The sequence below is a fragment of the Pituophis catenifer genome, unplaced genomic scaffold (genome assembly GCF_029215685.1).
Source record: "Pituophis catenifer annectens isolate HBS135680 unplaced genomic scaffold, rPitCat1.0.hap2 SCAF_16, whole genome shotgun sequence".
In the NCBI taxonomy this organism is placed as follows: Eukaryota; Metazoa; Chordata; class Lepidosauria; order Squamata; family Colubridae; genus Pituophis; species Pituophis catenifer.
In genome coordinates, this window is record NW_027256896.1 from 14,907,534 (window position 1) to 14,961,676 (window position 54,143).

At 43.9% G+C, this 54,143-nt stretch overlaps 2 protein-coding genes across 2 annotated transcripts; both read right to left on the reverse strand.

Annotated features, from left to right (window-relative positions):
* Nucleotides 1-3,951: 3,951 nt before the first annotated feature.
* CLEC19A (C-type lectin domain containing 19A) lies at nucleotides 3,952-17,271 on the reverse strand. The gene is made up of 5 exons (XM_070955339.1): nucleotides 17,181-17,271; nucleotides 11,976-12,141; nucleotides 10,939-11,032; nucleotides 7,066-7,198; nucleotides 3,952-4,031 (listed from the first exon to the last, which is right to left on the reverse strand). The coding sequence occupies exons 1-5, from the start codon at nucleotides 17,269-17,271 to the stop codon at nucleotides 3,952-3,954; spliced, it is 564 nt and encodes a 187-aa protein (XP_070811440.1).
* Nucleotides 17,272-26,251: 8,980 nt separating this feature from the next.
* On the reverse strand, nucleotides 26,252-53,838 carry SYT17 (synaptotagmin 17). The gene is made up of 9 exons (XM_070955340.1): nucleotides 53,824-53,838; nucleotides 53,118-53,196; nucleotides 45,353-45,375; nucleotides 41,252-41,400; nucleotides 37,966-38,114; nucleotides 34,675-35,294; nucleotides 33,694-33,814; nucleotides 27,759-27,914; nucleotides 26,252-26,448 (listed from the first exon to the last, which is right to left on the reverse strand). Exons 1-9 carry the CDS (start codon nucleotides 53,836-53,838, stop codon nucleotides 26,252-26,254), a joined length of 1,509 nt encoding a protein of 502 aa, XP_070811441.1.
* Nucleotides 53,839-54,143: the final 305 nt, after the last annotated feature.

Below are 54,143 nucleotides of genomic sequence, written 5' to 3' on the forward strand. Positions count from 1 at the left end.
ACTGTATAAACTCCAGAGTCAAAATAAGGCACATTGGGACAGGGAATTTGTAAACCAGGGGTGTCCAACCTTGACTACTTGAAGACCTGTGGATTTCAACATGACTGACTAGGGAATCCTGGGAGTTGAAGTCCACAAATCTTCAAAGTTGTCAAGGTTGGACATCGCTGGTGTAAAGTCAGCCACCCCGGAAGGCTTGAAGGATGTAAACAGTACTCACATGTTACTCCAATTTCAGGGTGATTATTACCCAGCTGAGAAAAACTCGAGTCAATCATATGAATTTTAACTGAATGACTAATCTGGTAAACCCACAAGAATTCTAGAAGGACACATTTCCTTTGCTTGCTGACAACGCACAGATGTCCCTTCAGAGAGAGAGAGAGAGACGCAGAAAATGCCTCTTACAAAACAGCTTGCCACCTGTCATTTGATAAAAATAGCTGCATTGAAAATGCTTTTATATATCAAGGCAGCTTCTTTGGCTGAGCCAAACCTGTTTAATTGCTTAGTTAGATCACAGATTAAGGGATGTGGTGGCTCAGTGGCTAAGACGCTGAGCTTGTGGTCGGCAGTTCAGCGGTTCGAATCTCTAATGCTGCGTAACGGGGTGAGCTCCCGTGACTTGTCCCAGCTTCGGCCAACCTAGCAGTTCGAAACAGGTAAAAAATGCAAGTAGAAAAGTAGGGGCCACCTTTGGTGGGAAGATAACAGTGTTCCGTGCGCCATTGGCGTTTAGTCATGCCGGCCACATGACCACAGAGGCATCTTCGGACAGCGCTGGCTCTTTGGCTTTGAAACAGAGATGAGCACCACCCCCTAGAGTCGGGAACGACTAGCACATATGTGCAAGGGGAACCTTTACCTTTATCTAGATCAGAGATTAAGGTCCTGGAGCTTGAATATTCATTTTTCCAGGAGTGGGTGGCTCTCCATTAACATTACACAGGGAAGGATCGGGCCTTTGAAATTCCTTCTGGTGGATCCTGTGATCCCTGCCTAATCTGAAGTGACAGTCTACTTTGGAAAGCTCTCTCCACGGGGGATCGGCTCTCATGCGGATCTAGCAGCCCATTGGGTGGGGGCAGGAAAGGAGGGGAGGAAGGTCAGAGAAAGGGTGAAGAAGGAAGGAAAAGTGGAAGCAGAAGATGAAGTCAAGGAGGCAGTACAGGAAGAGGAAAAACCAAGAAGAAAAACGAAAGATAGACATCCTAAATCAGTTCTCTTTTCTGGAACTGCAAGGCTCAAGAAAGGGGGGGGGGAACCCAAATTAAAGATTCCTGGTCTCCAGTTTCTGAAGCTTTCAACTTTACTGTATTATAGACAGTTCTCGGCTTACAACTAATTCATTTTCGTGATCGTTCGAAGGTTCAACGGCATGAAAAGGATGAACATTTTTCACACTTACAACCGTTGCACTATTTTCATGGTCACACGATCAAAACTGAGATGGTTGGCCACCGGTTCATAGTTATGACGGTGGCAGGGTCCTGAGTTCATGTTGCTGGTCCACCTTCTGACAAGCCAAGTCAACGGGGAAATCCGATTCACTTAACCGCCGTGTTACTACCTGAACGGCGGGGATTCATTTAACAACAGTGGCAAGGAAGGTCGTAAAATGGGGCATCCCCTCCCTCATCCACCATCTTTGTGGGAGCTTCATCACTGGAGGCTTTCAAGAAGAGACTGGACTGCCATCTGTCCGAAATGGTGTAAGAATGGCCCAAGGTCCCTTCTTCCAACTCTGTTAATCTGCTAATCTTGCTTAGCAACATACATTTGGGGCTCAACTGTGGTCGTAGGTCGAGAACCATCTGTATTTGGTTCAATTTTACTCCTGGTTTGGTTTGGTTTCATCGCAGTTGTTATCTTCTGTTTTGGCACCCTTCTATTCTCCGAGCTTGCTGTTTAAGTTCCCAGGCGTTTCATTACCAGGCTAGTTAACACTTTCAGTGGGGTTTTGGATGAAATCCAGTTTCTTCTCTGTTTATATAGTTCTTGTGTGTTTTTGTGGTCGGTTAGTCGTGTAACTCGTTGATTGTGGGGCGCGAAATTCAACCAGTGAGGAGGTGGTCGGTTCTGTTGCCGATTGGTAGTTTGAGTGGTCCATTTCAGGGGTGAAATCCAGCAGGTTCGGACAGGTTCTGGAGAACCGGTAGCGGAAATTTTGAGCAGTTTGGAGAACCGGCAAATACCACCTCTGGCTGGCCCCAGAGTGGGGAGGTAATGAGGATTTTGCACTATCCTTCCCCCAGAAGTGGGGAGGGAATGGGGATTTTGCAATATCCTTCCCCTGGAGTGGGGTGGGAATGGAGATTTTGCAGTATCCTTCCCCTGCCATGCCCACCAAGCCACGCCCAGCAAGCCACACCACACTACGCCCACCAAGTCACGCCCACAGAACTGGTTATAAAAAAATTTGGATTTCACCACTGGTCCATTTCCTTATTGGTTCATATGCTGGTTCAAAGTCAGTTTCTTTGATGATGGGTCCATTGGTAGAGTGCCAGGCTAATGAAACATCCAGGAGCTAAACAGCAAGCTCGGAGAACAGACCACTGCCAAAACCTAGGACCAGAGCTACGAATATTTTCAACAATTTCTAAAGTATTTCTGTCCTCGTGGGAATAAGAATATCAGTAACACCCGTCATGTTTAGGGAACGGGAGGCTAAAACATATAAAAGAACAATTGCTGGAATTGGGTATGTTTAGTTTAATGAAAAGAAGGACCAGGGGAGACATGATAGCAGTCTTCCAATATCTCAGGGGCTGCCACAAAGAAGAGGGATCTTCTTTGTTATTCTTGGAGAAGTTATTCTCCAAAGCACCAGAAGACAGGACAAGAAGCAATGGAAACTGACCAAGGAGAGAAGCAACCTAGAACTAAGAAGAAAGTTCCTGACAGTTAGAATAATTAATCAGTGGAACTCCTTGCCTCCAGAAGTTGTGAATGCTCCAACACTGGAAGTTTTAAGAAGAGATTGGACAACAATTTGTCTGAAATGGTATAGGGTTTGTTGCCTAAGCAGGGGGTTGGATTAGAAGAATAAGAATAAGAATAAGAATAATTTTATTTCTATACCGCCCTTCTCCCGAAGGACTCAGGGCGGTGTACAGCCTATTAAAAGCACAAGACAAACATCAGTTAAAATATCCAAGGTCCTTTCCAACTCTGTTATTCTATTCTATTCTATTCTATTCTATTCTATTCTATTCTATTCTATTCTATTCTATTCTATTCTAGTCTAGTCTAGTCTAGTCTAGTCTAGTCTAGTCTAGTCTAGTCTAGTCTAGTCTAGTCTAGTCTAGTCTAGTCTAGTCTAGTCTAAATTGGCCCATACCAACTTTGGAAGGATATTTTCGAAACACAAACTTTTAATGCCATTCCTGCATCAGTCTAAACTTGTGAACATTTTTTTAAAAAAAGGAAAAACACATTATTTTTTCCAATCAGAGGAGTTACATGTTCTTCCCACCCACTCCCATTTTGATCCAGAAGACAGAAATATTTTGGCTCCTGCTATCTTTCACCAATAATCTAGTCACGCATCTCTGCCTCCTATAACCCCCTTTATTAAAAGGCATGAGCTCACCAAAGCTTTTTTTAATAAGACCCTAAGCTCACCCAAAGACAAAAACTCACAAAAGCTGGTGCATTTTAATAAACTTGGGCTAAGTCAGAAAAGGGTGCTGCTGTCGGATTCTTCCTGATTCGGGGCTGCCGTAAACCAACCCAAGTCAGTCTTCCTGCTTTGATATATTTTTAGCACCGATCCAAGAAAGATTTCTCGGGAGGGAAGACATGAGTCAGTGCAGCATTTGGTTAAAGGATACCTAGGAGAAGGACCAAACAACACAACACAACACAACACCAAAAACAAACACTCATTTCGCTCCAGCTGATCGTTCTGAAGTCAGAGGTTTCATTTCTCCAGGGCAGGGAAACTGGTTAGTCGGCTGCCAAAGATGGGATCTTACACACAAATGGAAATTCTCGATTGCAGCTATTGTCGTTCCAAGATCGTAAAGCTGTAAAAAGACCCCCCCCCCAAAAAAAGGAGGAGAAGAGGGGAGAATCAGATAGGCTTCTACAAACATAAGGCTCCAACAATTTACTAGTGTTTTGCGGTATTGATGAATAGATCCGTCCACTAATGAATCATCCATCAATCATGGGAGACCACGGTGAAGGATGGGTTCCATTTATTGATCTCTAAGGCAAAAGTAAAGGTTCCCCTCGCATTTCAAAGGCTTCGCCCGCTCCTTCCCTGTGTAATGTTAATAGAGAGCCACCCACCCCTGGAAAAATGAATATTCAAGCTCCAGGACCTTAATCTGTGATCTAGATAAAGGTAAAGGTTCCCTTCGCACATATCTGCTAGTCGTTCCCGACTCTAGGGGGCAGTGCTCATCTTCGTTTCAAAGCTGAAGAGCCACCGCTGTCTGAAGACGTCTCCGTGGTCATGTGTCCGGCTTGACTCAACGCCAAAGGCGCACGGAACGCTGTTACCTTCCCACCAAAGGTGGTCCCGATTTTTCTACTTGCATTTTTTACGTGCTTTCGAACTGCTAGGTTGGCCGAAGCTGGGACAAGTCACGGGAGCTCACCCCGTTACGCGGCGCTAGGGATTCGAACCGCTGAACTGCCGACCTTTCAATCGACAAGCTCAACAACTTAGCCACTGAGCCACCGCATCTCATTGATCTCTGCAGATCTGCAAAAATACATTTTGGTTTCTCCTTTTTTAAGGGTTTCTTCTCTGATCAGGTGTTTTCTCTTTCTGTGATTTCCTTTTTGTATTGAGTTAACCTATTATATTTTTTAAAGAGGAATGAACGAAGGTGAAGTAAAAAGGTAAAAAGCTTAGCTTAAACCGCCATCAGCCCGCAGCAGCAGCCTATTTACACACTGTAGTTGTGTCAAGGCAGAAATCTCTGACTCTCATGCCAGAGAGAGCTGTTTTGTAAACAAGGGACAGATGGTGGACCTTTTCAAGGCTAGGAGAAAAAGAATCATGTGTCTGTTGACTCAGACAGGTGGGAGGTGGAGAATACATACAACCCAGGATTCAAAATCCAGGTTTTGGGATTAACATAACTAAGGCTAAAGGAGTCCCTGTGGATTTGACCCTGCAAGAGTCGAGAGTTGGTGGTGACTATAGGGAGCAACGCTCATCTCCGTTTCAAGGTCTTTGAGCCAGTGCTGTCCAAAGACATTTCTGTGGTCCTGTGGCCAGCATGACGTCACAGAGCGCCTCTCTCTTCCCACCGAAATGGTCCCTCTTTTTCTACTCACATTTGCACACTTTTGAAATGCTAGGTTGGCAGGAACTGAGCCGAGAAAGGGAGCTCACCCTGTCGTGTGGTGCTCGGGTCTCGAACCTGGACTGCCAGCTTTTCAGCTGACAAATCCAGCATCTTAACCACTGAGCCACTGCACCACCCTAACATACCATATTCTTCTGACTATAAGACACACCTAAATTTAGAAGAGGAAAACAACAAAAAAAAGTTTTTGGCCTCCCTTTTTTCAGGCCTTTTTTCGGCCCTTTTCCAGTCTTTTTTTTTTTTTTTTTTGGCCTGTTTCTGGGGTTTTTTTCAGCCCATTTTTGAGGCTTTTTTTGGCCCATTTTCAAGGCTTTTTTGGCCCATTTTCAAGGCTTTTTTTGGCCCATTTTCGAGGCTTTTTTCAGCCCATTTTCAAGGCTTTTTTTGGCCCATTTTCGAAGCATTTGGGGGCCGTTTTCGAGGCTCTTATGGCCCATTTTGGGGGCTTTTTTCGGCCCATTTTCGGGGCTTTTTTTGGCCCATTTTTTCCAGAAAAAAAACAGGCCAAAAGCCTCAAAAACGGGCTGAAAAAAAGCCCTGAAAATGGGCCAAAAGAAGCCCCCAAAATGGGCCAAAAAAGGCCCTGAAAACAGGCCGTGCAGAGGCCAAAAAACAGCTGGCGGGTGGGTGTTTAAAGATGTTTGGATATTATTCAAAATGGAGAAATTCTTGCATGTGCGGGTTTCTACTTCTCACTGTGATAAATGTGCTTCTCTAACTTTCTCAAGCCCGCTTAACAGAATAACAGAGTTGGAAGGGACCTTGGAGGTCTTCTAGTCCACCCCTCCTGCTCAAGCAGGAGACCCTGTTCCATTTCAGACAAATGGTTGTCCAATCACTTGCTAAAAACCTCCAGTGATGGGAACACTCACAACTTGGGGAACATGAATGGAGAAAGGGTATTGTTGCCTACATATCTGATGTGGCTGATGTTGGCAAGGATGAGTGACCCTTGAGGGTGGGTGGAGTGGAGAGGAAGCATGTTGCCTAACCTTTTCCTAACTGGACACCTTCCAGATGTGGGAGCTTCTGCTCCCAGAATTGTCCACAGCATCCATTTTGGCTAGAGAACTGAAGTCCATCCAGCTTAAATTTGCCCGGGTTGAAGAATATGGAAATAGAGAGGGGTGGGCTTCAAAAATTTTAGCAAGGGGTTCTCTGCCTGGTTGCTGGGTGGGCGTGGCCATGGTGGGCATGCCTTAGTCAGCCTCCTGCACCATGGCGGGGGGGCGTTTTGCCCTCCCCGGGTTCTGGAGGCTTTTCTTGAGCATCCAGGAGGGCGAAAACAGCCTCCCCAGGCTCCAGAGGTCCTCTGGAGGCCGGAAATGGGCTCGTTTCTGGCGTTCCCAAACTTCCGGTAGGCAGGCTTTTCACCCTCCCCGAGCCTCTGTGCACGCCCTGCACTTACCTGCATCCAAAATGGGCCACGTGGGGACTCCTGGGAGGGGAGGGAGAGGGTGCACAGAGACAGCCAGGAGTGGGATCTGCACAGAATCTTAGCTAATGGTTCTCCCGAAACCCCTGTGAACCCCCAGCAGCCCACCCCTGGAAGTAGACCACTCCCACTTCCTTTCTTCTCTGTCCTCTTTCTAAAGCTTGAAGACCACAGCTCTGGACTGTCCCTGTTCCTGCACACAAGAGGAATCCTAGCTTCTTCCTGCCCAGATGTTGCTGATGGCACAGGGGTTTGGGTTGGGGAAGAGGGCATCTTAGAGAGTCAGATCATGCCACTTACCACTGCTGTATCTGTACCAAATCTGGACACAGTCTTCCTCCTCCGGTATAGTGTGGATCCCATCGTCTGGTTGATTCCCATCCCAGTAGTTGTAGTCATAGGGAGATCCATCTGTCCATTCGAAGTTGCTCTCCTGCCGAAGAAACCATTGGATCTTTAATCTTTAAGACACAAGGACAGTTTTTTTCCCCGCATGGCATCCCTCTGCTAAACAACTAATTCCCACAACACTGTCAAACTATTTACTAAGGCTGTATTACTATTATTCTTCTCATCCTATCTCCTTTTCTACTTATGATTATAACCTTGTTGCTGGTATCTTTATGATTTATATTGTTTTATTTAGTTTCCTAATTAGGGCATCGGTGGGAATCCTGACAGCATGATTTTGATTGCTTATTTAGTATCCCATGACTATCATAATCATTCAGTGTTGTATCTTATGATCCATGATGAAAGTATTTTTATGATGACTATGATCATGATTGATCACTTATAGCTTTTATGTACACTGAGAGCTTATGCACCAAAGACAAATTCCTTGTGTGTCCAATCACATTTGGCTAATAAAAATTCTATTCTATTCTATTCTATTCTATTCTATTCTATTCTATTCTATTCTACCCTACCCTACCCTACCCTACCCTACCCTACCCTTCCCTTCCCTTCCCTTCCCTTCCCTTCCCTTCCCTTCCCTTCTCTTCTCTTCTCTTCTCTCTTCTCTTCTACCCTACCCTACACTATCCTATCCTACCCTACCCTACACTACCCTACCCTACATTCCATTCCATTCCATTCCATTCCATTCCATTCCATTCCATTCCATTCCATTCTACTCTACTCTACTCTACTCTACTCTACTCTACTCTACTCTACCCTATCCTACCCTACCCTACCCTACCGTACATTCCATTCCATTCCATTCCATTCCATTCCATTCCACTCCACTCCACTCCACTCCACTCCACCCTACCCTACCCTACCCTACCCTACCCTCTATTCTATTCTATTCTATTCTATTCTATTCTATTCTATTCTATTCTATTCTATTCTATTCTATTCTATTCTATTCTTGGGGCAGAGAGGGGCAACTGATGGCCCGAGGACTCTATGCAATTCCTCCAAAGGGGAAAAGTGAGGACATTGTATTCCTGACATTTTAGGCAGTATTTCTCAATCTTGCTAACTTTAAATGGCTAGCTGGGGAATTCTGGGAACTGAAGTCCACACCTCTTCTAGCTCCCAAAGGTTGAGAAACACTGATTTAGAAGGAGAAACACAAAAACAACTGCAAATTCCCCCCACCCCACAAGCTGTGAAACAACGTTCTCTGAATGAGAGACAACAGCCAAAATAAATTGGTTTCAATAAAGGAGAATATCTGCAGCTCAGGGTGGAAATGAGAGGTCTTTGGTTGTCTCTGAGCTTGGCTGCTTTCTTGCAGAGGTTTCATGACTCAACTAGATAAAAACATCAGTGCTAGTTTAGGTAATGAAATACCTGCAAGAAAAACCAACCAAGCTCGGGCCCCCTTATAAATCGGTTTTAATAAAAAAGGTTTTAGGATGAGGTCCCAGTCTATGATGGGAGACAGTGCTTGGATTTAAAACCAGAGATAATTTTGTTGGGGATATTACCTGAAACTTATAGAAAACACATATTTAATTATTCACGTATTAACTGCGGCTAGAATGATATTCGCACAAAATTGGAAAAATGAAGAGATCCCTATGGATGAGAATGTGATTAGGAAAATATTAGAATGTGCAGAAATGAACAGATTAACGCTGGCAATTAAGAAGAAAGAACAAACTGAATATTATATGATAGGGGAATTGTTGTATCAATGGTTAGAGAATAAAAACGGAAGTTGGAAATAAAAGAAGAAGATTAAAGAAGAGTTGAAAGTACGTTAAGGTAGAGATGTAAACAATATGATAACTGTTAGGATGATGATGATGATGATGATGATGATGATGATGATGATGATGATATTCTTGTTAGAAGATACGTAAAGAGGAAAAAATGAATAAGTTTCCTATGTCCAATTGTTCAATATACTAAGATTAGAGAATTAATATCAATGTAGTCAGTGGTGAAATCCATTTTTTTTTACTACCGGTTCTGTGGGCGTGGCTTGGTGGGCGTGGTGTGGCTTTGTAGGTGTGGCTTGGTGGACATGGCAGGGGAAGGATACTGCAAAATCTCCATTCCCTCCCCACTCCTGGGGGACGGATATTGCAAAACTTCCATTCCCACCCCACTCTGGGGCAAGCCAGAGGTGGTATTTGCCGATTCTCCAAACTACTCAAAATGTCCTCTACCAGTTCTCCAGAACCTGTCAGAACCTGCTGGATTTCACCCCTGAATGTAGTGAATGATGTTGCAAATTTTGATGCTTAATTCACAGAGATATTTGTACCTAGACGGCACACTGTTTAAGAGAAGATGGAATGTTTATATTTTAAAAAAATTAAAAAAATTTTTTTAAAAAAGCAAAAAACAAAATGGCGACTCCTCTGAAAACAGCCATTGCTACCCTGTTTCCCCCCCAAAAATAAGACATCCCCTGATAATAAGCCCAATCGGGATTTTGAGCGCATGGCAATAAGGCCAAGCTCTTATTTCCCAAAAAAAATATATAAGACAGGGTCTTATTTTCGGGGAAACACAGTAGCACCACAGACAGAGACAGGAAGGTCTGTTTTGTTGATAGTAATATCCAGCTTGCAACTGATTCAGCGTAGGAGGAAATTACAGACATACAAATTAGATTCCAGTCCTTGCTGTGATATGTCTGGACTCTCTGTATTTAATCACAGTCTTCAGACATTAATGCAAGCGGAGGTTGAAAACCCTCAAGCTATTATACTCACCATAACACTGTTCCTCAACCTCGGCAGCTAAAAGATATGTGAACTTCAACTCCCAGAATTCCCCCACGCTGGTTGGGGAATTCTGGGAGTTGAAGTCCACACATTTCCACATAAGTTGAGAAACACTGCACTAACATTGGCTGGGAAAGGCATTAGTATATAACGGGGCCATTGTATATAAACAGAGCAGAGGTCGGTTTCAGCAGATTCTGACCAGTTCTGGAGAACCGGTAGCGGAAATTTTGAGTAGTTTGGAGAACTGGTAGTAAAAATTCTGACTGGCCCCGCCCCCATTTATTCTCTGCCTCCTGAGTCCCAGCTGATTGGGAAGAAATGGGGATTTTGTAGTAACCTTCCCCTGGATTGGGGAGGGAATTTATTGGTTCAATTTATTTATTGGTTCGATTTATATGCCGCCCTTCTCCGGAGACTCAGGGCGGCTTACAATGCGTTAAGCAATAGCCTTCATACTTTTGTATATACCTGCTTAGTAGGGCTTTCGGGGGGCCCCTAAGCGGTGTTCTTTTTTATACAAAGTCAGCTTATTGCCCCCACAAACCGGGTCCTCATTTTACCTACCTCGAAAGGATGGAAGGCTGAGTCAACCTTGAGCCTGGTGAGATTCGAACTTGCAGTCATTGCAGGCAGCTGGTGCTATTTAACAGCACTTTAGTCTGCTGCGCCACCAAGGCTCATGGAGGTTTTGCAGTATCCTTCCCCTGGAATGGGGTGGGAATGGAGATTTTACAGTATCTTTCCCACACCACGCCCACCAAGCCACGCCACCGAGCCATGCCACGCCCACCAAGCCACACCCACAGAACTGGTAGTAAAAAATTTTGAAACCCACCACTGAAATAAACTATATAAACAGAGAGTAAACCCCGCTCCCTTCTAGCACTGATGACGTCACCTAGTGTGGTCATGAAACGTCTTCAAGAAAACCACCAAGCTCAGAGAGCACCAAAGACCCCACAAAAAAATGGAGATTTCTTACCTGCCTAAGGTCATTCAATCCCATCCAGACATCTGTGGGTATCCCAGGCACCCTGCTGTTTACAAGGTCGTAGACAAACACATTCTCTTCCCAGCTGCCAGACAGACACGTTACAGGAAAGTATATTATAGTTGATAAATTAGATGAAAAGGTAGCATTAACTGCAAATTCACCAATAAGTCAAAAGCATTATTATTTAACTGGTTCAGTCTTCTAGTCCTTAAGGATCAAAAGGATACCAAAAGATGTTGGTCCATATACCATGTTTTTCTCAAAATAAGACAAGGTCTTATATTAATTTTTGCTCCAAAAGATGCATTATGGCTTATTTTCCGGTTAGGTCTTATTTTGGGAGAAATACAGTACTAAATGCCTCTGTCTGTTGACTATCTTAACTGGGGCTTATTTTGGGGGGTAGGGTTTATATTACGAGCACCCTGAAAAATCATGCTAGGGCTTATTTTCCGGTTGGGCCTTATTTTCTGGGAAACAGGGTATAGACATCCAAAAGTCAATTTAATGAAGATACTGTCGCTCTGTAAGGCCTAGCTACAAATATAATAATGACAGTCCTTGACATACAACTACTGTATTTTTCAGACTATAAGACGCACTCTAAGACCTCCTGACAAGCCAAATCAGTGGGGAAACCAGATTCACTTAACAACCAGGTTACTCACAGAAAAGATTCTTCCTTCCCTTTAATTGCTAATGTTAATCTACTCATTTCTGCACATTCTAATATTTTCTTAATGACCTCTCCCTTTGTAGGAATTTTTTCGGCTTTCCAATTTTGTGCAAATACCATTCTTGCTGCCGTTATTACATGTATAATCAAATATATATTTTCTTTACTAAATTTCTCCGGTAAGATAACCCAACAGGAACAGCTCCGGTTTAAGATCAATATGTTGCTGGAGTACCGTTGTAATTTCAAGCAGTCACTAAACAAACTGTTTTAAGTCAAGGACTACCTGTAACCAGCCATACAAATGGAGAGCAGGAAACCCAGATACCATCGAGTAGATGGTTCTTACCTGTGAATAGATGCTAATTTGGCTGATTTTAATCCGATAGAAAACTCTGCGCAGTACAAATCAGCCTCCGCCCAGGTTTTATTAATGGGAAAATATCGGTAACAGTAGCCTTCATATTCGGTCCAGAAGAGAGGGCAGGAATAAGACAGGATGGACTCTGGCAACGCTTGGGAGAAAAGATGGGAGAGTTTTTCAAGGCATATCTACATATAATTCTTTCTCCTGCCTGAGATTTATAGACTAGACCAGACTAGACTAGACTAGACTAGACTAGACTAGACTAGACTAGACTAGACTAGACTAGACTAGACTTGACTTGAATTGACTTGACTAGAGTAGAGTAGAGTAGAGTAGAGTAGAGTAGAGTAGAATAGAATAGAATAGAATAGAATAGAATAGAATAGAATAGAATAGAATAGAATAGAATAGAATAGAATAGAATAGAATTCTTTATTGGCCAAGTGTGATTGGACACACAAAGTATTTGTCTTTGGTGCATATGCTCTCAGTGTACATAAAAAGAAAAGATACATTTGTCAGGAATCATAAGGTACAACACTTAATGATAATCATAGGGTACCAATAAGCAATCAAATCATATTAGGGAAAACAGTCAATATAAATCGTAAGGATACCAGCAACAAAGTTACAGTCATTGCAGCGGGAGGAAATGGGTGATAGGAACGATGAGAAGATTAATAGTCATAGTAATGCAGACTTAGTGAATAGTTTGACAGTGCTGAAGGAATTATTTGTTTAGCAGAGTGATGGCGTTTTGGGAAAAAAACGGTAGTGGAAATTTTGAGTAGTTTGGAGAACCGGCAAATGTTATCTCTGGCTGGCCCGAGAGTGGGGAGGGAATGGAGATTTTGCAGTATCCTTCCCTTGCCACGCCCACCAAGCCACGCCCATGGAACCAGTAAGGAAAAATTTTTGAATTTCACCCCGTAGTATATGTATGCTGTATGTTGTATATATGTATATATACAAACACACACAAAACACACGGATTTTAGACTTTTCTTACATAGCAGATGGCCAAAACAATTCTTCTATGCCCTAATGAGTTATCATTTAGAATGGCTTTAATGAATTTATCATAATGGACTGTTGAGATCTGTTGTTACAAGAGACCAAAACGGGGCGGGGGGTGGGGGGGAGAGAGATATTTTGAACAATTTGATCAGAATCTTATAAAATTGCTTTACAGTAATTTTCCAAACCTCCCCACTCTTCCTCGCTCTCTTTTATAGTTCATAATAATGCGATAATTAGCAGTAGTTTACACCTGTTATTTTCCCTGCGAGCTTTATGTACATATATGGTGGTGCAGTGGTTAAAGTGCAGTATTGCAGGCAAACTCTGCCCACTGCCAAGAGTTCGATCCTGCCCAGCTCATGGTTGACACAGCCTTCTGTCCTTCTGAGGTGGGTAAAATGGAGGGCCCAGAATGTTGGGGGGGCCATAGGCTGACTCTGTAAACTGCTTAGAGAGGGCTGTAAACCACTGTGAAGTGGTATATAAGTCTAAGTGCTATTGCTATGAATGTATAGGTAGTTGCAAGTGCTAAATCCGCTTGCTATCACAGCGTGGAGATTACAGGGGTCAAGAGGCCGTTCTCTCTCTCAAACCACAAGCCCGTGTTGTCAGATAGGACAAGGGCCAGCTGTTGAGTCTACACATCCGAATACGAGCAATTACAGAGAGGACAAGCTTGAAGGAGATGCAGGAGGATGCCAAAGTTAAAAATTCCCCATTCTGCAGATAAGGTAAAGCTGCCTCTTGCAAGATAAGCACACCAAGAGTTTTCAAGCTCAATTCATTTGTTTCATGAGGGACATAAAGGTAAAGGTTCCCCTCGCACATATGTGCTAGTCGTTCCCAACTCTAGGGGGCAGTGCTCATCTCCGTTTCAAAGCCGAAGAGCCAGCGCTGTCCAAAGACATCTCTGTGGTCATGTGGCCGGCATGACTCAATGCCAAAGGTGCACGGAACGCTGTTCCCTTCCCACCAAAGGTGGTCCCTATTTTTCTACTGGCATTTTTGACGTGCTTTCGAATTGCTAGGTTGGCAGAAGCTGGGACAAGTCACGGGAGCTCACCCTGTTACACGGCACTAGGGATTCGAACCGCTGAACTGCCGACCTTTCGATCGACAAGCTCAGCATCTTAGCCACTGAGTGTCCCTTTGAGAGACACAGTTTAGTGGTTAAAACCAACTTGGAAAGCAGAGCTTCCAAGTTCTCCAGCCTCTTCCAAGGCTGGGGAAAACCATCTTTTTGCTGAGTGGCACTAAGAATCCTACATGGGCTGAGAGGATTCGGCACTGAGTTCAAATCCTAATCAGAGGTTTCTAAGCTGTCCTATCTCGTCCACCCCTCGGCATTCCTCTCCCGGAAACGCTCCTCAGTCTCCAGGCTGGAATGCAAAGGAGAGTCACCTGAACGGGTTTGGCAGTCTGATTTTCAAGCCCCAGTTACCCCAGTAGGTAAGGCTAATTCGATTAACTCCGGTGTGCAAAAAGGTGACCCCAGGAATTTGAGGGCTGGATGTGCCAGAAGTGAAGAGGCAAGCGGGCCGGCCTCTTAATTAGCACCTGTCCGGTTAAATTGTCAACGGTCTTTAGAAAAGAAACCATCAAGCTTTGAACTCAGGAGAGGATGATAATGAAAAAGGACGTATCTGCCCTTGGACCAATTTGCTGGTGGACCCTGAAAAAGTTGGGGGGAAAGAGAAGGGGAGGGAAGGGGAGGGAATGGGAGGGGAGAGAGGAGGGGAGGGGAGAGGAGAGGAGAGGAGAGGAGAGAGGAGAGGAGAGGAGAGGAGGAGAAGAAGAGAAGAGAAGAGAAGAGAAGAGAAGAGAAGAGAAGAGAAGAGAAGAGAAGAGAAGAGAAGAGAAGAGAGAAGAGAAGAGAAGAAAAAAATGGAAGAGAAGGAGAGGAGAGGAGGGAAAAAGGGAAGGATAGGGAAGGGAAGGGAAGGGAAGGGAAGAGAAGAGAAGAGAAGAGAAGAGAAGAGAAGAGAAGAGAAGAGAAGAGAAGAGAAGAGAAGAGAAGAGAAGAGAAGAGAAAAAGGGAAGGATAGGGAAGGGAAGGGACGAGAAGAAAAGAGAAGAGAAGAGAAGAGAAGAGAAGAGAAGAGAAGAGAAGAGAAGAGAAGAGAAGAGAAGAGGAGAAGAGATAGAGGCAGAGGCAGAGGCAGAGGCAGAGGCAGAGGCAGAGGCAGAGGCAGAGGCAGAGGCAGAGGCAGAGGCAGAGAGAAGGGACAAAGAGAAGGGAAAGGACAAAGGAAAGGAAAAGAAAAAAACCATAAAGGATGTATACTTAAAATGGAGATATCAGCAGTAGTGGCACCTTCCACAGAGATGCATTGGGAAATTATTCAGACATCCAGACACAATTTGTAAGTCAAGCCCACAAATTGCTCCACCTGGGTGCAATAGCAGAGATCCTGTAAATGCATAGCACACCGTTAAAATAGGAAGCGTTAGGGAAAGGGTGCATTTTTCCAGCCCGCCTTAGGAAAAAAAATAATTAATTAAAAAAAATAGTTCTGCTGTCTGCCAATAACAAGTGCATCAATTAAGATATTGACTAGCTGGCATGCCCTAAAATCTCATCTCTTCTTCATGGCTTTTCTGCTTCAGTCTTTTCCTTCTGTTCGGCATCCAGACTCACCCTCTGTCTGCTAATCCTTAGCCCAACATCTTGAGTGGCTGAATGCACACATCACAATAACTCGTTGTTCATTAAATCAACTCCAGTTCGCTGGGTTCACACAATTTGCTGCACCGAAATTCCATTATGTCTTGCTGGACGGGAGCAGGTTCAGTTAAGGTGCTCCTCCTGCGTGGTGCTCAACTACACACATACACACACATTCCTCCATCCAGAGATATCAGCTGGGTTAAAAAGTGCAAGGCAACAGATGTCTACAAATAGTTTTCCAGCAACAGGCTTGTCTTTTTCCAGTGCAGAACTTTCAAACCACTACATCATAGCAATGTAGCAAACTAGGGGAGACATGATAGCAGTGTTTTAATATCTCAGGGGCTGCCCCAAAGAAGAGGAAGTCAAGCTATTCTCCAAAGTCCCTGAGTGTAGGACAAGAAGCAACGGGTGGAAACTAATCAAGGAGAGAAGCAACTTAGAACTAAGGAGAAATTTCCTGACAGTTAGAACAATGAATCAGTGGAACAACTTGCCTCCAGAACTTGTGAATGCTCCAACACTGGAAATGGACCCCAAGCCTCCAAACACATCCACAAACTTTCGAAATAAGTCCCAGAATTATTATTTAGACTTCAAAGCAATCTTCCTCAAGCAAAGCCATTAAAAAAAAAAAACCGACCACAAAATGCTTAATAAACAAAAGGCGAATACAAGCAACTACACAAGAAAAAAAGAAAGAAAGAAAAATAATCACATGGAAAAAAGTCTTCAGAAAATACATTTAACCAGCCTGGTGGCTCAGCAGACTGATAGTATTGTGATTAACACCAGCTGTCTGCAATTACTCTAAGTTCGAATCTCACCAGGCTCAAGGTTGACTCAGCCTTCCATCCTTTCTAAGGTAGGTAAATTGAGGACCCAGTTTGTGGGGGCAATAAGCTAACTTTGTATAAATATATACAAAAGTATGAAGGCTATTGCTTAACGCATTGTAAGCATGAAGGCTATTGCTTAATGCATTGTAAGCCGCCCTGAGTCTCCGGAGAAGGGTGGCATATAAATCAAATTAAAAAAAACAAAACCAGGTTGGTTAAATAGCTGTCCGCTGCATTCACCTAAACTTAATTGGTTTTACCACTGGTTAAGTTTTTTTACAACGTATTGTTGTACATACCTCTCTGTTTGGTTAATTCAATTTACTTTGCAACCCTAGAAAATAATTTAACCCAGGAGAACTACCACAATCGGACTGATCGATCCGTGCACTTTTTAACCTTAAGGAGAGGTGCAAGATTTCAAAAATATTCAACATTTCTATGAAAACAGACATTTTTCAAGACAGAGGAAATCACTGTTAACCTGTAAGTCAAAACTGGAAGCCAAAGGCAAAGAAAAACCACCTTTAAGCAATGGAGTTGGATGCTTTGATCCGTTTTGCAGCCAATGTTGAAATAGGCACCTTACATTAACTTCTCCCTCAAAGCATTTAGGGTTACCTTGGTTCAAATTGGTTGAATCAAAATATGTCAACTCACCTTGGCTTATTTTAATATTGGTGTGCGGGAATGTATGGGCTGCAAGGAAGACGGCGGACAGAGCTGCCCAGAAATTCCACCCGTAGACCATCGCTGACCTGAAGGACATTTTTCTTTCTCTCTCTCACTCACTCTCCGGAGCCTCAGAAGACTAACTGACCAACGAACCCTTTCCTTCACCTCCCTGGGAATTTCCAAATGCCACTGAAACGCCTGGAGCAGCTGCAGAGAGGTTTTGCAGTCCAGCTGTCCCGTCTGCAGGAGCAAAATTACTTAACAAGATACACCAGCCAACATCTTCACTCCATAAAATTACTCACCGTTTCCCCTCCTCCTCTCTCTCTCTCTCTATCTATCTCTCTCTCACACACACACACACACAAACTCACTCACACAAACCCCTAATGATACACACGCAGACTGTTCCAAATATGTTGGAGCTAAGCTAAAGAACTCACCCAAAGCTATAATATGATTTTTTTTTAATTTGATTTATATGCCGCCCTTCTCCGGAGACTCAGGGCGGCTTACAATGCGCTAAGCAATAGCCTTCATCCTTTTTTTGTATATTTATACAAAGTCAGCTTATTGCCCCCACAACTGGGTCCTCAATTTACCTACCTTAGAAAGGATGGAAGGCTGAATCAACCTTGAGCCTGGGGAGATTCAAACCTGCAGTAATTGCAGGCAGCTGGTCTTAATAACAGGGTGCTTTAGACCACTGTACTACCAAGGCTCTATTTTGCTTATACAGTCATAGTTACCTACATGCATTCATAGTTACGTACATACTTACACACACACATACATACATTTTTAACAAGATAGAGCAATATAAATAATAGGGAAAAAATAAAGTGAAGAATATTGGAAGAAAATAAATTGAAAAAGAGATGAGAGAGGGAAAGAAAGAAAGAAAGAAGGGAAAGAAAAAGAAAGAAAGAAAGAAAGAAGAAAGAGAAAAAGAGAAAGAAAGAGAAAGAAAATATATAAAGAAGAGCTTCTAATTTTTTAACATTGGTTGTAAATGCATGTTATGCTTTACATTTTACCTTCTCTCTTAAATCACAATTTCCGTCTTCCATAAACTCCCCTTTCTAAGCATCAAACCCATAAATCACAAATTAATGATGTGCATCTAGGTAGAAGTCTCTCAACAATCATCACATGTAAAAATAGTCTTCCGTGACTGTTTTTGAGTTGTCTTTCCATTAATCCCAACAAGAGAAAGATCTGGTTTCGCTTGACACTTAATCGTTAACATTCTTGGTAGCAGGGTCTGTATCTGAACCCAAAATTTTCTGGCTTTTTTATTTATTTATTTATTTATTTTTTACAAAAGTCCACCAGACATTTCGAAGTCTGTGCTGGAAGATGCAAAGTTAACGATTTACAGAACTGGATTTGAAAAACAATTGGATTTATATTGAGTTACTATTATCCTTCTCTTCCTTCCTAGTATTTATCTCTTCCCACTTATAACTATAACCATGTTGCTTGTATCTTTCAATTTATATTGTTTTTGTTTCCTAGTATGATTTGATAGCTTATTAGTAACCTTGACTATCACTAAATGTTGTATCTTTTTATTCTTGATGAATGTATTTTAGTCTCCTTATGTACACTGAGAGCTTATGCACCTAAGACAAATTCCTTGTGTGTCCAATCACACTTGCCCAATAAACTATTCTATTCTATTCTAATTTTATTTCTTTATTCAGCTGACATTCTGTCTTCCTTCAGCAACAAACAAACCCAGCATCCATAACCCACCTTATTCCTCACAAGTGTTGCATTTCCTGTAGTTGTGGACTAATGTTTTATGCCCAAACGTGCACGGCCCCGTTGCAAAGTGGTAGTAAAGATAAGTAGAACCCACCCCTGTCCCAAACCTGTTTAAATGACCCCAAATGGTATAAAAGCATATTTTCTTTGGGTAACGAGAAACAAACTTATGACCCGTATAAATAGGGACATCTAAATTGATTAGCCCAAAACATCTTTCGAGATGAATCATGGAGCTGTGTTTATTTAAACTTTTCAAACGACACTGCTAAAGCAACAGATGTCTTTCTGTAACACGGTCTCCTGATATTTCCCTGGTTTTATTTTTAGTTAACCCCTGTTATCTCCGCTGTGTTCTTTGCAGCCATAAGTGCATACACTTAGAAGAGAATAGAATAAACAGAGTTGGAAGGGACCTTGGAGGTCTTCTAGTCCAACCCCCTGCTTAGGCAGGAATCCCTACACCACTTCAGACAAATGGTTCTCCAACCTCTTCTTAAAAACTTCCAGTGTTGGAGCATTCACAACTTACATCTCTTTGTAATGGGGGGGTCTCCTGCTTTTGCTCAAATTTTGCTCCTAGAACTTCATCTTGTTAAGAGGCCAGCTTAAATTCCTTCTTTAGTGCGTAGTACAATTGGTAAATTTCTCAATAATTAAATTAGCCAGAATATTCCCACATAAAATTCAAAGCTTGATATAATAGACCATATCTCAGTCCACACCGTGGCCACAGATGTCCATAAAAAAAATAAAATTATTCTATGTATCTTTCTATCTTCTAATGGTTGTCAAATTCTAGCGTGACTGTGCCAAAAGAAAAAAATTATAATTCCCCCACGTCAATAACATTCAGACCTCCAACTGGAATTAAAGTGGATAAAGCACTGTCATGGCCCTCATAAAGACTGAGAATTCTTCTGCTGCATCTACAGATGTTTTAGGAAGACAGCCAAGAAACAGGATAAACCAGAAATGTGCTCGACCCGTGTGTTATATAGTCCATCTGTTAAAAACTACAAATTGTTGTTGAAACTGGCTCGGAAGAAATCTGAATTTTGTATTAAGCTAGCGTTTGAAAAGTTGGCACGTTTGCCATCAAAAGGTGATCATTGATTACAGATCCATAGATGATATTTCTTCATTCATCATAGTTCTATACCGTCGATCTTACGTAAGTGACTCCGGGTGGTTTATGGTGGAAACATTATTATTTGATTATAAGAGAATTAGAGTGACTTAAGAACAAGGCTATTTTGAGTCTGCGAAATCCGAGAAGCAGAACTGGTTCATCGCACAAGAACAGGAAGAGTTGTAAGGATTTTGAGTTGCAATGATTTTCAAGGACAGCAGTGGACTAATGACAGAAGGCAAAGTAAGATGTGGAATGTAGTCTGGATTCCCAGGAGGAAGAGGCTGCATTCCAGAGGACCAAGAGACAGCAAAGTTTAGATAGTCTGTTTGGGAGGAAGAGCGGTGGGATTCAGCCGGTTCGGGCCGGTTCAGGCGAACCGGTAGTTAAATTGCTGGCTAGCCCCTCCCTTTCCTGCCCCGCCTCTTCCAGGAGTCCCCACGCACCAGAGGTGGGTTTCAGCAGGTTCTGACCAGTTCTGGAGAACCAGTAGCAGAAATTTTGAGTAGTTTGGAGAACCGGTAGTTAAAATTCTGACTGGCCCTGCCGTCATCTATTCTCTGCCTCCCTAGTCCCAGATGATTGGGAAGAAATGGAGATTTTACAGTATCCTTCCCCTGGAGCGGGGTGGGAATGGAGATTTTACAGTATCCTTCCCCTGCCACGCCCAGCAAGCCATGCCCAGCAAGCCACACCACGCCCACCAAGCCATACTCACAGAACCGGTAGTAAAAATTTTTGAAACCCACCACTGCCACGTGCCTCATTTTGGCTCCCAGGTAAGTGCAGGGAGCCCTACTAGGCCCAAAATGGGGCGCGGAGGGGGGCGCGGCCCCCCACAGCCCATTTTTGCTCCCAGAGTGGTGCAGGAGTGTTGCCTGTCACAAACCATGGCCACACCCACCCAGCCGGTCATTAGGGCAGAAAACTGGTTGTTAAATTATTTGAATCCCACCACTGCTCCTTGGCAGAAGGATCTTAAGACAGCTCCTTCCTGGTAATTCTCAGAGTATAGCTGCAGTTATGCAAATAGATGATTTAGTCTGGCAAGATTCTGTCTACAGAACAATGAAGGAAACTACTCTTAAGTAATTCCACGTTATTCTCGATTCTTGGGGATCCCGACACTAGTAGGCTTATCATTGTGGCCCGAAGCTTAAGAATAAGCAACCATCATCAGCAGGTGATGAAGATCTAATAGGTCAAGGGGAGACCACGACGTGATTCTAAATCTCGTAAACTCAATCCTCAGCTAATCTAAGTATAGTTGGGGATTTTATGAGAGACTCCAAATCAATATTATTAAGGTATATGAATCCTTGGCTTTTCTCATTATAAAAGCACCCGATGGAAGTAGCTAAACCAAGAAGCGGCACTCAGGATAATCAGAGCCATAAAGCAAATCACAGCCTCTGAAGACCTGTTACCATTATCTGTTCTTATGTAGGAGGTGACCAGGCTGAGCCTGAGGGAGAGGTCAAGGATGTCATCAGTCTGGAGTCCCTTCATGTGTTACCCACCAAAAATCTAAGTCCAGCCCTCCTTGAATTCCATGGACTCTCATCTATGCCAATTTCCCTTGGCCATTAATAACAGAATATCAGAATTGGAAAGGGCATTGGAGGTCTTCTATCTAGGAGTCAAACCTTCTGCTCAAGCAGGAGACCACTGCATCATTTCAGACCATTTCAGTAGTTCAGATTCTTGTTCAGAGGAAGCACGGAATGAACTTGTACCCATTTTGAATCTAACCCTTTATTTATTTTGCCCAACATCTTGCATCCATGTCTTCTGAGGAACTCGGGCTCACCCACATGAGGTCTGTGGCTGATCCCTTATCCAGGAAGCACTCAGACCTTTTAATATCCACGTCCCCATCTTGGAACTCATCCAAAACCATTTCATCAGTTTCAATGTTGAAACAATATTCAACTCCTACCCTCAAAACGACGCTATAGAGCACTACACACCAGAACAACTAGACACAAGGACAGTTTTTTCCCGAACGCCATCACTCTGCTAAACAAATAATTCCCTCAACACTGTCGAACTATTTACTAAGTCTGCATTACTATTACTATTAATCTTCTCATCATTCCTATCACCCATCTCCTCCCACTTATGACTGCATGACTATAACTTGTTTGTATCCTTATGATTTATATTGTTTCCTAGTATGATTTGATTGCTTATTTGTACCCTATGACTATTATTAAGTGTTGTACCTTGTGATTCTTGACGAATGTATCTTCTCTTTTTATGTACGCTGAGAGCATCTGCACCAAAGACAAATTCCTTGTGTGTCCAATCACACTTGGCCAATAAAGAATTCTATTCTAGTCTAGTCTAGTCTAGTCTAGTCTAGTCTAGTCTAGTCTAGTCTAGTCTAGTCTAGTCTATAGTATCACTATACTATTACTATACTATACTTCTATTCCTATACTATATACTATAAATATACTATAAATATACTATACTGTTCTATTCTATTCTATCACTATACTATTCCTATACTATTATACTTTTCTATACTATTCCTATACTATAAAAATACTATATACTATACTATACTATTACTATTACTATACTATACTATACTATACTATACTATACACTATACTATACTATACTATACTATTTACTATTACTATTACACTATACTATTCTATCACTATAGTATCACTATACTATTCCTATACTATACTTCTATTCCTATACTATATATTATAAATATACTATAAATATACTATAAATATACTATAAATATTCTATTCTATTCTATTCTATTCTATTCTATTCTATTCTATTCTATTCTATTCTATTCTATTCTATTCTATTCTATTCCTCTTTTCATACCAACATCCAGCGTGGCCTGGTACAGATCTTAGATTTTTGGTATTCTCCTCTTACCTCCAAGAAAGATTGCGAGCGTCTCGAATCAAAGGCGGCCCTCATTTTGCAAGAGCTGTACAAAAGATGGACACAACAGCTCTCAATTGACACAAATAAACAGATCTTTATTTGCCCATAAATAGAACTCTGAAGAGAATACGGGGCGTTCTGTGCGAAGGGAGGGATGTACAGAAGCGTTCAATGGAGTCGACAGAATCTGGGGATTGTCTAATTGGTGAGCCATTTTGAGAAGGGAGGGAATAGTATGATTGGAAAATATACTAAAGAGTTGCAGAAAGGATCCTTCCATTGAACTCGCCCAGTTAAATTTCCACAGTTGAAATACAGTTCCGGCCCGGCAAAAATCAGATGGCTTTAAAGAGGCTGACCAAAAAAATCATATGGATTTTTTTTTTCCAGAAAATGTTCAGGTTTTGTCTTCAGTTTTAGTTCAGCGCAAATGACAAAGATTTTACTGGTGATACCAACATGTCATTTATAAGGGCTATATGTACATACCAATAAATTGCACCACATAAAAACCATATTGGTCATGTTAAAACTCTCGTTCGGGGCTCACTCTATTGCAGTGTTTCTCAACCTTGGGAACTTTGAAGACTTCAACTCCCAGAATTCCCCAGCCAAGCCACTCCCCATGCTGACTGGGGAATTCTGGGAGTTAAGACCACCCATCTTAAATGTTCCCAAGGTTGAGCAACACTGCTCTATAGCATTTTTAGAAGAGCGATATTATCCTGTATTATCCCAATACAAAAGTACCTACACCCGAGAACATCTTGGCTGTTATTAAAAACACGTCGAAACGCTGTGAAACCGTTTCAGTGTGGAATCCTCATGTTTAAAGAAAAGGAAAGAATTGTTTGCACAACTAAAGGGACCACATAATCTAACTATGCCTTTAATAAAAAGGTAAATGTAAAGGATCCTCTAGCACATACGTGCTAGTCGTTCCCGACTCTAAGGGCCGGTGCTCATCTCCGTTTCAAAGCCAAAGAGCCAGTGCTGTCCGAAGACGTCTCCGTGGTCATGTGGCCGGCATAACTAAACACCAAAGGCGCACGGAATCCTGTTCCCTTCCCACTAAAGGTAGTCCCTATTTTTCTACTTGCATTTTTTACGTGCTTTCGAACTGCTAGGTTGGCAGAAGCTGGGACAAATAATGGGAGCTCACCCGTTACGCGGCACTAGGGATTCGAACTGCCAACCTGTCTATTGACAAGCTCAGCGCCTTAGCCACTGAGCCACCGCGTCCCTTATGTCTTTAATATAACGAGGCAAAAATGATATCCGGAAAGGAACCATGGTAGGTTGATTTCAAGAAATAAGAAGTAAAGCAACTTTTAAATTTCTGGAGTTTTAAATTGAGCCGAATTATTTAATAATTTTAAACTATTTTAATTGATGTTTGTCTTGTATTTTTAATAGGCTGTACACCGCCCTGAGTCCTTTGGGAGAAGGGCGGTATAGAAATAAAATTATTCTTATTCTTATTCTTTGGTATCTGCCCAATATTTTCCCTCCATCCACATATCTATTCCTCGACTTACCACCATTCATATAGTGAGCAAAGTTAAAATGGCACTGCAAAATTTAGACTTATGACTGGTCCTCGCACTTACAACTGTTGCAGCATCCCAGGATCACATGAATCAAAATTCGGGAGGTTGGCCAACCGGCACGTGTTTGTGATGTTTGCAACATCCCAGGGGTCATGGGATCACCACTTGTGATCTTCCCAGCCGGCGTCTGACAAGCCAAGTCAATGGTGGAAGCTGGATTTGTTTAATGATCATGTGATTCACTTAACAACTGCAGTTGGTTCACTTAGCAAGACCTGATTCCAGTGGTGGGTTGCCCCCGGTTCTGACCGGTTTGCAAGAAAAAAAGTAAAACCAGTGGGAGGCCCTGCCCACCACCCCAGATGTTGTCATCAGCGATCTACGCATGCGCAGAAACTTCTGTGCGTGCACAGAAGCAAGGTGCATGCACAATCCCATTGCAAACCAGTAGTAAAGGTAAGTAGAACCCACCCCTGCCTGATTCCCTTGATAATGCCTTACTTAACAACATAAATTCTAGTCTCAATCGTAAGTCAAGGGTTACCTGTAATTTTTTGACTGTTTGGCAACTAACTAAACCTCATTTCCCCAAATTTAAGCCACTTTTTTTTTTATTGTTCCAGCAGGTGAATAGTCAACAGCTCATCATAAGCTGACGTCCTGGAGCAGCTAATTACACTGTAATTCAAAGATGAGAGAGTAAAGATAGACTTTTGAAACTCAAGTACCATCTTCGCGTGAGTCGAATTGGCCCAGAGGTTCAAAACAACAAGACGGTTAAAAAAAATAAACATTTGTCCAGAATTTTTCACAAGCTTTTCATTCCAGTTCACGGAATTGGACATAACGTGTGTCGTCAGGAAGCAGGTATGAACATTTCCAGACTGATATCTTCCGATGCTTCATCTCACACCATGCGTTCTCTTCTTCCTTCCAACCTACGGAGGTTCTTCCAGAAAGTCCACGTGGCTCACCCATTCTCAACCCCTGCGGAGGTCCACTCTGGTTTTTCAAAGTAGAGTGTGGGATCCGTCGGATAAAATGTGGGACAAACGAGAGTGGTTGTGGGAAGGAAGATCCTTTTGGCCTCCACTGGCCATCACCCACACGGACTGTTTGAGACACAGAAGCTACACGTGATATTTTGTTAAGCCACCACAAGAACAAAAGACGGGATTTAGACACCACAGATTTCGCCCTATGGTCTACTGCTAAAATACTGTCAGAGCTCCTAGCTGGTTTACCAGACATTCAGCAAAGAGAGCACATGGGGAACTGACATTGTCTGAGACAATGAATCGTAGGAATGGAGAGTTACGGTGGAGCAATAGAGACAGAAAAATGTCCATGTAACCTAGCATTTTTTTTTTATGGCTAATGATCTGCCCTAGACGGTAATGTCAGGTGGCAACTATAAAGGAGAACTTCAAACCATGGGCATCTTTCCAAAAGCCCACACTTTCCTCAATGGTGACAAGAGCATCTTGGATAAAGGTGCATCCATGAATCTGAGACAACTAAAACTTGGAGGTGAGATTTGACGATGACCAAAACTCAAGTGATCAATGGCAAACATTGGGCTGCCAACGGTTGTGGATGGTAAATCCAAAGGCAATGAACTCGTAACGGGCGTGCATGTGGGGGGAACTGGTCTGACAGACATCGGGAGCAGCGTGGACAGCTCACGTCACCTCCAGGGACGCTGGCGAGACGCGGTCACACTCGGCTCGCGAACGGAGGCTTTGCCACTGCTCGATGGAGGTACGGTGAGACGTGAGCATCCGCCGCCAGTGCTTGGATTCCGACGAACCGGTTGAATACTGGCCGATGACAATTCTCCCGATGAAGTCGTTGCTGCTTTTCACGTTGTGGCCATAGACTGGAAGGTGGAGGAGAAAGAAAGAGAGAGATGCTTGAAAGTTGACAACACAACACAAAGCAGCCCGAACTGGAAACAGTGAAGAACTGGCGCATGGTGCTTATGCCAGCAAAAATGGAGCTTGGGAGGGCTGCATAAACTATAAATTTCAAGGTGTGTTCTTTCAATAAAGCGTCATTAAATAATTGCCGAGGGTTGGCCCATTGACCCCAGCAGCTTCTCTCCTTCTTCATGGGTGCCTTGATTTTTTTCCAGCAAGCCGGGCTGGCTTAAGAAGAAATTTTTAAATGTTTTAATTGGTTTGTGATTTTTAATTTTGGGGCCAAATTTATATATATTTTAATTGTTTTTTAATATTTGTATTTCATGTTCTTAATTCTGGCTGTACACCGCCCTGAGTCCTCAGGGAGAAGGGCGGTATATAAATTGGAAATAAAATAAAATAAAAAATAAATAAAAGATTTCCAACTTTCTAAAGCTAGGGCAGCTCATCCAGAGAAGCTGCACCCAGGCCAAAACCACAGAGATGTGACACAAAATAAAAGTGACAGCCATCCTGTTGTAGACCCAAAAGAATTGCACGGTGGAGAAGATCTGGAACCGCATCGCTGTTTTTTGTTCGTTTGTTTGTTTTAAACAGCGAATGTTATTTTGACCATCGTGCCTTTCCCAAATGCTGGCAAGGGATGACTCACTCCTGCAATAATTATCAGGGTTTCTGATCTCCAGAAAGGAACCAAGCGCAGTGCAGGCTGCATGCTACAATTACAAGGCAGCCTTCATCGTTTGGTCATATTTATATGTCGGTCGAAATTCGGTCCCCGCGATCTCCTTAATTGTATTGTAACAAAAACTCACTGTTTGTTTAGGGGACTGGAGGCTAAAACATATAAAGAACGGTTGCCGGAACTTGGTATGTCTAGTTTGATAAAAAGAAGGACTAGGGGAGACATGATAGCAGTGTTCCAATATCTCAGGGGCTGCCCCAAAGAAGAGGGAGTCAAGCTATTCTCCAAAGCACCCGAGGGCAGGACAAGAAGCAATGGGTGGAAACTGATCAAGGAGAGAAGCAACCTAGAACTAAGGAGAAATTTCCTGACAGAACAATTAATCAGTGGAACAACTTGCCACCAGAAGTTGTGAATGCTCCAACACTGGAAGTTTTTAAGAAGATGTTGGATAACCATTTGTCTGAAGTGGTGTAGGGTTTCCTGCCTAAGCAGGGGGTTGGACTAGAAGACCTCCAAGGTCCCTTCCAACTCTGTTATTGTAAGTTTCTAAGATTCACGGGAAAGACACAAGTCACATACCTGTGAAAACCAGGCTAGTGTTTTCCAGTTCTTCTTGGGCAACCTTGAAGCTGAAGGACTCGTTGTAGAAGGGGTCAATGGTGGCCTTCATGCAAGATGTCTTCTTGGTCTTTGCCAGTTTTAACCCATGAACAAGCTGGATTTTCACAAAAGGATCTGAATAGGAAACACAAAACAACTCCAGCTTCGCAAATGAACAGCTCCGTTCGTGCATCAGATTACGCTCCGAGTTATTTGAACTGTAGTTTACCGAACAACTCAAAAACCAGTCAGAGTGGATTTTAAAGATGGAAACCGTGCTTTGCTTGCCCAGCTCCTGTTTATTTGGGTTTTTTGGCCCTCTGTTTTAGCTGTTCTCGCTTTGCATAATTATCGTTTGCTGAGAGGCTTACATGCACAAAATTAAACCAAGACCAAACTGGGAAATGGTAAAATACATGCCCTATTCACACGTCATGCTAAGTCACAATTCCAATCGCAAAATCTTATGATTCTTGATGAACGTATCTTTTATGTACACTGAGAGCTTATGCACTGAAGACAAATTCCTTGTGTGTCCAATCACACTTGGCCAATAAAGAATTCTCTTCTCTTCTCTTCTCTTCTCTTCTCTTCTCTTCTCTTCTCTTCTCTTCTCTTCTCTTCTATTCCTATTCCTATTCCTATTCCTATTATTCCTATTCCTATTCCTATTCCTATTCCTATTCCTATTCCTATTATTCCTATTCCTATTCCTATTCCTATTCCTATTCCTATTCCTATTCTATTCAGCACTTATGCGCCTATCTTAGGTGCACTGTGGGGGCAGAGGTGATATTCGGCTGAATACTCGCTCGTCCTGCCCGCCATGTTCATCGCTGCCACGTTCTTCGCGTACGCGCATCCCATTGCCTTGCAAGCCCAATGGGATGCGCTTGTGCGAAGAACATGGCGGCGATGGCAGCAGCTTCTTCCGTGACCTCCGGTACTTTTTGGCAGCCTGCGGCCACCCGCCACCTCTTTGAGAGCCGCTTTCCAGCATCAGCTGGCTGGGGACCGCTGAAAACTCCGGTCAGCTTGCTTTCCGGATTCTGGACCAGCCGCCGCAGAAGATAAGCAATCCGAACAAAGAAATGGGGGGGGGAGGAAGCAGGGCTAGGGCCGGGGCCACCAAATGAGGGGAAATGGGGGCGACTGGCGAAGGGAGGGAGGGGGTTGATAGGTGGAAATTCCAAATATTTTCCTAACCTTTCCTGTGGGCGTGGCCAGGTGGGGGCGATCATATGACTGAGTGGGCGTGGAAGTGAGTGACGTCAAGTTGGCCATGCCCACTCAGTCACATGCTCCCCACCTAGCCACGCCCACCAAACCGGTAGCAAAAAATTTTTTGAAACCCACCACTGTGCAGCTAGCAGTCAGCTGAAGTAGCCTGCAGTACCTCCCTCTAACCACTGCGCCACCTTGGCTCTTTATTTTATTTTACTATATTCCTTTATTTATTGAAAGGAAAAAGCTGAGGATATTTGAGGCAGTTCCTCAAGGAGAAACGGCCACACCCATCTCTTTCTCAAGAGCATGGCTTCAAATTTTAAGAAACGTGAAACGCATTTCTTATGATGAAGGTATTTTCCCAGACATTTTATTCCATTTTATTGGTGTCTTCGAAGACTGCATAAAAAAAAGATGGGTATCCATTTTTGTGTGCGTTGACGCCCACCATAAGAAATTGGAGGGCTTATCTGACTCACATGATTTGGTCATGCTCCTATACACCATTTTTTTTTTTTTTTAGGTTTCAAGCCATAAACATATGTTATATAACTCTGGGAAAAACACATAACCATTAAATCTGAGGCAGCTATATTTCTAAAATATGGAACTTGACATTTTATGAAGATCTCAAGCTCTCTCTAGAGAATTGTCCTGTGTAGGTGGAAAGAAATCAAGACGCCAGATGTTAAGAGTGGATAAAAGATTTATATTCTCCATCCTTCTTTAAAATGTTTTGCATTTGTACGAGTGAGAAAATAGAGCCCAATATTCTTAGGTCTGTCATCTACATTTAATTATATGTTAAAAGGTTAAGCTACATGAACGCTGTATGAATCTTTTCTCTCTCTTTCTCCCTGGTTTTAATAATCATGCATATTTGTCATTATTGGTATATTTTTATTTTTTCTTAAAGATATACTATAATAAAAATTAAGCATAATACCGTGTTTCCCCGAAAATAAGACCCTGTCTTATATTTTTTGAACCCTGAAATAAGCGCTTGTCCTTATTGCCATGCATTCAAAAGCCCGATTGGGCTTATTATCAGGGGATGTCTTATTTTGGGGGAAACAGGGTACAAGTAGTCCTTGACTTACAACAGTTCGTTCAGTGACCAAACTTACAATGGCACATGACCCTTTTTTCACACTTACGACCACTGCAGCCTCCCCATGATCATGTGATTAAAATTCAGATGCCTGGCAACTGACTCATACTTATGACGGTTGCAATTGTCCCCGGGGTCATGTGATCCCCTTTTGCGACCTTCTGACAGGCAAAATCAAAGGGGAAGCCAGATTCACTTAACAACCGCGTGACTCGCTTAACAACTGGAGCGATTCACTCAACAACTTAAGTTATTAACTTAAGAAGTGCAGGGATTCACTCAATAGCTGCAGCAAGGAAGTTTGTAAATGGGGCACAAACAGATGTCTCACTCAGCAATGTAAATTTTGGGTTTAATTGTGGTCATAAGTCGAGGACCTGTATAGTAACGCAGGTTTTTAAGGAACAGAAGGCGGGAAAAACACATGTCTTTTTCAAGGCCACAAGCAATTCATTTTCAGGGGTAGAAAAATCATGTCTTTCTTCTGAAAATATTTGTTCTTATCTTTTTTTTTTTTTCATGGTTATGGGTAACATTTCCCATTCCATCTGGGAAACAATCGTCCATGGTAAAATGGTGGAAAATCTGCAGGGGTGGGGGCTCCTTTTTCTGAAGGAAGGGGAGCAGTGGTGAAATCAAAATTTTTTTACTACCAGTTCTGTAAGCGTGGCTTGGTGGGCATGGCAAGGGAAGGATACTGAAAAATCTCCATTCCCACCCCACTCCTGAGGGAAGGATATTGCAAAATCTCCATTCCCACCCCACTCCTGGGGGAAGGATATTGCAAAATCTCCATTCCCTCCCCACTCCTGGGGGTAGGATACTGCAAAATCCCCATTCCCACCCCACTCCTGGGGGAAGGATATTGCAAAATCTCCATTCCCTCCCCACTCCAGGAGAAGGATACTGCAAAATCCCCATTCCCTCCCCACTCCTGGGGGAAGGATATTGCAAAATCTCCATTCCCTCCCCACTCCTGGGGGTTGGATACTGCAAAATCCCCATTCCCACCCCACTCCTGGGGGAAGGATATTGCAAAATCTCCATTCCCACCCCATTCTGGGGCCAGCCAGAGGTGGTATTTGCCGGTTCTCCGAACTACTCAAAATTTCCGCTACCGGTTCTGCAGAACCTGTCAGAACCTGCTGGATTTCCCCCCCCCCCGAAAAGAGAGGGGTGGGGAGAAACAGCCTAGACCTGTTCTCAGAAAGAGAAGCAATTTCTGAGAAATGTGTACTGGGTAGGAGGCCTGCTATTTCAATTTTTCTAATGACAAAAGGAGAAGCAGCTATTGTTGAGCAACAGAGGTCAAAATGTGCTCTTTGCTTTCAATCAGACCTTGGGAAGAGAGAGAAAAAACAATTCTCTTACTCTCCTTGAGGGAAAACAAGCGCGCAGGAAATAAGATTGGGGCTGAAGGCTGAAGTCAAGGAGGGCTCTCAGAGATCCAGTGGTACCACCTCCGCCCTGAGAACGAGGCACCAGGACAGCACTGGGTGACATTATCAAAGGCCTGGAAGGGGGCAGAAGGTTCTGTGCCCAACGGTAGCCCTTCTGGGTGAAGTCCTGGAGAATCGAGAGAACCGGGAAGGATCAACGACTAAGACTTTTTGTTCTCCATCTCTCAATCCAGTTTGCAAGATGTTGTTAAGGTAGGTGGGCAGGTAGGTAGATGATAGGCAGATTAGATAGACAGACAGAGAGACAGACATAGATGGCAGGTAAGTAGGTAGGTAGGTAGATGACAGATTAGATAGACAGGATAGACAGACAGGATAGACAGATAGAGAGAGAGAGAGAGAGACAGAGAGAGAGAGAGAGACAGAGAGAGAGAGAGAGACAGACATAGATGGTAGGTAGGTAGGTAGGTAGGTAGATGATAGACAGATTAGATGGACAGACAGAGAGAGACATAGATATTAGGTAAGTAGGTAGGTAGGTAGATGATAGAATAGACAGGATAGATAGACAGGATAGACAGACAGGATAGATAGATAGATAGATAGATAGATAGATAGATAGATAGATAGATAAACAGAGAGAGACAGACAGACATAGATGGTAGGTAAGTAGGTAGGTAAGTAGGTAGATGATAGACAGATTAGATGGACAGACAGAGAGACATAGATGGTAGGTAAGTAGGTAGGTAGGTAGATGATAGACAGATTAGATAGACATTAGATAGATTAGATAGATATTAGACAGATTACATAGAGAGAGAGAGATAAACAGAGCGAGAGAGAGACAGACAGACAGACATAGATGGTAGGTAAGTAGGTAGGTAGGTAGATGGTAAACAGATTAGATAGACATTAGACAGATTAGAGAGAGAGAGAGAGAGAGAAACAGAGAGAGAGACAGACATAGATGTTAGGTAAGTAGGTAGGTAGATAGATAGGATGGATAGATAGATAGATAGATAGATAGATAGATAGATAGATAGATAGATAGATAGATAGATAGTTTAGTTTAGTTTTAGTTTTAGTTTAATTTTATTAAATTTGTATACCGCCCTACTCCCGAAGGACTCAGGGCGGTGAACAGGCACAAGATAAAATACAGAAATACAAAAGTTAAAAACAACTTAAAACCAAATTAAATAATATTGGCCCACGACAATTAAAATCCCAATAAATTTAAAACAAATTAAAATTTCAATTTAAAATTTAAAAGAAAGGGGAGAAAAATTAGGCCAGATAGATAGATAGATAATAGACACACAGAGAGAGAGACAGACAGAAAGACATAGATGGTAGGTAGGTAGGTAGATGATAGACAGATTAGATCAATCGACTGATAGATAGATAAATGGATGGATGATAGGCAGAGAGAGACAGACAGACATAGATGGTAAGTAAGTAGTTAGGTAAGTAGACAGAGACAGACAGATGATAGATGGTAGCTAGGTAGGTAGATAGATAGACAGACAGAGGGACAGCACAGGGAAAGGGACAGATAAGATGAATTGATTATAGATAGATCAAAGAACTGATAAATAGTAGATAGATAGATAGATAGATAGATAGATAGATAGATAGATAGATACTGTGTTTCCCCAAAACTAAGAACCTGTCTTATATTTTTTTGAACCCCAAAATAAGCACTTGGCCTTATTATTATTATTATTATTATTATTATTAATAATAATAATAATAATAATAATAATAATAATAATAATAATAATAATAATAAAATAAGACTATAGCCAGTGTTATATAAATCCATTGGGGAAAATACTTCCATGTTGACCTACATCAGAGGTGGGTTTCAGCAGGTTCTGACCAGTTCTGGAGAACCGGTAGCGGAAATTTTGAGTAGTTCGGAGAACCGGTAAATACCACCTCTGGCTGGCCCCGCCCCCATCTATTCTCTGCCTCCCGAGTCCCAGCTGATCGGGAGGAAATGGGGATTTTGCAGTAACCGTCCCCTGCCATGCCCACAAAGCCACACCCACCATGCCATGCCACGCCCACCAAGCCACACCCACAGAACCAGTAGTAAAAAAATTGAATCCCACCACTGACCTACATGCTCCGATAACAAAATGCACCCATGCATACATAACACAGCCCCTACCTGAACCTTGGCTCATGTCAGTCTGCAGTAACTGCTTTGCTCTAATTATGTCCACATTGAGTCTCCCCGCGCTGGGAAGGTAATTTAATGAGAGCAAAAGTTCTCCCAGCTCAACTTCGTTCTGCAACAGAAAAGGGCAAGCGGAATCAAACACGGCAAAGAGGATTCTTGATGTGTCTTTTTTTTTTTTTTAATGCAATGCATCGCAAACTAAATTCAGTTTTGAAATTGTGAAGGAAGGGGAGGGGAGGGGGAAGAGGGGAGGGGAGGGAAAGGGGGAAGAGGGGAGGGGAGGGAAAGGGGGAAGAGGGAAGGGAAGGAGGAAGAGGGAAGGGAAAGGAGGAAGAGGGAAGAGAAGGAAAGGGAAAGGGGGAAGAGGGAAGGGACAGGAGGAAGAGGGAAGGGAAGGGACAGGAGGAAGAGGGAAGGGAAGGGAAAGGGGGAAGAGGGAAGAGAAGGAAAGGGACAGGAGGAAGAGGGAAGGGAAGGGAAAGGAGGAAGAGGGAAGAGAAGGAAAGGGAAAGGGGGAAGAGGGAAGAGAAGGAAAGAGAAAGGGGGAAGAGGGAAGGGAAGGGAAAGGGGAAAGAGGGGAAGGAAAGGGAAAGAGGGAAGAGGGAAGGGAAGATAATGGAGGGGGGAAGAGAAGGGAAGGAAGGAAGAAGGAAGGGGAAGAGGGAAGGAAAGGAAAGGAAAGGAAAGGAAAGGAAAGGAAAGGAAAGGAAAGGAAAGGAAAGGAAAGGAAAGGATGGGGGAAGGGAAGGATGGGGGAAGGGAAGGGGAAAGGGAGGGAAAGGGAGGGAAAAGGGAAGGGAAGGGGAAGGGATAACAAAAGGAAGAGGAAAGGCCACTATAGTCAGGAGTTTCAGTGATGATCCAAGAAACATCATTACAACTGAGACTTTAAAACCAAACACAGCCAATTCAAAGAACAATTTTAAAAAAATTACAATTGCACTCCTTGAATGGGAACTCACAAATTACCTGAGCACTTGGGACCAGAGCTTTCCACCAATGCCCGCCCTTCACGAGGTCCACCTCGCTCAACGGCATGGACACCTTCCCGATGACACAATGGCGTGAGAATTTGTCAAAATCCACCACCGTCAAGAGCAGAGTCCTTCTCTGGGCTTCCAAAAACGGGATGTCAAACATGTACCTCTCCTCGAAGATGGGGTTCTGGGTTTTGCGTTTGACCCCCGTCTGCTTGGAGTTCTTCTGGTCGGGAAGGAGGCAGATCTTCACGTAGGGGTTGGAGTGGGCCATGTCCTGCCTGGCGCCATCGTAAGAGATGGGGAGAGGCAGGTCCTTGGCTTCGATGACCCGAACAATCAGATAGTTGTGCAAGAGGTCGTATTGAGTGCTAAAATGTAGCATCCCCAGCTGGTACTTGGCTACGATCTCCTCGTCGGTCAAAGAATCCACATCGTCGCTATTTGAATCGAGGGAATAGAGTCTTGGCTCAAATTTCCTAAAATAGTCGTCTGGAGTGTAGGTTTTCTTCAGGATGCCCGGCTGGACAATCTCCTTTTTGGAGCCTAGAAACCCAAACTCGATGGGCTTAAGATCAACGAGAGGAGAACTTGGTCTCCTCAGTTCTAAACCTGGAGGAGAGGGAGGAAGAAAAACAGGATTTTAAAAATGGCGGAAAGTCGCAGTGAGCAGTTGTCAAAAGGGAAAAATGGCTTTGGGTTAAGTTGAATTGCTGGTGAATGGCCTGGACATATCTGTGCAGTTCTTGTGGCCTAATAAAAGAAAGGGAAGAATTTGGTTTTCTTCCAGAATATATATATATATATATATTCCGCCTTTCAGCCCCAATCCAGGAGCCCTCAGGCAGTCGCTTTCATGACAAACTATTTTGTATTAAATTTATATTTACTGATAAAGAAATAAAGGAAGACTAGATTGGGGCTGAAAGGCAAAAGGAAGCAGGATGCTGTTTCCCATATTTGGGTAGATCAGAAAACCCATTTAAACTCCCCTGGTACAAATTGACAAAGCAAGGAGAACCTGTGGCGTAGAGGATAATACATCTGCCTAATATGCAAGCAAGCCCAGTTTCGAATCCGAGTAAGGGTATGGCTAGCTGATGAGAACTAAATAGCTTGAAATAGATCTATACTAGTCTCCCTTTATTTCTTTGTCAGTAAATATAAATTTAATATATGTACAGTATGTACGTTGAAGAGCCCTGGTGGCGCAGTGGTTACACTGCAGTATTGCCGGCTGCCGGCAGTTCAAATCTCACCAGGGTCAAGGTTGACTCAGCCTTCCGAGGTGGGTAAAATGAGGACCCAGATTATTGGGGGCAAGAGGCTGACTCTGTAAACTGCTTAGAGGGGGCCGTAAAGCACTGTGAAGCGGCATATAAATCTAAGTGCTATTGCTGTTGCTCCTTCCTTCCTTCCTTCCTTCCTTCCTTCCTTCCTTCCTTCCTTCCTTCCTTCCTCCCTCCCTCCCTCCCTCCCTCCCTCCCTCCCTCCCTCCCTCCCTCCCTTGGTGCACAGTAGTCAGAATGTAGTATTGCAGGCTAATTCTGCTGACTGCCAGCAGTTCGATCCTGACCGGCTCAAGGTTGACTCAGCCTTCCATCCTTCCGAGGTGGGTAAAACGAGGACCCAGATTGTTGGGGGAAAATAGGCTGACACTGTAAACTGCTTAGAGAGGGCTGTAAAAGCACTGTAAAGTGGTATATAAGTTTAAGTGCTAGTTCTAATGCTATGTTGTGTGTGTGTGTACACACACATACATACATAAATACAGGTAGTCCTTGACTTACAACAATTCAGCCCCAAATGTCCATTGCTAAGCGAGGCAGTAAATGGAGTTTGGCCTTATTTTAACGACTTTTCTTGCCACAGTTGCTAAGTGTATCGCTGCACTTGTTCAGTTAGTCATACGGTTGTTAAGTGAAACTGGCTTCCCCCTGGACTTGGCTTGTCGGAGGTTCGCAAAAAGTTATCACAGTGACACCACAACAGTCATAAATATGAGTCATATGCCCAAATTTTGATCACGTGACCATGGGGAGGCAGTTGCATGAAAAACGCCTATAAATCACTTTTTTCCCCAGGGCCATTGTAATTTTGAATGGGCCCTAAACGAATGGTTGTAAGTCGAAGACTACACAAACACACACACACACACACACACACACACACACACGGGAGAAAGTGAGAAAGCAAATGGAGATTGCAGAAAACATTCATTTTTTCCCCAGACCTTGGGTTCACACAACATATTTCATCTGTTTCCTGAATTTTCTGCATTTGCATGATTCATTGAATGATAAATTGGCTGAATTCCTAGAACCCAAGGCCGTGGAAATCCAGATTTGCTCGAGTCAAACTGCGCTAGCTGTGGCACTCCCTATCACTTGGGTTTTCTCTTGTCCTGGTTAAATGTGTTCTGTAAAGGTACTTGAACAGACCTATGTATTATCAGGATAACTAAGCACCTTCTTTCTCCTCCTTCCATCAAGCTCCACCCATCCTCTCTGCCAAGATGGCAGAAAGTGAAGAGGAGCTAAAGAGCCTCTTGATGCGGGTGAAGGAGGAGAGTGCAGAAGTTGGCTTGAAACTCAACATTAAGAAAACTAAGGTCATGGCATCCGGCCCTCTCAATTCCTGGGAAATAGATGGGGAAGAAATGGAGGTAGTGACAGATTTTATCTTCCTGGGCTCCAAGATCACCGCAGATGGGGACTGCAGCCAAGAAATTAAAAGACGCTTGCTCCTGGGGAGGAAAGCTATGACAAATCTAGACAGCATACTACAAAGCAGAGACATCACACTGCCAACAAAACTGTGTCTAGTCAAGGCTATGGTTTTCCCAGTTGCAATGGATGGCTGTGAAAGTTGGACCATAAGGAAGGCTGAGCGCCAAAGAATGGAGGCCCTTGAACTCTGGTGCTGGAGAAGACTCCTGCGAGTCCCTTGGACTGCAAGGCGATCCAACCAGTCAGTCCTAGAGGAGATCAACCCTGACCGCTCTTTAGAAGACCAGATCCTGAAGAGGAAACTCAGATACTTTGGCCACCTAATGAGAAGGAAGGACTCACTGGAGAAGAGCCTAATGCTGGAAAACAATGGAGGGCAAAAGAAGAAGGGGACGGCAGAGAACGAGGTGGCTGGATGGAGTCACTGAAGCAGTCAGCGTGAGCTTAAATGGACTCTAGAAGATGGTAGAGGACAGGAAGGTCTGGAGGAACGTTGTCCTTGGGGTCACGATGGGTTGGACATGACTTCACAACTAAAAACAACAACAACTTACTAGAAATTCGTCTCGTAAGGCTGTAAGCGGAATGGGAGGTATCAGTAGACGACCGTCGTCTGTCCAGTGAAACATTCTGAGGGATTGGTGATGGTTCACTCGTTGGGTTATCCGAGTTGCCATTTTTGTCTTCACTTCGATTGCTCAGCCTGTGGGAAAGATCAAATCTTTGGAATCATCCAGGCAACACTTTCAACGTCTCATTTTCTTCACCAGTACTGTTGAGCATCCAAGACTTTTGAGGAAAAGATTTGACTTCATGAGTGCCTTGATGATAGATCGTAGATGGAGAGTCCAAAAAATACATGAGAGACACTAGATGACAGGACAGTAGGCCCTAGGCCACTGTGTCTCAACCATGACAACTTTAAGGAACATGGACTTCAACTCCCAGAATTCTCCAACCAGCCATGCCGAGGAGCTTTAAGCTGTGAATTGAAGTCCACACACCTGAAAGTTCCTCAGGATGCTGGCTAGGGAATTCTGGGAGTTGAAGTCCACAGGTCTTACAGTTGCCGAGATTGAGGAAGACTAGAAACCAAAAATTATTCATTTATTATTTATTTATTTTGTCGCATTTCTATGCCACCCAACTCCCAAGGGACTCTGGGCAGCTTACAACGGAGAATAAAACAATGCAACAATATCCCATACAAAAGATAAAAGAAGACATTAAAACATTAAAACGTTAAAACACATACACTCCAATTTGTGGCCGGGTCTCTTAAGATCACTATAATGAGATCAACGGCCTCAAAAGTTAGTGAGAGTCTAGTCAAACTTTAGGCAGGAAAGCTGGCTTGGTGCCTTGGGTCCAATCACCAGGCGACAGTGAGTTCTAGTCCCACCTTAGGCATGAAGGCCAACTTGAGTGACTTTGGGCCAGTCTCTTTCTCTCTCGGCCCAACCCACCTCACAGGGGGTTGTTACCAGGGGTGGGCTTCAAAAATTTTAGCAAGGGGTTCTCTGCCCTGTTGCTGGGTAAGCATGGCCATAGTGGGCGTGGCCTAGTTGGCCACTGCACCACAGTGTGGGAGGGGCATTCTCACCACCCAAGCTCCGGAGGGTTTCCTCGAGCCTCCGGGAGGGTGAAAACGGCCTCCCCAGGCTCCGGAGGCCCTCTGGAGGCCGGAAGCAGGCCTGTTTCCGACCTTCCAGAACTTCCAGTAGGCCCATTTTTTGCCCTTCCTGAGCCTCCATGCACACCCTGCATTTACCTGCATCCAAAACGGGCCACGTGGGGACTCCTGGGAGGGGCGGGGCAGGGTGGGGTTGGCCAGCCAGGAGTGGGATTTGGGGGTTCTCCGAACCGCACAGAATCTTAGCTAGAGGTTCTCCCGAACCCCTGCAAACCCCCAGCAGCCCACCCCTTGTTGTTACTGTGGGGAAAATAGAAGGAGGAAGGCATACTTAAAACGTACGTCACCTTGACTTTAAAAAAAAAAAATCAAAATAAATAAATTCAATTTAAAAAAAAAAAAAACTAATGCAAACAGAAAGCGAGCCAAACGGCAAATATTCCCCTCTCCTCATCCAGGAAGCAACCGCTGCTGCTAATCTACAATTCTTTTTCAATCTCTTTGCTTCCTTTTGAAAAGCTGCTGGTTTTGCTTAACAAGGGAGACCGTGGAGAGAAGAAGAATGGAGCTACGCTTCCAGTTTCATTTCACAGAATGCAAGGCATTTCTTTTTTTAAAAAAAAAACACATATAAAATGAAACAGGCATGTCGTTTATCTTATGATCTATCCCAACTCAGAGCCCTCCATTTCTCCCCCCCTTGCAGTTCTCGCCTCAAAGAAAGAAAAGAAAAGAAAAAAAAGTGATAAGAAAGCACATTGTTAGAGAGGGGATAATGGAAAGGGTCCCCCACTATTCTTGTTAAATCAGTGTAATTAGGTTGGCTACCATGAGACAGACAAGTCGGTCAGACCTTCAGAAGGTAACAATAATTTAAAAAGCACAAACGCTTTTCTTCTTTGACATGAAATTATGCTTAGCATCTCTTATCTGGCTCCAAATATATGTTTATAAAGGAAGGTTACCCTGCTTGTAGTTGGCACAAATACTATATATTTACAAAGGAAGGATACCCAGCTTGTAGTTGGCGCATACACACACACACATGTACATATGTATGTATGTATATGTATATGTATAGGGATGCGGTGGCTCAGGGTCTAAGATGCTGAACTTGTTGAACTAAAGGTTGGCAGTTCAGCGGTTCGAATCCCTAGTGCCGCGTAACGGGGTGAGCTCCTGTGACTTGTCCCGGCTTCTGCCAACGTAGCAGTTTGAAAGCACGTAAAAAATGCAAGTAGAAAAAATAGGGACCACCTTTGGTGGGAAGGGAACAGCGTTCCGTGCGCCTTTGGCGTTTAGTCATGCCGGCCACATGACCACGGAGACGTCTTCGGACAGCGCTGGCTCTTCGGCTTTGAAACGGAGATGAGCACCGCGCCCTAGAGTCGGGAACGACTAGCACATATATGTGAGGGAAACCTTTACCTTTATGCATGTATAAAGAAAGGATGCTCTGCTTGTAGTTGGCACAAATATATATATTTATAAAGGAAGAATACTCTGCTCCTACATGGGACAAATATATATTTATAAAGAAAGGATACCCTGCTTATGATCAGGGGCGGGATTCAAAAACTTTAGCAACCGGTTCTCTGCCTGGTTGCTGGGTGGGTGTGGCCATGGTGGGCGTGGCCTACTCAGCCTCCTGCACCATTGTGGTGAGGGGGGTGCGTTTTCACCCTCCCCAAGCCCTGGAGGCTTTCCTTGAGCCTCCAGGAGGTCGAAAACAGCCTCCCCTGGGCTCCGGAGGCCCTCCAGAGGCAGAAACAGGCCCATTTCCGGACTTTCAGACGGCCTATTTTTCGCCCTCCCAGCGCCTCCATGCGGGCGCTGCACTTACCTGGCATCTAAAACGGGCTGTGTGGAGACTCCTGGGAGGGGAGGGGCAGTGTGAGGAGGACCAGCTAGTTCTTGCAACTACCGGTTTGGCGAACCAGATGTAAAATTAGCATCCGATTCACCTGAACTGACGGAATCCCATCCCTGCTTATGATGGAACAAATATACTGCATATATTTATAAAGAAAGGATACCCTGCTTGTAGAGGATACAAATATATATTTAAGGAAGAGGGGGAGGAGGATTGAGGGGTCTTTGATGCTGAGTTTGATAGTTTCCTTGCAGATTTCATTACCAAACTAAGTATCATCATCACAACCACCCTTGAAATCAATGGTGCCTTCAGAACACTTCCAAAAACTTACAACCAGGGAGGGGTTTGGGCTGGAAAAGGCCCCAGGATTTCCACTTCGTCTTCGTTGGACTGGCAACAGCTGCACTCGTAGCACTTCTGACAACAATTGCGACAGGTCCATCGGCACAGCAAGAGATCCGAGATTCTAGACAACAGGCCCTGAGGCCGTTGGAAACCAGAAAGCAAAATTACAACCAGCTGATGATGAGCAAGGATAAACAATGGTAATTGAACAAGGCAGATCCCAGGAGGATTCAGCTCTGTGGGTTGTTGTTTTTTGTTTTTTTTTAACATCTGTGTAATCACAGATCTACATTTTCGCTTATTCTGCTTTGGTCAACTTGGACCTTTCTGGGTATTGATGGATGATGGGCTATCAAGTCTTTTTTGACACCTCGTGACCACAGAGATAGATTTTCCTCCGCAACTTCTGGATTACTGGACATCAAACCTATCACCCATGAAAACTGGGAATTATGCGAGTCGGTGTCCAAAATTTCCAGCAAGAACCAAGGAGAGGGAAATGGGTATGAAAACCACAATAGGATTCTTTTTTTGATTTTTTTTCTGGTTCCTAAACCATGGCTTAGGGCCGTGATGGCGAATCTATGACACGCATGCCAGAGGTGGCACATAGAGCCCTCTCTGTGGGCATGCATGCCATTGCCCCAGCTGAGAGCCCTTGTTGTGGTCCACCAGCAGCCTGCGGAGCTAGCAGTGGAGTCAGACAGTGAGGAGGCTGGGGTGGACTATGGACCAGTCCTGGAGCCTGGGGAAGGCCCGGACGAGGGCTCTGTGTCAGAGGCAGAGAGGGGGCCACCCTGGAAATAGCGAAGGACCGCCCCATGGTGCCTCTGCCAGCAAAAACAGAACTCAGGGAGACCGCGCAAGCTCCATTTTCACTGGCAGAGGGTTGCAGGAAGCTGTCGCGGCTGAAAACTGAGCCTCGATGAGTGATGCCGAGCTGGCCATGCCCCCTCCTGGCCATGCCCTCCCCGGTCGCCCGAGGTCAAAGACAACCCTGATGCAGCCCTCAATGAAATACAGTTTGACCAGTGGTGAAATCCAATTTTTTTTTACTACCGGTTCTGTGGGCGTGGCTTGGTGGGCATGGTGTGGCTTAGTGGGCGTATCAGGGGAAGGATACTGCAAAATCTCCATTCCCACCCCACTGCTGGGGAAGGATACTGCAAAATCCCCATTCCTCCCCACTCTGGGGCCGGCCAGAGGTGGTATTTGCCAGTTCTCCGAACTACTCAAAATTTCCGCTACCAGTTCTCCGAACTGCTCAAAATTTCCGCTACCAGTTCTCCGAACTGCTCAAAATTTCCACTACCAGTTTTCCAGAACCTGTCAGAACTTGCTGGATTTCACCCCTGAGTTTGACACCCCTGATTTAGCATAATGTTTGTTCAAACTGTAGTCCAAGTTCAAACAACATGCTAAGCTAGGAATGTCCAACCTTCAACAATTTGAAGACCTGTGGACTTCAACTCCCAGAATTCCCCAGCCAGCTAGGCTGGACCTCGAGTTTTTCTTGCAAACGTACACTCTTGTAAAACTGTAAAGAATGCACAAGTCAACATGTTTTCCAAACCCTCTGCTCGGAATGGAAGATGCAGAAGAGGAATAAAGGTAGATAAATAAATAAAAATCCTAATTCAATGAGAAGATTCCAAAGTTTGCTCACAGAGAAAAGCCCATTGTTTCCACTTCACTAAGCAAGCCAATAAAATATATGCCAAGCTGGAAGAATCTTGGCCCTTTACTGTGAGCGGAATTGAGGGGAATTTAAACCTTGCTGTACATTTTTATAATCCGTGTAGTCTTCGGGGATCGGAGCAAGCGTTTAAAAAAAGAGAGGGTAGCTTTCATGCTTTGAAAGCCGTGCGAGTGGATCTAATCACGAAGAAAAGGTCAGCCGCTTCTGAACTTTTCAGAGCAAAGACCACATCGGAGGGAAAGTAGGGTGTTGAGCATCATGCGTCAAGGGAAGGGTAAAGCAAAAATAAAGTCCAGGTTTTAGAGAAGCAAATCACAATTGGCCAAACCAGTGGGGGGGGGGTGTTTTTCCCCTCAATTTTTTTGTTTAGTTTTTGTGTCTGTTCAATTTTGCATTTTGGATTTTAATCTTTTCCATAAAATAAAAAAAGAAATCGAATCAGAACAATTGGCCAAACACTAAAGCTATGAAAGCAGTTGATAATGAATCAGGACCCTGGACAGCTCTGGAAAGATCCACAATGGGACCCCAAACAACCACTGAAATGTTGCCTCGGCCACAAACTTAAGATTTTAAATCTAGTTGCATTAGAGGTCCAATAGGTGTTTCCAAAAGAAATCTCATCAATTAAAAGGATGTTACTCATTCCAAAATCTTTGGCATCCACAAGACCAAAAACATCATGGGTTCCGACGGATGCCCTAATTAAATCATGAGTCTTGAGCCAAGCTTCAAAAGAAATCCAGTTATTAGGAGCTTCATGTCTCCACATTCCCAAGTGAAACCAGCTCTGACCCTACATAATTTACACTCCAATTATGACCCTGTTTCCCCCCCTCCCCCCAGGGTGTGTCATCAATCACATTCTCCAACAGAGCAATTTTGCGGGTTGTAGAGGTCACTCCCCTGGGCGGCTGTAAGTAACCCTGGGATACAGCCTTGAGAGAGATAAGCATGGAATGTACATGTGTCTTTGGCTGCTGTGCCATTTTGCCTGTTTCCCATCCCCCCTGGCCTATGGCAACTTGAGAGCAGGCCAGGAATGCTTTGTGAGTTGACACATCACATCTCTCTAGGACTTCTCAAGTTTGAAGTCAGAGAAGAGCAATAAATCAGAGACATAAATATGTATACCGGGAGTGAGCATGTCAGCGTTCCAGAAAACCCCAACTCCAATCAAAAACTCCGAGGTTATGTCAACTTCAATTCCCAGAATTCCTGAGCCAGCCATGCTAAGGATTTCTGGGTCTGGACCATGCTGGCTCAGGAATTCTGGGAGTTGAAATCCACAGGCTGTAAAATTGACATAGATGCCTACTCCGATGTATATATAGTGGTGAAGGAGGAAAGCAGGTTGACTCAGCCTTCCATCCTTTCTAAGGTAGGTAAATTGAGGACCCAGTTTGTGGGGGCAATAAGCTGACTTTGTATAAATATACAAAAGGATGAAGGCTATTGCTTAACACATTGTAAGCCGCCCTGAGTCTCCGGAGAAGGGTGGCATATAAATCAAATTAAAAAAAAAAAAAAGCAGCTGGACCAGGTGTTAATTCCCTACTGTAGCAGGGAATAACCTGCAAATATAAACATGAACCTTTGTATACAGAATAATTCCCAGTTTATATCTTACATCTTCCGCTGGCCAGCTGTAATTGTAGAGGTAGCCCTTGACTTATGACAATACAGCCCAGAATTTCCATTGCTAAGGAAGGCAGTTAAGTGAGTTTAATGACCTGTTTTCCCACGGTTGTTCAGCAAAACACTGTATTTGAGTGAATCATGTAGTCACTAAGAGAATCTGGCTTTGCCTGTCGGAAGCCAAGTTGGGAAGATTTCAGACGGCGATCACGTAACTCTGGAACACGTCAAACAATTTAAATACATGATGATTGCCTAACGACCCCATTTTGATCACGTGACTGTGGGGAAATGCTATGACGGTTGTAAGTGCGAGGACTGGCGCTTTTTCCGGTACTGTTATAATTGTCGAATGCTCAGTACAGGAATGGTTCTAAGTCAAGGACTACCTGTCCCTCAAAAGAGATCATCCGAGCCGAGCAACAAGGGATTCCCAATTCTCTCCCATAACATGAGGACTAGAAATTTTGTTCGACGGCAGACAGGCAGCAGATGGAATGATCTGCAGCCAAACCAATCAAAATCAGCCAGCCAGAGTTTTCCTCGAGGTGTAAGAAAAACAAACAAACAGACCTCGTTGTTTAGTCACAAGAAACCAAGGTGTGTTTTTAACCCACACAATTTTGCACCAGAAAGCGTAGAGAGCCAGACAGGAAAAAAAAAAAAACAACGACAACAACACACAACTCCACACGACGGGTCTCGTTCTCTGAGTGTCAGGAGAAAGGATGACTCATCAGATTAACTCACCTCATTTATCGGTTCCAACTGTCCTTTTCGATATCCAGGATGAAGCAAAGGGAGAGAAAAAGAAAAAAAGAAAAAAAAAGACGAGACCGCTTTAGTAAAAATTTAATGATTTCTTTCCCTCCCCGCCCTCACATCTGTGAGACAAAATACACAACTGTGGGCCTTCGCTTTCCTTTCTAGCAGAGGGCGGAAAATGTTGAGATCTCTCTAATTTTAGGGCAGGTTAAAAAACAAGGGATCTCCAGGAAGGGATATTCAATTGCTAATATAAATTTTCCTCAATGGGCTTACTATTTTGGTCCCTTTGCAAAAAAAAAAAAAAAAAGAGCTCTTTATAAATCTCTCTGTAATTCAGGCTATTATACAAGTAGTGCTTGTTTTACGACCATAAAGGTAAAGATTCCCCTCGCACATATGTGCTAGTCGTTCCCGACTCTAGGGGGCGGTGCTCATCTCCGTTTCAAAGCCGAAGAGCCAGGGCTGTCCGAAGATGTCTCCGTGGTCATGTGGCCGGCATGACTCAACTCCGAAGGTGCACGGAACGCTGTTGTCTTCCCACCAAAGGTGGTCCCTATTTTGCTACTTGCATTTTTTACCTGCTTTCGAACTGCTACATTGGCAGAAGCTGGGACAAGTCACGGGAGCTCACCCCGTTATGCAGCGCTAAGGATTCGAACCGCTGAACTGCCGGCCTTTCGATCGACAAGCTCAGCGTCTTTGCCACTGAGCCACTGCGTCCCTTTTCTTACGACCAGAATTGAGCCCCAAATTTATGTTGCGAAATGAGAGACAGTTGTGTTAAGTGAGTTTCGCCGCCATTTTGCACACTTCCTTGCCGCCGTGGTTAAGCCCAGGGAATCACTGCCGTTGTGAAGTTAGCAATATGGTTGTTAAGTGAATCTGGCTTTCCCATGGACTTCGCTTGTCGGAAGGTCGCGGAAAGGGGATCATGTGATCCCGGGGACACTACAACTGTCACAAATACGGGTCAGTTGTCGAGCGTCTGAATTTTGATTGTGTGACCATGGGGATGCTGCAATGGCCATAAGTATTCTGCCCCAGCTACGGACCCCAAAGAACGCAGCACACACAATTTAATTTAGTTTACTAAATTAAATCAGTCTTTTCCAAACAAAGGCTGTTAATTAACTTTCTTTACTGTCTACAAGAATCCAAAGAATAAGTAATCGTAATCTTACTATGGTTGGCAGAAAGACCAGAAGCAATTTGCAGAGAAACCAGACCCGAAGAAGAGTGAACTAAAGTTGTTCCCTGCAAATTGCTTCAGTTGGCATTCCTCCTTAAATAGGCTAAGGGAGTGGCCAATTAGCCCCAAGCCTTACTCTCAAAGAGACCTCCTCTTGAGGAGCCACTCCTGCCTTTTGGCAGCTCTGCGCGCCCGTGCATTGAGAAGAGGCTCTTCCTCGTCTTCCTCTTCACTCATGGAAGCTTCTGGAGGTTCTGAAGGCCTTGGCTGAATCCCCGCCTCTGGCACATCATCTTCTCCAGCCTCCTCATTGTCCGACTCGAGTGCCAGCTGCACAGGCTGCTGGCGCAGCACCACACCAGCCTCCTTGCTGTCGGAATCAGCTACTAGCTGCACAGGCCGCTGACGAGCCGCAACAATAAGTGTGAAAACTCATAAGTCATTGTTTTAGTGCCACTGTCAGTTCCAAATAGTCACTAAATGAATGATTGTAAATCAAGGATTATTTTTATGCTATAATTCTGACATGATAGAAGATCAGTTATTTTTTTTTTACATGACTAAACCCAACATTTTCTAGGAATGGCTGGAAATTCCGTCCTGAAATCCTGGCATGGAATCAATCCAAGGAATATTAGATTAAATGACTCATTTAAAAAACATCCATTCAGTTGGTTAGAATAGGGCACTGATGGTGAACCTGTTCGGCACTGGGTGCCCAAATTGGAATGCGCGTGCATGCTGGTTTTTTAGCTAGTTTCAGACTGTTTTTTGGGCTGTTTTCAGGCCATTTTTGGTATGAAAAATAGCCCCCTGAAAATAGCCCAAAAAACGACCTGAAAACAGCTAGGAAAATGGCCTTTTTTGGCCATTTTTTTGGCCATTTTCTGGTGCCCGTGAAGACCAGCTGTCCAGCACGCATGTGAGCGCCAGAAATTAGCAGAGCAGCTGGTGATGGTGCATGTGCCCACAGAGAGGACTCTCTGTGCCACCTCTGCCACGCGTGCCATAGATTCGCCATCACGGGAATAGGGGATTAAAGCCAGTAGGACTGGCATGGATAGACTTATTTAGTGGTCTAGACTTAGAAACCGGTAATCCAAATTAAGAGATCTGGTTCAATGTATCTCTGATCCTAAAGATTTTTGGTTGCAGTGGGATCCAAGGGACATCTTCCAAAAGACTTGTTTTGTGAAATAATTCGGAGTTTTCTGGGCATCGCACAGCTGTTCACGGGCCAAACAGGGCTCCTCCTCTCCTGCAACAGACCGTTTCTAAACACTGATACTTCTGCTCAGAGTTGCCCAAGGCACGTAGCCAAAATGTGGGCCTGTACAGCCTAAACTTTGCAATAGACGTACCCCAAAATTAAAGGGAACACCGTATGCAGAATTCATCTTCTTTTGATGCTCTCTGGGTGGTTTTCTTGCAGGTGTTTCATTCATGATGTTACCTACTTTGGGTAATGAAACTTCTGCAAGCTCAGAGAACACCAAGAACCCCACAATCCTTCCCTTTTCCCCCTCTTCCCTTCTAGCCCTGATGATGTTACCTAGTTGGGTCATAAAACGTCTGCGAGAAAACCACCAAGCTCAGAGAACACCAAGGACCCCATAGTCCTCTTCCTCTGGTCCTCTTTCTCCCCTTCTCTTCCTCTCCTTTTCCTCTCCTCCTTTTCCTCCTCTTCCTTCTTTTCCTCCTCCTCCTCCTCCTTTCTCTTCCTCTTCTCCTTCTCCATCCACAAAACCCACTCCCTTCTAGCCCTGATGATGTCATGATGTTGATGAAACGTCTGCAAGAAAACCACCAAGTTCAGAGAACGCCAAGGACCCCACAGTCCTCCTCCTCCAACCCCCCCCCCACTAGCCTTGATGATATTACCTAGTTGGGTCATAAAAAGTCTGCAAGAAAACCGCCAAGCTCAGAGAGCACCAAGGGCCCCTCATTTCAACCCTGAGCTACAAATATTCTGCTTTGTGGAGAACACACCTTCCTCTTCTTACTTACTTTCACTTTTTTACTTTTACTTTTATTTGATTTATATACCGCCCTACTCCCGAAGGACTCAGGGCGGTGAACAGCCAACAATAAAATACATACATACAAAATTTAAAAAGCAGAAATAAAATTGAATTAAATAGTTTGGCCCAGACAAATTAAAACCCCAATCAATTTAAAACAAATTTAAACTTTGAGTATTAAAAATATTAAAAATATTAAAATTATTAAAATTGTTTAAAAAGAGGGAGAAAGTTAGGCCAGGCCCGCCTGGTGGAATAAAAAGGTCTTTAGAGCGCGGCGGAAGGTGCGCAGATCCAGGATCCTCCGTATCTTCAATAATTTAATTTAATTTAATTAATTAAATTTATATGCCGCCCCTCTCCGAAGACTCAGGGCAGCTCACAATACATCAACGATAAATAAACAAAGTCAACGATTCCATCGAGGTTAAGACGGGGCAAAGCATAACGACATCGTTTCTTTGTAATCATGACATTTTCTGAAAAACATTGCAGCTAATTCTCCAACTTTGTGGCATCATAAAGGTCCCTGCAGGCCAACAGCTGAGCTGTTGAAGCTTGCACAAACAGAAGACCAAAAGCCTGGCGTGTGTTTTGATCGCACTCTTGTTGTGCAGTTGTAGCACGTATTCACCTAGCCACTGACATTTGCAAACAGTGGGTGACAAGCCATTGCAATCAATTCTCCAGGACTGAATAAACCAGGGGTGAAATGCTCCAGGTTCAGACCGGATCACCCGATCCGGTAACGAGGGCAGCGGGTAGTTCGGAGAACCGGTAGCAAAAATCCCTGCCTCCCCTCCACCTATGCTCAGCTGAGCTGCGTGATCATCAGAGGCTTTTTTTTTTTTACTTTTAAAAGCATTTTTTCTACAACCTCTTCAGCCGAAAAAATGCTTTTAAAAGTAAAAAAAAAAAAAAAGTCTCTGACGATTGCACGACTCAGCTGGGATCATCAGAGGCTTTTAAAAGCATTTTTTCTACAATCTCTTCAGCCGAAAAAATGCTTTTAAAAGTAAAAAAAAAAAAAAATCTCTGACGATCGCGCCACTCAGCTGGGATCATCAGAGGCTTTTAAAAGCATTTTTTCTACAGAATGCTGCCACGCGGGTTGTTGCGGGAGCTTCCCGTTACTCCCGTGTAACACCTCTCCTGCACGAGCTGCACTGGCTGCCGGTAGCCCTTTTAGGATCCGCTTCAAGGTGCTGGTACTTACCTATAAAGCCCTTCATGGCATGGGCCCGGAGTACTTGCAAGACCACCTCCTACCGGCCTCCCACCGCCCAGTGCTCTCACATAGGACTGCCCTCTTCCGGGTACCGTCGGCCAGACAATGTCAGCTGGCGGCCCCCAGGATGAGGGCATTCTCTGTGGTTGCACCGACCCTCCAGAATGGGTTACCCATCGGGCTCTGGACGGCCCCCGACCTCCGCACTTTCCCCGCCGACCTGAAAACATGGCTTTTTCAGCCAATTCCCTGATCTGCCGCGAGGTTTTAATTGTCTGGGGATTTTAAATTGGCTTGTTTTAGCACTATTTTATTGTTATGTTGTTTCTATTCTGTGAGCCGCCCCGAGTCCTACGGGAGAAGGGCGGCATATAAATTTGATAAAATAAATAAATAAAATAAACCTCTTCGGCAGAAGAGGAGCCTTGGTAGTACAGTGGTTTAATGCACCCTGTTATTAACACAGCTGCCTGCAATTACTGCAGGTTCGAATCTCACCAGGCTCAAGGTTGACTCAGCCTTCCATCCTTTCTAAGGTAGGTAAATTGAGGACCCAGTTTGTGGGGGCAATAAGCTGACTTTGTATAAATATACGAAAGTATGAAGGCTATTGCTTCACGCATTGTAAGCCGCCCTGAGTCTCCGGAGAAGGCCGGCATATAAATCAAATAAATAAATAAATAAATAAATAAATAAATAAATAAATAAATAAATAAATAAATAAATAAATAAATAAAGAGGTTGTAGAAAAAATGGTTTTAAAAGTTAAAAAAAAAAACGTTGGTCACGCCCTCTCAGTCACATTACACCCCCCCAAGCCACGCCCACAGAACCGGTAGTAACAAATTTTACATTTCACCACTGTTATAAACCATGATTTCAACATATGAAATCCCAGCTATTTTGGGGTTTTTTGCCCACCGCATCGTATCTTGGTATTAATCCATTGTTACTTTTATCGCTTCCTCGGTCTTCAATTTAAGTTAGCAGTCTCCTTGGGGCAAAAAAATTTCTTTTTTTCTTTTTTTTTTTGCTCTGAAAAATGCCATGAAATTCATTTTGCTGTTCCAAGATCGCACAACATTTGAAACAAGACTCAAATGTCAGTCTAGATTTTCTTTGAAAGGTTTTGCATGAATCACTTGGAGGGTTTTCCGAGAACAAGCCTGTGAGAAGTTTGAGTAGAGGTAGTCCTCGATCTACGACCACAATTCAGCCCTAAATTTCTGTCGCTAAGCGAGAAGGTTGTTAAGTGATTTTTGCCCCCTTTTATGATCTTTTTTTTGCCACAGTTTGTTAAGTGAATCACTGCAGTTAAGCCAGCCCCACGGTTGTTAAGTGAATCTGGCCTCCCCATGGAATTTGCTTTGTCAGATCATCGCAAAAGGGGACCATGTGACTCTGGGACACTGCAACCGTCACAAGTACAAGTCAGTTGCCAAGTACCTGAATTTTGAATTTTGGTCAAGTGACCCATATGGGAATGGCTGCATTCGTCATAAATGTGAAAAATGGTCCTAAGTTACTTTTTGTAACTTTGGTCACTAAATGAATGGTTGTAAATTGGTGACTACCAAGCCCAGACAGTGAATAGTTTAGGGTTCATGTGTTATTCATCCAGAAGTGTGCAAATGCAATTATCTCTTCCCACTTATGGCTATATCCATGTTGCTTCTATCTTTACCACTTGTATTGTTTTGATTTGTTTCCTAGTATGGTTTGATTATTTGTACCCTATGACTATCACTAAGTGTTGTACCTTATGATTCTTGACGAATGTATCTTGTCTTTTTATGTACACTGAGAGCTTATGCACCAAAGACAAATTCCTTGTGTGTCCAATCACACTTGGCCAATAAAAAATATTATTCTATTCTATTCTATTCTATTCTATTCTATTCTATTCTATTCTATTCTATTCTATTCTATTCTATTCTCTATTCCCTTCCATACCTTATGATTCTTGACTAATGTATCTTGTCTTTTTATGTACACTGAGAGCTTATGCACCAAAGACAAATTCCTCGTGTGTCCAATCACACTTGGCCAATAAAGAATTCTGTTTTGTTCTGTTCTGTTCTATCCCCTTCCATTCTTCTCTTCCCTTCCATACCTTATAATTCTTGACTAATGCATCTTGTCTTTTTATGTACACCGAGAGCATATGCCTCAAAGACAAATTCCTTGTGTGTTCAATCACACTTGGCCAATAAAGAATTCTATTCTATTCTATTCTATTCTATTCTATTCTATTCTATTCTATTCTATTCTATTCCATTCCATTCCATTCCATTCCATTCCATTCCATTCCATTCCAACTCTGGACCAATTAACTATCCACCATCCTACATCATACACCAGATCTCAGGAACCTTTCCCAAACCCTATGAAACCCCTAGAAATCGACCACCAACCCCATCATGTTTTTTGCATGGCCTCCGCATTTATCTACTTTCTCTTCTCTCAGCCCGGTCTACCTCGCAGGACTGTTGTGAGGACAACTTTTTTTAAAAAAAAAAACATGCTCACAGGTTTACGATGCAGGGGGGAAATGTATTAAAAACAGACAATGCCCTTAAGACACATGAAGTTGCTGAGGAAGCAAACTTGTAGCTCCCCCCTCCCCACTGCCTTAGATGGGGATGATGGGAACTGGAATCCAACGCACCTTAAAGTTTTCTCAAGAGCAGCAAGCATGGGGGGGGGCATGAAGCAGGTTGGCTTTTCTTTGCCCCTGCCCTCCTTTTCTTTTCCGGATTTGGAAGCCCCCTCCCCAAATTAACCTCTGGATTCTCTTTCTATAATTCCAGCTCCTTCAAGCTTTCAGAATGAGCCTCGGCCCCTTATATTCTTTAATACAATTTTAACCGACAACCTTCAGGGTCTTTTAAACTACATTTGAGCAGGCAGAGGAAACCGGAGGGGACCAAAATAAAACCAGATCAGGTCTACCCAGGAAGGGAGAATTTTTTTTAAAAAAAAAAGCAGCTTTAGAGAAAGAAAGGTATCAACCCAGCTAAGGCAAAATTCGCTATTTGCGTTTTTCATCCCTCTCTCTCTCTCTCTGTTTCTTCCTTCCTCTCCTCCCTCCATTTGCCGGCTTCACCCAACATGCGTGTGCCAACCTTTCCCACAATCACATCCGCAAGCCCACTCCCATCTGCCCAGGAAAGGTCAACAGCCACCGCCGGGCATTTTATACACGCATCTGCTCTGCCAGATGGGCGACCCCCCCTTTCTTTCCTTCCTTCCTTCCTTCCTTCCCGCCCGCTTTGGCAGCCTAATTTCAGGGCAAGCCCCTTCCCACACCATCCGCCCCGCCGCTCAAGAAGCGCCCGCTTTGCCCGCCGCGCTCGGGTGCTCCGAAACAGCGAAGGTCGTGGGAATCCTGCCCAAAAAGACGCGAGAAGAAAGGGGAAAGCCAGCAGAAAAAAAGGAAGGAAGGAAGGAAGGAAAGAAGGGAAGAAGGAAAGAAGGGGAAGGAAGGAAGGAAGGAAGGAAGGAAGGAAGGAAGGAAGGAAGGAAGGAAGGAAGGGGAAGGGAAGGAAAGGGAAGGGAAGAACGGAGGAAGGAAGGAAGGAAGGAAGGAAGGAAGGAAGGAAGGAAGGAAGGAGGGAAGGGAAAGGAAGGAAGGGAAGGGAAGGAAGACACCCCCCCAGCCCCGAGAGAAGGGGGCAAGCCAAGGGGGGGGATTCCACCTATTCATGCTACAGGTTGCATTTTCCTCCTGGTCGGAGGAGAAACTCCGGAGCAGCTCCGAAACTCCAGCTTGCTCACTCAAGTTTCCTGCAGGAAAATTCTCGCTTTTTGCAAAGCCTGGGGGAGGAGAATGCTGGTATGGGGGGACCCCAACGCGTCTGCCTTCACTACCCCCCCCTTCTTTCTTCCCAGCAAAGGCAGCCCGGAGGGTGTAGGTCTCTAGCCCCCTCCCTCCTCCTCCTCCTCCTCTTCCTCTCCCTTCGCCTTTCCTTCCCAGCCCCCCAGCCCCACCACACCCCAGGCTGTTCAGCCCTACCTGTGTATACGCCATCTTCCTCGGGCGCTCACTAGTTTAGCCCCCTTGGCAGGCTAAGCATGGCGTCTGCCCTCAACAATAGGACTCCGTCCCGACGTGCTTGGCTTGCTCAATGAGGACTGACGGAATGACCAGCCCGCTTGAACTCCCGCAGGCTGAGCTGGTCAACAGGGAAAGGGAAGGGAAGCGCTGGCGGGTTGGGTTGGGTTGGGTTGGGTTGGAAGGAAGAGAAGGAGCAGCCTTGTCCGGCTGGCTGGGACTCTCTTTGCATCGCAGCTGCCCCTCCCTCCGTCCCTTTGGTCATTCCCCCCCTCCCTTCC

What these genes read in the sequence shown, in the direction of transcription:
- CLEC19A (XM_070955339.1), bottom strand. Translation starts at nt 17,271, where the DNA reads ATGGTCTACGGGTGGAATTTCTGGGCAGCTCTGTCCGCCGTCTTCCTT. An exon ending in CAATATTAAAATAAGCCAAG is followed by an intron (nt 12,142 to 17,180) that starts GTGAGTTGACAT and finishes TTTTCTCCCAAG; the next exon opens with CGTTGCCAGAGTCCATCCTG. An exon ending in GATTGAATGACCTTAGGCAG is followed by an intron (nt 7,199 to 10,938) that starts GTAAGAAATCTC and finishes TTTCTTCGGCAG; the next exon opens with GAGAGCAACTTCGAATGGAC.
- SYT17 (XM_070955340.1), bottom strand. An exon ending in CCTTACGAGACGAATTTCTA is followed by an intron (nt 35,295 to 37,965) that starts GTAAGTTGTTGT and finishes CCTCTCCTCCAG; the next exon opens with GTTTAGAACTGAGGAGACCA. An exon ending in CACTAGCCTGGTTTTCACAG is followed by an intron (nt 26,449 to 27,758) that starts GTATGTGACTTG and finishes TCCACCTTCCAG; the next exon opens with TCTATGGCCACAACGTGAAA.